At 44.4% G+C, this 72,089-nt stretch overlaps 1 protein-coding gene and 1 pseudogene across 1 annotated transcript; both read right to left on the minus strand.

The window, feature by feature from the left end:
• Window positions 1-13,112: 13,112 nt before the first annotated feature.
• On the minus strand, window positions 13,113-14,325 carry LOC136526215 (uncharacterized; annotated as a pseudogene).
• A 4,798-nt stretch (window positions 14,326-19,123) lies between these two features.
• Window positions 19,124-22,682, minus strand: LOC136529440 (homeobox protein ATH1-like). Its single transcript, XM_066522518.1, has 5 exons — window positions 22,200-22,682; window positions 20,245-21,286; window positions 19,777-20,153; window positions 19,587-19,647; window positions 19,124-19,476 (listed from the first exon to the last, which is right to left on the minus strand). Exons 2-5 carry the CDS (start codon window positions 21,214-21,216, stop codon window positions 19,372-19,374), a joined length of 1,515 nt encoding a protein of 504 aa, XP_066378615.1. The 5' UTR covers window positions 21,217-21,286; window positions 22,200-22,682; the 3' UTR covers window positions 19,124-19,371.
• Window positions 22,683-72,089: the final 49,407 nt, after the last annotated feature.

The following is a 72,089-nucleotide window of genomic DNA, read 5'->3' on the forward strand; positions in this document are numbered from 1 at the left end:
CCCGTAGAGAGCACTTGATCCTTGCGCGGATCAAGGGGGAGCTACACCCTTGCGCGGGTGCTCCAATGAGGACTAGTGGGGAGTGGCGACTCTCCGATACCTCGGCAAAACATCGCCGCGTTCCTTTCTCTCTCTACTTACTTTGAGCACTTACTTTGAGTATTTACTTTGAGCAATTCAATACTTGTTTTACATCCATAGAATTGCTTGCTAGAGTAAGTTTGGAACATAGGTTGCGAGGTTGTTGTGCATTAGTTTGATATAAACACTTTTCTAGGCACAAGGGGTTAATTGGGCTATCCGTAGGATTTGATTATTGCAAGAGAATTTAGAATTAGCCCAATTCACCCCCTCTTGGGCATCTTGATCCTTTCAACACTAACCACGAATGCGTAGATTGAATGTAGCTGACGACTAGCTATATATATCGAGAGAGTACATGCTATGCCACCGAAATAGAACGTGATTGCCCTTATTAGAATGGCAACCTTGTGAGGATGAATAGGACGAGCATGCATCATGATTGTTATCTTGTGCATTAACAAGACTTCCTCTCCTCTGTTCTAGTAATAACTTGCTACAATTAATAATCAGTGTAATGTTGCTATCTTCTTTGTGTAAAGCTAAGCAAAATGCCTTGTTCCATGCTGCTTGAATAGCTATGTTTGAAGATAGAGTGTGATTAGTTTTGTCTTGTATGTTTGCTTTCAAAGAAAATAGATGACAAGTTAGTAGTTAACAAAAGCTTCAATCTTTTGAAACTAAAACTTATAGTTGTATCTTGCTAGTAGCCTGCACATGCAATGTCAGGTTCTTCCTTTCAAGTTAACTTCACATGAGTTCCTTATGTATGTGATTGTCTTGTTATCTAGATGGTACCATAGTTTGTCCAACCTTTTGTCCTCAGTAAGCATATGAGTTGTTATCAAGCCTTATCATTGTGCTGATCTCATGGTTGCCTTTAGTAGACCTCCTTGCTTAAGGATCTGAGCCTATGCATGTGGTTGCTAACCGTAGATACTTTTGCTTAAAAATATGTATCTATGTATGCCTTGAGCTTTTGTTTAATTAGTTAGTCGGAGTTAAGTTTTCCCAAATGCTAACTTAACACCGTTGAGTTTTTGCAAAAATGCTAACTCTTGACTGTGGTATATCCATGTGCCTGTTTGTGAAGACATGCCCAAAACCCTTTTGGGACCTCTTTTGCTGTCTATTCTAACAACCATCTTGTTTCTAAAAAACTTGATCTTATCCACATGCTTGTTCAACTAAAATTTAATAGGATAATGTTAAAGGTAGCACATTCCGCATCATGATTTTTAAACTAAGAACCAATGTGTTGTGTTGCACCTTCATCGACATGTCATGTCAAGAATCATGCATCACGACTATAGTCACTCTAAAGCATTGCAAGATGTCACATTGGAATTACATCGACATCCTGATTCCCTAATCTTTTTAACCATATGCCCACATATGCATGATTGAAAGGGATATGCTTATAGTTAGTGGGACGTAGCATGTTTGAATGCGAAGTTTCTTAATTTGGTGCTTATTGGTCATTCTTCTTCCTCACTTTTGGTGTTGTTCTTTGGTTTTTGGTGTCTCGATTAGTGGTGGTGTTACCATGTTTGACAAACTATGGTGATGTGATGGGATTAGTGGCCCTATATGTGCGTGCCATACAGTTGTGTCGTTGGTTTTGTAGTGGTACCTAGGAGGCTGGAAGTAGCCTGCTACTGATGCGAGCACAAATTTGGATTTTTGTTGGGTTTTCTGATAAATCTTCTTTTTGTGTTGACATGACCGAATGAATCGGAAGGAAACACGAAATTATGGGACACTTTTGTACATGGCAGTACAACATCATATCTTTTGCACTAATTCATGATCATGCTTCATATGCATCATATCATAAGCTAAGTTCTATGCATCACCAAGTTGCACTACGTATATCATCATGTCGGATGCACCATATCATTACCATTTCATTCATATATGGTGTCATCCCATATAGGCATTGCACCCTTTGTGATGGCATTGCACCATGGGTTGCATCATCATTCCCTTAACCTAGTGTTGTGCATGTGAGATGCATCATGATGCTATTCATATTGGCATCTTACATGTAGGAGTCATGTAATTAAATAATAAAAACCCCTTCAGGATATTGTTAGACATGTCTCAGTTTTTCATTTACATCAGCTCTGGAGCCCTCAAGAGAACACCAAGTGATTTGTAGTTGGCAGTGCTAATTTAGTTGCAATGTCTATAAAATAGTGGTTAGAAAATATGTAGACACTACTTATCAGCAAGCTTTGGATACCTTGGAAGATGTACCTAATTATTCCAATATGTTTATATCTTTGGACCTTGTTCCTTGATTTTTCAATCCCATAAGATAAATTGTTGTTGCCTAACTCCACTGACATATTCATTGTCCATATATGACCCAATTCGTGCCATGTGGGATTTCTCGTTGCTTGTGTGTTTAGTAATGGTGTTATGATTGATGATTGACGATACCACGACAAAACCGAGGACATCTTGTGGACTGCAGCCACATGGTTGTGTTGCTCAGCATGCGCTGGTATTGTGGTTTCTAATCATGATCCATTGCAGAGCTACACCGATGTGTTATCTCCTCGTGATCTTCTCTTGATCTATACCTCAATGTTCGATGAGAAGATCTATATATCAGACCAAATGCAGTCGGATTTCCTCCTGAAGTTGCAAAGAGGATAACCTCTGAAGAACAGGTCGACATAAACATTAACAGATTGTAAGAGGTGGTAGACAAAGGACTCTGCTCGACTGTCTCTATTAAGTAATGCTAACCATCAATCAGGCCGCATATGCCATCATTGTTGGATCAAAAGGACACACAACACTTAAAGTTAGACAAGTTATCAGTCGGGCAAGAATCGATGGAAATGTTATGCTCCTTAATAGGTCATCCTATGTTCATGATCTTTCTGTGCAACATCTCAATCTTTATGTGCATGATGATCATACAGTCAACATCAATTTTTCTCTAGTGCGGCCCCCTTTTCTGCTGACTTCAGTGGTGATTGTCTGTATGCCTCAACTATGATTATCACTACCAAGAACAAAAGCTTGGAACTTTTAGTGTAGAGAGACAACTGATTAGTTGCCACAGTGGGATGGTTAACCTCCAGCTAGGTAACGACTCTCTGGTATCTACGAAGGCTATATCTCACAGAATAATGTTAAGCAAAAGAACCAACAAACTAGTCAGCAATGCTTGTACCACTTTCATTTCTAGACCCCGAGAAAATCAAGTCATTTCCACCTTGGACAATCACTTAGATAGTACAAGATGTATTATCAACTAAGTGAATGGCCAAGAAGAATACATCCTTCGTTAAGGCCAGCATTGTAACACATGTGGATACTGACAAAGAATCGGTTCAGGACTTATTCTCAGATCTGGTGCCCTCCAATCATCGTGATAAGTGTCCAAGTGAAGCTTTGCAAATTTTGGATATACTAGGTCCGCTATGGATGAAGTTATATATGCTATATTCGCTAGAAAAACAAATGATCTGAAGTTACTAGCCTTTACTTGAGACAGAATTCTTGTCAATGCATAGAAGGCAAAGTACTTTAGAGAATGCTATCTTGGATTTCTCCCAAAGTAACAATGTTGTCTTGGATCTTCCTAGAATATACAATACCTCATGGGAGCCAATAAAGGATGTGAAAATTTAGAAAGTTGTCTTGTAATCTTGTATGCTACTTCCATTTACATTTTATTTGGAACCAAGTAACAACTTACATCTAGCATTCTTGTGGAGTTGTAAGAAGCTAAGTGTTATCTCAAATGTTAAAAAAGGGTTGACATGTTTTTCTTCCCTTGAAAAGTCTTTCATCATGAATCTCGAGACTAGATTCTGTTAAGGGGGGAAGGCTGTGACACCCAGGTGTTAGCTTCAAGTTAAGCAGTGGGTTGAGCCTAACCCAAACAAGACAGAGGATGATTATGAGCTTTAGTTTAACACTCTGCAAAGTGATGACAATGGTGGAGTCAAACTCTTTCAAATGAAGACCTAACTTGATCTTTTCAAAAGGCAGAAGCAAACCACTTTTGATTAACTTGAAATCCTTTTCAAAGTTGGCATGAATAGTGTTAATCATGTCTCTTTCATCTAAGTTAGTAAAATCTTGATCATGATCATCGTCATGTATAACCACCAAGCTTTGTGTTATATATGCATGCCATGTTTCCATTATAGTATATACATGTTGCATATGTTTTATTATGTGTGACCATGTAATGTTAGCAATAATATTGATTAAGGTTCTTTGTGATTTTATGGTTTGTAATTTCCTTAAACAAATAAAATTTTGTCAATATAAACTTTGAAGTGCAAAGTGTGTTATTTAATATGGAATCAAAGTTTGTTTGTGTTTCCAAGTCAAACATGTTAAATTTGAGCTTCAAAAATTGAATTCAATAGCTATTTTTCCTCACTTTGGCATTTTGGCTAAGTTCTGAAAAAACAGTAATTAGGTTCAAAGTTTGGTGAATTATTAAATCAATTTTGATGAATAAAATTTGTGCAACTTTAGTTCTATGAATTGGTATGAAGTTTGTACTTTGGTATTGTGCCTTTGGTTGTAATGTTTGAGTAGTAATTAATCCTTAATTAATTGACTAAAGTATGCTAATCAAAATTGTTTTCCAATTCTAAAAACTGAACTTAGAGTTTCAGTTTGGTTTACCTGTTTTCAAAATTCCTTATCCCTTAAACTAGTGATCTTTTGAGGTTGATCCTTTAGGTAAAGTTGGAGATCAGAGGTTGATTAGAAACTTTTTTTAATGGCTAACGTCAAGTTTTTTATTGGAATAGTGAGAAAAGAAGAGGAGAAGAGGGTCTGTCACTCATGAACAGTAACCCCAGCAACAGCGTGCTTGCCCTGCTCATCGTCGTGCTCTGTTCGCCGTGTCCTTCACGGCGCTTCTCGCGCTTGGACGCGCGTCCGTCCGCATGGTCGAGTTCGCGAAGGCACTGGTGAAGCCTGAGTTGTCGGCATCACCCTTAAAGCCCCAACATCGATGCCTTCTCTCTTTTCTCTCTCTTCTTCTCCACCACCGGCCGATTTCACCGCTGTCGCGCCGCCTTCGCCCAATTCCTCTTGCAACCTACTCTGCCTTGTCCTTGCGCGCCGCTTGCACCCGCTTGCATCGCCTCTCGCCGTCGTAATCAGTCTCTCTCCCATTCTCGCCGCCGCGATCCGCCATGGCCACCGCGACCCCCTCACCTTGGCCAGCTCGCTCCGATTGATCTCCCTCCTTCCTCTCCCCTACGCTGTGTTCCTTGCGCTGCCATGATGCTCATCGGCTCACTCATTTTACCGTTCATCCACAGGACATGCCAGAACGTGCCGTCGCCACCGGTTCATGCCGCCGCATTCACCATCATCACCGGTAGCCATGTCTACGCCATCTCCGCTTTGACTGTCGAGTCAACAGAACTGTGGTGAGCCTCACCGAGCTATCCCGAACCCTATCTAGGCTAGTTGGTCGCTGGAGACGGCGAGCTCGCCTTTGCCATCGCCGCCGTGCCGCCATAGCCGTGCCGCTACTCATTTGGAGCTACCGCTGCGAGCGCCGCCTAGATATATCAAAGCGGGAGAGAGTGGTGAGCACACCGATGGTGGTCCTATCGCCGACAACCTCGCCGTCGGCGAGCTAGGGCCGGTTCCCCACTGGTGCTCTGCTCTGTGATGAGTAAAGGACCGGAAAATGTAAATAAAGAGAAGGGTGGGGTGTTAAGTGAGAAAGAACAGAGGGAAACAAATAGTTGTTTGGGCTTAATTGTGATTTTGTAAAAACACGGGGGCCTTTTTGCAAAATCACCAGGCCACGCCCGCTCGCGCTGCTGGTGGGCTCGGCTATTCTGTATTTAACTCTCATCTATGCTTTTGTTGGAGGGTGTCATCAGAGCTAGCAATATGATTCAAAATTATGATTTGGTATCATTTCAAAGTTATGTTGTTTTAACCTATTGGATTTGAAACTGAACTTGTATTAATTACTTGTGACACTATTATAATATTATTTCCACTGCAAACTCTATGTATGTGATATGTATTTGTGTAATCAAGTACGATCTTAGTTGTGAAGTTGATTTATCGAGGCCTTCGTGGTACTCGACGGACTATCGGGTTTATATAAGTGATGGTATGCGCGTGTCAACGTGTTTAACGGGGACGATCATACTTAATCTTGTATAAATTGGGCAGTTCTGTCACAATGTTGATGGTTTATAATTGGTGTTAGTGATCATCAACAGCCATCATCTCCTCCCGCATCTTCTCCATGACATCCTCCGACTTGCAGATTGCGCCGATCTCGGAGCAGAGCTCCGTCACGGTCACGTCGACGGTCGGCTTCCATTCATCGAGCACCTTGGCTGCGTCCTCGAGGCGGCCGAAGTGGTTGGAGATGGTTCGCTCCACGGCAACGATGCGGTTGCCCAGAGACATGTTCACCGCCGCAATACTGCCCTCGAGCGACGTTTTCATGGACTTCATCTCACCGAGCATCAACTTTAAATTGGGCTCCATTACTCCCTGATCTCTGCGAAAGCGGGTGAAGTGCTCATGGTCGATTTGGTTGGGCTCCAGGGTAGGGAAGGGCAGGCAACAACTTCGATTCACGCCGATCAGATCGGCCTCGGCTCGGACCTATGGGTTCACACAATCCCTCACCAGAGCGAGAGATCGGCGATCAACCTGCCGACGGGGTTACGATCTAGGATCAAGGCGAGAAAACAAGAGGAGTGCCGAGGAAGGAGGGCTCCGAGTACCAATTGTTAGCGGCCCGAGGAAGGAGCAGAGGAATCGGAGTTCGGGGAAGGAGAAGCAGAGCAATAGGACGGCAACCAGAGGAATCTCGATTGAGTTTAGAAAGGGTTCATTACAATGTTCATAACCTTCCCAGGCACACACACGCGCTTAAGTAGTAGTAAAGCCTAGCACGCCGTCCCCTTTGCTAGCTGGATCACACACTGCCATTCTGGGCCGAAGAGGCGCACGTTCTTCACCTTGGGCCTGGTCTTCCGGCCCGTCTTCTCTTCACTTTTAGAAGCGTCACGGACTCCATCTCCTTCCTCCGCCGTTGTCGTACCGTGAACAGGGGTGGTGCTGACATCTTCTCTGTTTTTTCGGCACACATAGGCGCTTGCTCAAGCCACATTCAATTAGACAAGCGAGACAAAATTATTTTTTATTCACCACAAGTCAGACTCCAAAACTTGCATCGATTCTTCTCTCTCCTCTAGGGCATGTACAACTCACAGATAGCATGTTGTCTACAAGTTTTAAGAATCCGTGCACAGACAACTAAAAAGATAGCTCATACAATAGGCTGTCTATTTAATCGTCTATAAGTTATTTAATACTTGCATGTATCCACGGTTAAATATGAGTATGATCCCTGTATACAAGTGTGTTGCTAGCTAATACAAAATAGATTAAGCATAATTAAGTTAAACATGATTATAACATTTTTAGACCAGTAATTTCGGCAACGCAATCAAACATGAATATATTTTCCGGTAGTGTCGTACTGATACGAGTAGGTTACTTAACTTTTGCAATTTTTATAGAGCAAAACAACTTAAAAAAAATACAAATGGTCCCACAAAATAAAACATACAGAGAACCTTCGGTGTAACATGTGCTGTATCACTTCTAAATTATAGTTCTATTCGAAAGGAACCTAATAAAATTCGAATTATAATTTTTGGATTCAATTTTGATTTTCTATGAATTTTATAAGTTTCAGTTAGTTTGTGCATTCACGGGAAGAAGACGAGAAGCTAGCAAAAACCAACGTCAAAAAAAGAAGCTAGCAAAGTACTAGCAAAAACACTATCGGAACTCACGTACTCTGCGTCGCTCACGTGCACTTCATTTTCTCTTCGACGCCCACACAAGATCCACCCGTCTGCTGCTGGTGATTGGTGAAGGATGTTTTTGCAAAATTTCCAGCCACGAGACGACGGCCAGCACACCGTCGTACGTGCCCTTATGAGTCATTCTCTCTTGTGGCTCGGTCAGTTCATTATGCCATGTCGGATGATGAGTCGTTTTTTTCTTTTCCACTAGAGAAGCCTTTAATACAGTAACTGACTGCATGATGGCTTCATATATGGGGTCACACTTCCAAAAAGAGAAAGAAAAGGTATTTCCAAAGGCAACACAAGAATCAATAACGCCCACAGGAACTAAAGTCCCAACGAACAAGATATTAGATATGGACGTATGAGGTTGGCACGTCCGATCCCACCTCTGTCTATCTTCTGGTGTGGTGAGGATGAACCAAAGAAAGTTTGTTTGGCACTGCAGCTGCATGCAGTGTCCGTGGACCGTGTCCTATCAAAACGTTCTCTTTTCCCACACTTATAAAAGTCAACCGCCAACTGCATGGCTATGCCACAACAGAAGTCAAAGCACAACACTTGCAGGTCGCGAGATATGGTCTGATGAATGAGAGATATTCTAGGTTTGGCAGATAAGTAGATCCATGGGAGTATTGCGTGATTTATGTTAGCTATCCTCCAGCTGTCTCGCAAAAAGTAAAGTCTATTTGATCGGCATACAGAGCATTGTCGGTATTCTGATGGGTGGCAAAATTTAGATAACACAAGCCTAGTGCTACATATGTGTTAAAGGTGTATTGGACATGTTAGGCCCTCCACAGCGTATCGCTTAAGTGATGCTAAAAGAAGAGAGATTGTTGAAGCATCACTTGCCACACTGCAACAACCGATGCCAGCTTTTGTAAAACGAGGAGCGGCGCCGGAGCCATCTCTTAAAAAAACTACTTTTGTACTGTCCTTCTCGACTACGCAGCCTAGGATGAACGCAAGGCTTGTTGATTTGACTACTGCACTGTACTGCCAGTTTTTTCTAGGCTTCACTTCCACAGTGTGGAAGGCCTTACAACAGGTCCTAGGGGTGAAAGAAAAGAAATGGCACAAAGACCGGCAAAGAAACAAAGCAAAGAGGACTTTATGTTAGATGACCAGCCAGACAGTCCATCGTCAACAGAAATGGACATGTCGAACAATTGGACAAGGTGTGTTACGTTTGGTTTTAAAAATAAAACCAGATGCATATTACATATGCGCCAGGATCAGTTTCATACAAATGTAACAGTATAGACTTAGTATCAAGTAACTTGTTACAAAGACTCAAGTCTCAACCCAGCGGCATCCCCAACTTCATCAGAAGGTCAATAAAACACGCATGCCAAGCACTCTAAAAATCTTTAGGTTACTCACTCTATACAAGGTATATCTTTCTGAGCAGCCTTTATTCTATTTAGAAATAGCAAGTGTGAGCATGTGTCGTACACAGCAAATGCAAAAAATAATGACATACAAGACTGAATAACAAGGTAAAAAGTTAACACTATTTTACTGTGATAAACAATTTAGTTGGTTTAGTTTTATTAAACAACCTATTTACTACAAGCTAGTCAAAAACCCAAATCACCGTTAAGTTGCATAAATTAAAGCATAAAGTAGAGCACATAGAGGGTCGAGCCGCTCGTAGCCATGAGTATGACTGATATATCAGTTTAAACTCTACAAATATTGTACACGTTACCCTCAGTCATGATGTCCATTTGCCAGAGTTTAAGAGGACATATCACATTACCAAGATGTACGGAGGGATTTACTACTAGGCTTTCCAAAGACATCTCTAACAAGTAGCCTGCTAAGAATTCAGCTAGCGTAGGCGAAGAATGATACTCCCCTCCAAGTGGTGAATGACAAAAGGAGAAATAAACTAAAGTGCACTTACTTGGCCGGCTGGATACCATTCAATAATCTACTAGTCCCCCACTTACGCACTTCAGTTATCTACTGACAAACTAGAAACACCTAATTAATTAGTCAAAACCAGAATCATGTAGTCTTGTGGCTGCATTTTATGCCCTAGTTGGTTGCTCCATAACCCTGCAGTCGTTAGGATAAAAAACACTAATGATACGCCACAGGAGTCCATCGCAACCAGACGCGCACTCAAAAAAAAAACTCTCCACATGTAGCCATTCACTCGTCCCACTCCCCACGGCACCCTGCGCCATCCCCCGCCCCACCTTCATCCCGCGCCATTCCCCGTAGTGCCTCCACCGGCCATCGCCTGCCGCCAGCCCCTTCTTCCCATCCTCCGCCCGGCCAGAGCTCCCCGTCGGCCCCTTCTTCCCACCCCCACCAGGCCAGAGCTCGCTAGCAGCCACCTGTGCCTGTTCCCGGCCCCTTCCTCTCAGCCCTCGCTAGGCCAGAGCTCGCCGGCGGCCTACGCCCATTGCTGGCCTGTCAACTCCTCCCTCTCCGCCCGCCTGCGACAGCGACAGGACGCTGCAGGGCAAAGCTGGCGGCCTGTCCCCACCGCCCCCTCTACTCGCCTCTAGAAGGGGTCGCGACGGCGCTGCCCTCCACCTACCTATCCCCCGCTCTACGCTGTGTCGCACGAAAGAAGAAGGGTGAAAACCGTATGTTGCAATTATATGTTTCAAATGTCTTAGAGGTATGTTGCAAGTGTTTCAAGTGGATGTTGCACAAGTAGATCAGGATATTGCATATATTGCAACGGTTGTACACGTATGTTGCAAGCTTGTGTTCCCAATGTTTCATATGTTTTCCAGATGTATGTTGCAAGTGTATTTATTTGTATGTTGCATATGTTTCACACATATGTTGCAAGTGTTTTTATCTAGATGTTACGTATATTTTACAATGGTTTTTAAGTGTTTTTCAGGTGTTTTTGCAAATATTTTATATGCATATTTCAAGTGTTTCATCTGCCTTCATACTTATGTTGCAAGTATTGTATCTGGATGTTTTAAAAGTAGATTGGTTGTTGCATCTCTCTCCTCGCTTTCTGCTACCTTGCCTTGGTGTCTCCTCCTCCTTCCAGCGCCGGTTGGGCATCCACCGCCCCTCCCTCTCTTCTCGATCCTGGTGACGTTCGGGCGGCGTGGGAAACGATCTGTAGACGTGGGTGTCCAGACACCCCATCTGTCCGGACATCCGGGCGCTAGCAAGCCCGATAAAAAACAATGCACGTTCTCTTAGAAAACCATATTGCGAAAAACCTACTTTTAACGTCAAGGTTCCATCATCATTAAGCCAACATTAATATCATGAGCATAGGTATTGTCGGGTTCATAAATCGGGGTCCCTCATGGACCTGCTTCCCAGCAAAAGCTCGGCCTAGCAGACAACGTTGCGAACGACGCACAACTCCTGGGCCGGCCCAAAAACCTAACGACAGACCAGAAAGGCGATCCAATCTCCGACCAGAAGGCCTGCCCAAGAATGAACGGCGCTCGTCTCTGACTCTGGTCCGCCTCTCCAACCGGAAGGCCTGGCCAAGGAAAGGGCAACGCTCGCTTCCGACTCCGGCCCGCCTCTCCGACCGGAAGGCCTGGCCAAGGAAAGGACAACGCTCACTTCTGACTCTGGCCCGCCTCTCCGACCGGAAGGCCTGGCCAAGGAGGGACGGCATTTGCTTCTGACTCCGACCCTCTTCTCTGACCGGGGATGCACCGAACCTCTGCTTACAGCTCTCCTCCGACTGGCGTAGTCGGAGCCGACTGGGACCAACCGACCGGGGACGCTCGCTCGGTAAGGACCCAGGAAATGGGCGAAGCAAATAAGGCAGGGCACTCAAGTCAATCGTAATACCAAAGACCATACCCTGTACACCTATAGGACAGTACCGATAGGGCATGTCAGAAGGGTGCTCTGCCACCTTCTAGGCATGTCAGAACCCAAGCAGTGTTGTGGGCGCCGAAGTTTGCCCTACAGTGTTGTTGGCGCCATCAATTCCCATACCAGGCGAACATAGTAAAACCCTCCACATGCCTCTGGACATTAATAGTGTTGTAGGCGCCGTCATTTGCCATACATGGTGAATACGGTAAAACCTCCCACATGAGTCTGACATAAACAGTGTCGTGGGCGCCTACAATCATCTTGTACCTGATGGCTTGGGCAATAAGACTTAGTAGCATATGTACACTCTCTCTCTTCCTCTCTCACTTGTAAGGCGGGCCCCTTCATTTATAAAAGTCATTTATAAAAGGGGATGCGCTCCCTTCCAATAAGGACGATTCAAACACACACGATCGATACGATCAAGATGATTCGAACAACCAAGGATTCCAACGAACAACAGACGTTCAAACACTTAGCATACGTCGGAGCTCCCATCACTCTCGGCCCTTCGATTCGGAGTCCGACCGGACCTCTGATACCCCCCATCTTACTCCTTCCTGTTTGTAACCCCACAGCAAACTTCGAGTGTCTGACCTTAGGAATAAAGTTATTGACCGACTTAAACTGGGCGTAGGGCACGTTGCCTGAACCAGTATAAACCATGTGTCATTGAGTGTTAGGTCACATCTAATCACAACATACGGCAAAACTATAAATTTTTATGTGTTGGTCACTTTCTGCACCGACAGTTATATTGAACATGGTGGAATAAACTTGAGAGGTCATGAGAATACTTACGTATGGCAAAACAAGATTCATCATTAAGTCAACATTAATATCATGAGCATAGGTCTATTGATCTCACGGCGGAATAAACTTGAGAGGTCTATGGTAAAACGAAATTGCGAAGGCAGAGTGGCGATGAACATGCTATTCTAAAAATGAAAAATCTGGTGTCGACTGAGAGTGGATTTTCCGGATACTCTTGTGGCCGCAATGACTATATCGACTGTTCATTTTGTTTTGAGATTCATGCTAGTAGGAGAGGGAGGAAAGAATATTGCTTTAAGATTCATTTTGCAGCTGGAACCCAGAGGAAATCAATGACTCAGATAGGTCGTGCGGCCATAAGGTCATGCAGAGAGTGTTTTTTTTAAGAGAGAATTCTGTATTTGGTACTGAAACAAATCACTCTTCCGTATTTAGCACTAGAAATTTTGAACTTTCTTATCTAGCATCAACTTGAAAATTTCTTTCGTATATGGCACTTCCGTCCATTTTAGCCATCCATCCATTTATTGACTTCATCGACCATGTCAGTTTTTGTTGATAAGTACCAAAATGCTGTCACTCTCCCACCCCCACCCCCTCGCGTCCACCACCGCGCAGCGCACGCCCCGCGCCGTTGCCACTGCTCCTGCCGCCTTTCCTCACAAAGCTCAGCAGCTTCTTGAGCCCCTTGGACAGGTCCCTGTGCGAGTCGGAGAACATCGCCGTTGGCCTCTCCGGGCTGCCCCACCGCTTCCTCGCCCGCGCCTGCGGCGAGGCCAGCGCCGCCGTCTCGAACGGCAGCTCCGACACAGACCGGACGTGGCGTGGCGCCTGGGTGTGCGCGTGGGCGTGGCCGAGCTCCTCCTCCTGCTGCTGCTGGGGCAGCAACCTCGGGGTGATGGCCACGTCGAGGGTCGGCAGGTTGTGCACCCGCGTCATCCGCAGCCTGGCCGGCGCGGCCGCGCCGCCGGTGCCCATGCCACGTTTCAGGAACGGCCTCGGCGTGGTGCACTCGACGAGCACGCTGAGGCTGTTCCGCCTCTGGTGGTGCGACGACGGCCTCGCCGGGCTCCCTATCGCGCCGCCGCCGCCTCTCACCGTCGTGCTCCTCGGCAGCGCCGCGCCGGCGACTTCCTTTCTCGGGGTGCTCGGGATGGACGACACGGCCGACGTCCTCTTCGCCGGGGCAATGACCAGCCGCGGCGTGGCGCCCGCCTCCTGCGTGTTGCGAGCCACGCACCGGAGCGCACTACGCGGGCTCATCGGCGTGGTGCGTCCCGCCCCCGCGGCGTGCACGCCCCGAGGTTGTTGAGCCTTATTATTCGCCGGTTGCTGCTGCTGCTCGGCCGAAGCGGCCACGCGCCTGGCGTCGCGCCGGCGCATGTAGGCGTCGTACTGCTTGCCGCGGCAGGTGCTGCCGCCCCCCAGCGTCTCGGCCCCGTTCGCGAAAGCGAAACCCGCGTCATCCCCGTCCCCGCGCGCAGCACGCATAAGCTTTTACGCCGCGAGCTGCAGCTCCAGCTCGTGCAGCTTCGCCCACAGCGCGTCGTGGTGGGTCGCCATCGTCACCACACCACGCGAACGAGAGAGAGCAACTCCAGCCCGTGCCTGCCAACTCTAGCACTCGCCGAACTCGGTGAGCACGCCGAGGCTGTTCCGCCTCTGGTGGTGCGATGACAGCCTCACCGGGCTCACTGTCGCGTCGCCGCCGCCTCTCACCGTCCTGCTCCTCGGCAGCCGGGGAGGTGGAGGGGGAGGGGGAGGACCCTGCCGCCTCACGGCCCGACATCACGGTGGTGCAGCTCCAGTACGCCGTGATGCAGGTGGTGGAGACCGAGTCCGGCAGGGCGCGCGTGGAGCTCGAGCTGGAGCGCGCCAGGAAGAAGGTGGCCGGGGAGGTGGAGGGGGAGGAGGAGGACCCTGCCGCCTCACGGCCCGGCGTCATGGTGGTGCGGCTCCAGTACGGCGAGGTCGCCGAGGCGACCACCGTCTTCATGCTGCCGGTGCTCAGGGAGACGGACGGCGTCGCGGCCATGGAGTCGGCGCCCAGGCGGACCAAGACGGACGTGGACCTTGGCATTGTGGAGGTAGACAAGGCGTGGGCCGGTGGGCTGTGGTGCCCGGATGGGGCCCCGTGGCCGAGGCAGCGGACGACGCCGTTCGTCATCGAGCTGGCCGACGGCCGGAGGCTGCCGTGGCAGACGGACGAGTGCTGGTCATTGCCAACACGTTGCTGGTAAGGGTATATATGTCATTTTAGGTGGCACTTGACACCGTTACTCCATCAAATGGACGGAAGTGCCATATACGGAAGGAATTTTCAAGTTGATGCTAGATAAGAAAGTTCAAAATTTCCAGTGCTAAATACGAAAGAGTGATTTGTTTCGGTGCCAAATACAGAATTCTCTCTTTTTTTAATTGGGGTGGGGGGGGGGAATTGTGGGGTAGGAGAGGGATGAAAGAATATTGAATAGGCACCTTGCTTTGGCGGCTCCAGAGCACCAGTCTGGTGGTAGCGCGACGGGATATCGGCCTTGTTTGTTTTGCTTGTTTGTTTAATCTCCCTCCGTTCGTGGCGCCTGAGCGTTCTCCACAGCCGGGACATTGGAGCTCCATGGTCGAATCCCGATCTCCTCTTACGTGACACGATAGCACACACCGTCTCTTCCCACAGCATCACAGGGAAGCGGCAACTCGTCGAGACGGTTCTTCACGGCGGTACGACGCAACGACAGCGATTCTCGTCGAGCCAAGAACGATGGCGGCGGCGGTCTTTGGTTGGCGCAGATCAGACACGGGAGAGAGTGGAACACGCGGCCACCGGTGGGCATGTGGCTGAAACGCTGGACCACGGCCCACGCGCCGGAAGGGGTGCGGGCTGCTGGTTAACAGGCCAAAGTGGGACGAGAGCAAGAGCGGGCCAGCAGCTGGGCTGCGCTGCTGCTGTCGAACTGGGCAGCAGGCCAAACTGGAGCGTGCAGATATCAAAAGAGAAAGGGAGGAAAGAAAAGAAAAGAAAACGTGTTTTCTTTTAAGAGATAGGTTTTTTTTTAAAAAAAAATTGAAAATATTTTAAACCAATTAGTTTTGAAAACACTTAAAATTTTATAACTTCATTTTAAAATTAAACTTTTAAACCTATTTTGAGTATTTTATCTTTCAAACATATTTTGGAAACACCATTTCTTAAATGATCATTTTAAAGAAATTTCAACCTAATTTTGAAAGTAAAAAAAACTCATTTTTTAAACAAAACAAATTAAGATTTTACTCTAAAAAATAGATACATCCTATTTATGGCTTAAACAAATTTTAGAAAATTGTTTTACATAGAATAAAACTTATGCAAAGGCATGAATGCAAGCAAACAAAATATATTAACATGTGAATTTTTTTTTAAAAAAGCACATTTTCACCTTTTAAATAGATAACAAACTAAAACATCTTGAAAAAATTAGAAAAAATATTAAATTTTTTTTTATTTAGTACTTTCTATTTACAATAAAAAAAAGAAGTTTTGGGGTGTGACAAATTGCCACCTTAATTAATAGGAATCTTATCCCGAGATTAACAAAGTCTAGCAAGGACAATGATGGTTTTCAAAACTTCACACTTCCCCTGCCTAAGATATGAGGAATGATAGAGGTTTCTACCTCCTTAACAAGGGTCTTGCTTCGCGCAACACTTTCTTAAAAGTTCTGTTGTTGGTGATGTTTTCCCTAGTGTTGTTTCTCCATTATGTTGGGGTAGAAGAGATGGTACGGGATGCAAGACAAGGAAAAAAACAAGATGTAGAGCAAGACAAAGAGAAACCCTAACTACAAACTAAAGTATTAAAGACAACTGATGCCGTTGTGGATGATGAAAGTCCACAACACACCAACACTCATTATAAAGAATTCAAATAATGCATAAACATAATAACAAGCACATAAGTGTGCCCAAACAAGTTTCTCTAGTCCTCGGGATAACGGATGGATCATAATTAGACTAAGTATGGTCGATGGATGACAATTTAGCCTAACACTCGGTCCCACCGATGGTGGTCTAATCATTATTGTGCGGGAGTTTGTATTCTCTAACTCATTTACGTTTTGTTCATTTATTTACTTATTGAAATAAATAGGTAGATTTTGAATCTTGGTTCTCAACGGTCTATTCCATTGATTTTCACTACTTTTAGGATACATAAGCCAACAAGAGCCCTGGCCATACTCGTGGATGTTGTTGATGGGTGCATCGTTTCTTCATTTACTTATTGCATTCAAATAAACCGCCTCAGGAGCTAAAATTTAGGACTATGAGACAGCTATTATACCATCGTATGAGTTGTTTGTTGTTGTTGTCGTGCAACTCACAACTTTACTTTTATTGTATGTGTAAATTAAGAAATTGTGAGTTATTATGAGCCAACTTAAAAAACAATTCTTGTACATTTGTCTATTAAGTCGTCTTAAAATTACATGACACTACATGAGACCGCCTAGCTATGAGACAACATCATGTACTTACCCTTAAGGTTTGGCCAAATCCACGTTTATCTCAACTCACAATCTTTCCGTACTTAGAAAATTTGATCCAATCACGTGGAAAGATACGCACATGTATCCAATCGGCTGATTTAGAGATGGAAGGTCGTGGGAAGAATAAGAAGAAAGAATAGGGTTTTCAATACAAATGTACAAGAGAGAAAGAAAGTATAAAAATGATAAGGATGATTTGGAAATCGATAATGATATGGCTCGACCGTCCGTCCCGTGACTTCCTGTTCGGACGTGGCTCATCCTCATCCACTCACCCGCGTCGCTCTAGCGTGACTTCCCATCCGGACCTCTTGGCTCATCCTCATCCACACACCTGCATCGCTCGTGCCGCTCTGTGCTATGCGCCCCTGCTCACGGTCATAGGATGGATTCAGCCCGTGCTGCTCGTCTACGCCGCCCCACCCGTACTCGCGCCTCCCGTTGCGGCTGCGCTCCATCCACCTACCGTGGCCACTGCCGAGGTTCGTGCCGGCGATGAGCGCCGCACCGGTGACCACCGCGCACTCCGTGGCATCGAGCTCCACGCCGGTGTCGAGGTCCACGACGATGAGCTCCATTCGTCCGAGCAACAAGGTGACATTGCGCTTGCGCTAAAAGCGCATGTTGTAAGCATATGTTTCAGGTGTTTGATATGTCTCAAAGGTATGTTGCAAGGGTTTCGTATGAATGTTGCAAAAGTAAATGGGGATGTTGTATATGTTGCAATTGTTGTACATGTATGTTGTAAACTTCTGTTCCCAATGTTTCATTTGTTTTTCAGACGTATATTGCAAGTGCGTTTATCTGGATGCTGCATATGTTTTATACATATGTCGCAAGCGTTTTATCTGGATGTTGCGTATGTGTTGCAATTATTTTCTAGTGTTTTTTTGGTGTTTTTGTTAGTGATTCAGATGCATGTTTTAAATGTTTCATCCGTCTTCAGACGTATGTTGCAAGTGTGTATCTGGATGTTTCAAAAGTAGATCGAGTGTTGCATCTCCCTCCTCACTTTCTGCTGCTTCGCCTTCTGCTACCTTGCATCTTTCTCAGACTGCGGAGGGGGCCAGTGTGGGCCAGCGAAGGGGTGCGCCGGGGGCTAGCGAACGAGACGCGCCGGGGGATTACGGCGTGGACGCGAGCACATGTTGTCCCCTTCCGTCACGTAGGATGCTGAGATGGCCCCCGTTGTTGGGCCACGGTACCAGCCTATAGATCGATTGGCTAGGGACTGAGAGATGCGTGTGGACGCGCTACGGCCGCCGGACGTCCAGACGCCAGTGCCCTCATTTTCTTATTAATCGAAATGGAGCCTAATGTAAGGAATCAGTTTGTGGACAATTTGGAATTCTCAGGTCTCCAACTTTCAGATGGATATAGGGCGAAGCAGTAGCCAAACATCTCATGTGGCGAGACAGATGAAATCCGTGAATAACTTGGGAAGCGTGACTGCACATTGTTTAGCTGTAGAATGCACAAAGATCCAATCAGCAACAGCGGCATGCTTGTACTTGCTGGCACTTCAAGTCTTTCCAAACCTTTCACTGTTACCAGCAATCATGTGGTGGTGTAACTGTAATGCCGTTCCATCACCTGAATACTGACTGAGATATGACTGCAAGCATAACAGCGAATGGGGTTTGCACTTTGCAGTTTGCTGGAGTTTTCAAGTTACATGAGCTTTTTTTTTCCTTTTCTTTTTGGAGCGGGAAGGTTTGAAGTTCATATGTAAAATGCGCACAAGGCGTACAAGGTATCTGATGTTCCTTGCCGGATCCATCTGTTTTCATATTTGTTAAGTCATATCAATGCATCCAAGAAAGAGTCTATCTCCATGCTGACTGAGTTTCTGCATTTTTGTGAGTCAAAAAAATTCAGATTAATAATAAGATGTGAGCCATCTTACGTGGACTGAAATTGGCCCTTTTCGCTTCTCTTATAATCCATAATTTTTAGCTTTTTTCGACTCATTTTTTCAGCGAAACAAACGGAGCGGAGCCATTGTTGAAGAAAATTTTGTTCATTCGACCAACAGCAAGCGCAAAATGAACTGGCGATCTGGCTTTGCCTGCATGGGTTTAACAGTGACAGCGAGGTCCTACAATACAAGTTGCAGATTCCGACAGTTCTATATATACGCCAAGGCGATTACAAGGTTACATATATATATAGATCACAACAGGGTTGGCAGCAATGCTTGTGTAAAAGCCCCCGGAGCAACGCTGCGATTACACAATTCCATCCTAGATGTGGGGAAATCACCATCTTATATACTGCATCCCTGCTGCTCACTTTTTCAGGCAGTCACACACTCACACACCCTCCATTCCTCCGGAGGCCTTCTTGAGATCCTCGTACATCTCCTCTATCATCGGCTTCCACAGCCGAACGCGGGCGTTGATGAACCAGTTGGAGACCTGCCAATGCAAATGGAACAGATGCATTCGTATATATATATTTCTTGTTAGAGTTGCTGAGATCTGAGCTGAATCAAGTTGCAAGCAGGGCGAGAAGCATGAAACTGTACCTGGCTCCTGCTCAGGCCGCTCCTCGCTGCTAACATCTCCTTCTCGTTGTCTTTCGGGTACCTGAATGATGATATATCACATATGGATTAGTTAGTTCTGAATCGTACGAGGTTATCTCCCATTTGCATGTGGAAAGAGATGCTGAAAGCCTAAAGATTTCTCTGAATGGGAGACAGAGAGAGTTATTACGGGCGGAGGAAGTTCTCGAACATCCAGGCTTTGAGCACGGCCACGGACTTCTCCGGCAGTCCGCGCTGCGGCCGCCACGACTGCTGGTCGCCGCGCCTGAGCTGCCGCAGCGCCCAGTGCTTCTGGATGAAGGCCGACTCCCAGCTGCGCTCCCTGTCGGCCAGCGACAGCGACGTCGACGACGACGGCTGATCACCTCTCCGCGTGGCCGCCGCGATATCGCCAGTGATCCGTGCCCTGAGCCTCCGGTGCATCGCTGACACCGCGCGGTGCGCGAACGGCGCCGAGAGCGCACCGCCGCCCGGGCGCACCAGGCTGCCGTACTTGGACGCCGCGCTCTGGATCTCGTCCATGCATTGCTTGCACCGTTGGTCCATCTGCGCCGAGTAGAGTATTTATTTATTAGCATCAAATCAAAGTGATGTTATTCTAATCTAAGCACAGCAAAAATAAAGAGTTCGGACTCACTATCTGTAACAGTTTCTGGAGATCGTTCTTGAGCTTATGGTATTGCTCCTCCGAGCCAAGAAACATCGACGGGTTCGGGTTGGATGACGTCGTCTTGGACTTGGAGCAGCTCCACGATGGCAGCGGGCAGCTCGCCTCACTGCCACCGGCCAAGCCGGCGAACCCGGCCACGTCTTGCAGCAGGCAGGCGACGAACTCGTCCAACGCCTGCTGCGCGATGTCCGCGTACCCGGACCACCGCGACAGGACCTGCGAGAAGTGCATGGGGCCCGGACGCGCCACCTGTCCGGCTCCGGCTCCGCAAGGAGGCTGGAACAGGCCGGGGCCGGCGCTGCTACTCCCATGTGTCAAGCCGGAGCAGCTCACCTCCGAGGACTGATCCGGCAGGCTCACGCTCACAGCACCTGCCGTCGTCGGCGAGGACCCAGCGCGCAGCCTGAGCGACAACTCGCTCGCCGCCGCCACGGCCCCAGCGAACGGCGGGTCCCGGAAGGCGTCGCCAGAGAACCACGTCGTCGGGCAGTAGTAGTACGAAGACTCGTGGATCCAGCCGCCTTCCGCCGGCTCTCCAGCGACGATAAGCTGCTTGGTCGCCATCATGGGCGCGTGAGCAACGGTGACGTCCCAAGGCGACGGGCCGTACGACCCGCCGCCGGTGACGCCGTAGGCACCACCGTACGTCGTCTCCTCCGGCGACACGCTCTGCAGAGCGGTGGCACGGAGCAGCTGGCCGGCGAGCAGCACCGAGCTTGCATCCGCCGAGAAGCTCGAGGCGGCGGCGACGTCCGCTGCTGGTTCGCCAACAAACCCAAAGCTGCTGCCGCTGCCACCGTGCGGCGTGTACTCCGGGACGTGGAAGAGGGGTGCTGCGGCGTCGGCGCTGATATCACTACTGCGATCACCGCTGACGAAGCAGCTGCTCATCATGGCGTCGACTCCCAGTTGCTGATAAGACGCGTTGCTGCCGGTCATCTTGAGGCTCGGGAGAAGGTGTCAAACGTTGTGGATACCGAATTAAAAAAAAAAAAGGAAGGACCTGAAACTGAATGCAGCAGGAGGACAAGGTTAGCGGATTGCTCGTCCTACCACATAAAAAAGAAATGCAAAGGTAACCTGGCAGCAGCAATCAGGCATATGGTCATTGCAACAGAGATGCACATGAGAGGCTACGGCCGTAGGAGTTGTTCTCCTAGAGAAAAGAGAATAAACTAGACCACAGGAGGAAAAAGTCACTGTATCCTATTATTAGTTAGGCTGTGTATCTTGAAGTACTCTCTACTCGTTTAAAGCACACAGTAAAAAGGACGTTGGTCAACACTACTCATTTGGCACGGCTCCTACGGCTCCGGCTCCCGTGTAATTCCACTGTTCATACTGTAGTGGAAGCTAGATTTCTCTCTCGTTCCCTCTCCCTCTCACAGCAGCGGCTTCACCGCTAAAGGCAAAATTTTTTTTGCTCCACCAGCTCTGTAAACAGTATCCGAGCTACAGTAGAGAGAGGAAAGCAGCTCCAGGCTACGGTGTTCCTGCAGTGATCGTCAGCGCGGAGCCGGAGCTGCCCGGAGCCCTACCAAACGGGCTCGGCTCCTCAGTTTTCAAAAACGGATAGAGCCGGAGGCATCATCAGTTACTATTACTGTAGTAATTCTCGCAAGAAACTACTGAATGCCAGTATGCCACCAGCGGACCAGCCAAGAACCCAAGATACTGATGCATTAATAAATAAAATAGGCTTATTAGCATATATGGCCTCGTTCGCTGGTTTGAAACTTGGCTGAAACTGGCTGAAAAATATCGTTCCGGTTGAATTATTGTGAGAGAAAAATGTTGTTCCGGCTAAAAAAAAGAAGTCGAACAAACCGAATATGGAGTAAACCGAACAGAGCCATAGATATAGATGGCTTCTTGGAAGCAAAGCAAGCATATATAAGAGGCTCAAGAGTGAGGACCCAAACCTTATCAAATCATCATGCAGAGAAACGCTGACAGGCTACTGAAACGCCAACCACCACTCTGGTACGCGTCCCGGGCCGGGAAGCAGCAGCAACTAGCACAGATCGATATTTCAAAGTGGTCTCAGCACAGACCCACAGATCGATATTTCAAAGTGGTCTCAGCTCAAATACAAAGAGAGATGCACTGCCACTGAGCAAGAACAAGCTCTCAGAAGTTTGCGGCTGCTGGCCACTACTAAACTAAAACGGAAAGGGGAGCGTTTCCTAATAAAACGGCTGCAGGGAGAACGAATGGCGTGCGTGTGCGCGTGACTCTGTGGTGGGGGTGAAGTGAGGTGGTTCTTTGCTTTTGCAATCCGCCGTCCCGGCCCGGCCGATGGAGAAAGAAGGAGGAGCAGCTAGCAATAGCAGGGAAACATGGCGGTCAGGGAGAGGTGTTATCAGGCAGGGGCCGGGGCCGGGGCCGGCGCGGCGCCATGATCAAAGCAAAGCAGGAGAGAAAGAGAGGACGAAATCATGCATGCACATCTCAACAAGCCAATGGTAGCCCACTCGGAAAGAAAGCCGGCCGGTGGCGGCCCCCGCGCCTCCGGATCGGATCCTGGCGCCTGATCATGATCAGACCGAGATTTGGGCCTCATGGCCTCTCACTCACCACGTGCTAGCTAGCCTCCTCCTAGCTACCAAGTGAACATGCATGCATGGGTCCTAGCTACTCCGTCCTACCAAGGGCCAAGGGGATCGGACGGACGCAATGCAATCACATACTCGAGCCAAGTGCCGGAAACTGAAAGTGGGCAATGCCCATACGCGGCTGGTTTGGCTACAATGCGCGCGCACAGTGGCAGTGCCACTACTTAAAAAAAACGATTCATGGCAACGCCTCTCTTTCTTTGGAGGGACTGTAAGAAAAATGGACCTTTGACCCATTTATTTTGGATTTTAGTGTTTGATAACCAACACAACCAAATTGGACTAATGAATTTGCAAGTGTTTGTTTTGTAGTTCAATAGGGTGCAAGACGTAACTTGGACAAAGGCGACGTGATGATCCGATGATCAATACCTCAAGCAAAGACTTTAGGAGCACAAGAGAAGACCCAAGAGATCAAGCAAAGTCCAAGCATGAAGATGTGAACCAAGCCGTATACAAGATCGCGAAGAAATAAGCTTACTATAGTGACCGGATGCAGGACCGGACGCTGGACAAGCAACCGGACGCTGGGCAAGTGGCTCGGCAAACAGGCGACCGGACACTGGACCGGACGCTGGCGGTAACCGACCGGACGCAGGATAGCAGCGTCCGATTAAGTACAGAGAGGTTCTAGAGCGGCAAATCTGCGACCGGACGCGTCCGGTGGCAGGCGATCGGACGCTGGCCAGCGTCTGATCAGTATATTGCCGGCTCAACGGTCGGGATGACCGGACGCGTCCAGTTAGGACGATTTAGCGTCCGGTCAGTAGCAGTTTCGTGGGAGTTCGACCCCAACGGCTACTTTCTCAGTGGGGCTTATAAATACAACCCCCAACCGCCCATTTGAGATGTGTGGAACTGAGGAAACATACCAAGGGTGTTGATACACCATTTTAGTGATCTCCACTTGCATAGTGCTTAGTGATTCATCAGGTGATTAGCGTAGGTGCTTTGCGAAGTGTTTAGGTTGATTAGACCACCGCTTATGCACTTGCTCTAGGTTTAGACCTAGTGTTTAGTGAGGTTTGCATACCTCTTGCTACCCCGTGCTTGCGAGCACAAGTGTTGTACATCGGAGGGGCTTGAAGTCTTGCGAGAACACACCAACCGCGTTTGTGGTGTGACCGTCACCGTGTACCGGAGGGAACAAGGTCCGCGGCGTTTCGGCCGGAAGCTTGATAGTGAAGACGGCGGGGAGCATCCGGGAGAGGCTTGCCGGAAGGCACGTCGGAGACCCACTTGCGCGTGGGGAAGGCCCGAGGTTATCCACGGAGTTACCCGACCGGGAGCTTGGCCCTTGCGAGGGATTCCTTGCGAGTGGCTCCAACGAGGACTAGGGGGAAGCTTGCGCGCTTCTCGATACCTCGATAAAAATACCGGAGTCGTCGACGGGAGTTTGCATATCTCTATCTTGCTCTTTAGCTTCCGCATTTACATTGATTACTTTATTACATTTGCGGTAGAGATAGCAACACACTAGCAAAACCGTAGTTGCACATCTAGATAGTTTATCTATTGCATATGTTTTGCTAGGGTTAGAAAAAAAACCATAGTTTAGAGTTAGAATTTTTAAGTTGCCTAATTCACCCCCCTCTCTTAGGCGTCACGGTCCCTTCAGGGACGACTCTATATTGAGCTGTCCCTACAAATAATTGTCAAATGAGCCGCCCTTACAAATAGATTTGAAGGGACGGACGGTGTTATCAGCCGTCCCTATAAATGGCCCGATTTATAGGGGCGGCTCTATATCCAGCCGCCCCTATAAATTAGATTTGTAGAAGCGCTCAATATTGAACAGCCCCTAAAAATAGACACCGAGTATTAAAAATTAAGTACTAAAATTTAAATTTTGTAAACGATCTCGGATGGAGAAACAACCAAAATGAAAGTTGTAGATCTCGAAAAGTTATGAAACTTTGTAGTTGACAACTTTTTGGTTTGAAATCATCTTGTCAAGGAAAACTCCATTTAAATTTCCAAAAAATTGAAATTTTAATTTTTTAAACGACCTCGGATGGACAAACAGTAAAAATGAAAGTTGTAGATCTTAAAAAGTTATGAAACTTTGTAGTTGATAACTTTCTCATTTGAAATCATCTTGTCATGGAAAACTACGTTCGAATTTTTCAAAATTGAAATTCAAATTTTATAAGTGACCTCGGATGGAGAAACTACCAAAATAAAAGTTGTAGATCTCGAAAAGTTATGAAACTTTATAGTTGACAACTTTTTCATTTGAATTAGTTTAGGGCCTCAAACAATCAATTTATGCTCAGTTTTGTATAATATGTGGGGAACCAAAACGGATTGTAGACACAAGTGATCGTGAGGTGTACTGGTAGAGGAGTTTATGCACGAGAGGGAGAGGTTGTGGGTTCGAATCCTAGTCAAATGCAAAATGTGAAAAAATCGTGAAAAAAATCCCACCACCATAGAGTGAGTGTGTGGCTGTCGGGTAAGGACCTCTTTGGATTAAAAAAATTGCTATTTTTTCTTATTTTTTGTGATTTCTGTAAATTGATTTGTAGGGACAGCTCAATATACAGTCGCCCTGCCCTATCCCTACAAATCGATTTGTAGGAGCAATCTGGAAACCGCTCCTACAAATACATAATTTGTATAAACGTTTAGGTAAAGACGGCTAGGCAAACCGCTCCTAGCAGAGCTGCTCCTACTAAGAGCCCGTTTGTTTCGGCTCCTGCGGCTCTGGCTTCCACGGATACCGGTACAGCTCACGTAGCCGTTTTTTTCTTTCCTATACTGTAGCAACACTGTTCATTAAAGTTTTTTTCTCCCTGTTTTCTTGCTTCACGGTTTACGAAGCACTGTTTACTGTTTACGGAGCCGGCGGAGCTCGGTTTTTCTTGCTCCTGCGGCAGCAGCTACAGCGTGAACAGTGACAGAGCCCTGCCAAAAGGACCAAACACTGTTTTCACGTAGTGTGCGTGCCAAAGCAAAAGACACAGGGTTCAGGTTCAGGCATGGGGGAGGGATCCTTTGGATCATACTTATGCATGAGCGCATCATGGCCTGTGTGCTGTGTGTGGAATGTGTCTGAGTCTGACTCTGAGAGAGAAGCTAAGGGTGGAGAAGATGCAGCTACAGAATGGGGGAACGAACTGCTTTAATTTATGGGACTTATCACCCCATGATGGATTGCCCCGCCCCCATCCCGGCCCCCCGCTCCCTCTTGTAGGACAAAAACATGCGCAGTAGATTATTTGCACCATAGGATCGAGTAGATAGGTGGAGTAAACAATTAGTATACATAATGCATGACCTCATGCATGTGTATGCCCCTGTATTTCATTAAGACCGAAGAAATTGTTTTACGACATCCACGAACCCCGGATGCTTCATGCCCGCTGGCAAGACGCTAGCGCGCATGACTAGCCAGGATTTGTCGATCAGCTATAGTAGAATCCTAGCAGGTACAACACAATCAAAGGACTATATGGCCATGGATACAACAAGGCAAAAACGTTGGCACCGCTTAGCTTACTCGACGTCGCTTGGCCAAGTTGACGCCGACCTCTCCTCGGAAAGAGGTCCTCCATGGTGTCCCGCCTTCCAGAGGGCAGCGGCGTGGTGAGAGTCTGCTGAAACTCCTCAAATGACGCCTCATCAGGCTTCGCCATCTCGACCTTAAGCTCGAGCTTTTTCACGAGCATCTTTCTTACCTGAGCGTCCGGCTTCGTTGTTCTGAATTTGTTCTTAGCAGCTAAACGGCGCGCTGCGCTTGGGAACGATATCGGCGTCATCAGCAGCCTTTGGGGTCCTCGGTGATGCGCAACCTAGGTGACATAATAAGCGGCTGCTGAAGCGGCAGCCTAATAGCGTCGATGAAACTCTGCGCATCGCTGCGGTAGGTCTTTCAGGAAATGCATGTGCATGATCAGGGGTAGGTCTTGTTGCTAATCAACAGGCAGCAGCAGCAGCAGCACCAATCATGATTCCATCCCATGATCCCAACCCAGGCAGGGTAGAGGCAAGCACTGTCGTCGATCTATGTGAGGATGCGGACCTGTGGGAAAGAAACAAGGGCTCTTTCAGGACAAAGCCGGGGCCACTCACTCTTGCGTACCACCAGGCTCAGGCTACTACTACTACAGTAGCAGATGCAAGCATGCATATGCGTGCAACCAGCGCGCTTTCCACTTGCCTCAGCACTCAGCGGAAAGAGAGAGAGAGAGTGCACGCCAGGGCAGGGAGACGCAAGGCAACTACAGGATGTTTGACGCATACATAGAGTATTAAATATAGACTAAAAAATAATTAATTACATAGATTATGACTAATTTGCTAGACGAATTTTTTAAGCCTAATTAGTCCATGATTTGATAATGTGGTGCTACAGTAACTATGTGCTAATGATGGGTTAATTAGGCTTAATAAATTCGTCTCGTAAATTAGTCTCCATTTGTGTAATTAGTTTTATAATTAACTCATGTTTAGTCTTCCTAATTAACATTCGAACGTTCGATGTGACATGGACTAAAATTTAGTCCGTGAAACCAAACACCCGGCAAATGCGTCCAAGCCAACTTTAAGGCTCCCACCTCTCTGGTTTTCAATCAGCGGCATGCGTGCGTGGTTTTGAATCAAATCCTAGTATAGGTTGCAAAAAAGAACTACTATGTTGGCAAGAAAACCACGGGAAATGTATTTCTTTTAAAAAACAAAAACAAGACCTATTTGTTGGTGAGTTTCTAGACTGATAAGTCCGATTAATACTGGTTTATTACGAGAGAAAACACTGTTAACTACTGATAAGCTCCAACAAGCGAGAAGAGGGTGAGCGAGTGTGCGTAGGCTTTTCGAGGACAACCTTCCCCTGCATGGCTGCCTCCGCCTCCCTCTCTCTTTATGTCACCGGTGTGCATGCACTTGTCTGCTTGGTTTCGCAGACATCCTGCATCCTCTCCTGCCGCGCTCTGTCAAGGGTGATCAGGGCGGCCAAAAGATCTGGAATCTGTTTGCAGTCTGCCTACTGTTGCGGTTTCCGGTTGCAGGCTCTGTACTCTCCCCTCTCTCAGCCTATCAGCCTCTCAGGTCTCTCAGCAGCTAGCTGGACATGCACCTTCCGGTGCTCGTCTGTCCTACTCCCCTTCCACGCAACTCTACTGCGCCTCGTTTAGATTGCAAATTTTTACAATCTGAACACTGTAGTATGTTTCGTTTGTATTTGACAAACTTTGTCCGATCATGGACTAATTAGGCTCAAAAGATTCGTCTCGTAATTTATAATCAAACTGTGCAATTAGTTATTTTTTTACCTACATTTAATGCTCCATACATGCGTCCAAAAATTGATGTGATGGAAAGAGAGTGAAAAAACTTGGAATTTTGAGGCAATCTAAACAAGGCCCAGATGATTAAAAAAAAACCCCTAAACTGCTAGGCAACCTAAATGTGACCATAAAACAATGTGAAAGTGGCCTATGAAACAGTCAATAGCAAAGAATAACCATAAACTTATGGAGTGCCATAACGAATAAAGAAATATTTACTCCTCCCTCTCGCTCTTGGTTCCAGCCTGGTGACTGTTCGTTCGGACAGCGTGGGAGGTCGTCCGCGCGGTGCCTCGAGGCCACCATATCCTAGACGTCCCCATGCCCTAGAGAGGCCATCGTCCTTGGCATCCGCGCGCCCAGCGAGGCCGTCGCCGGCAAGGTCGCCATCCTGGGCGTGAAGGTGCAGAGGACGAGCCGAGGCGCGCGGCTACAAGAGCGGGGGAGGAACGACTATTTAAGGGATTGAAGTTGCTCTAAGTGTACTTTTTAGAACCCTCATATGGAGACTATTTTCTTGAAAACCCATTTTATCTCTTCTCATCTACCAACACATGCAAAATAAATGAAATCATCCCATTTATGAACCAAAAGCGCCCTTACATAGGACGTGAACATCCCAATACACTCATCTTTTTTTTCTTGCGTCGTATTAGGTTTGTCCTAAATAAAAAATTTATATCTTTAACCATCAATTTCAAAATAAAAATTGTATAGACTCATGGCATAAGATTTATAGTTTTAGATGATTCACTATAAGAAATACCGTCATAATATAATTTATATGTTGTCATTATAAGAAAATTTTAAAATAGATGAACAAAGATAGGAATGTTTGATTTAGAACAAAGCCAACATGATATGTACTCTGAGAAAGAACGGAGGAATAGCCAGGATCTAAGTGTATGATGATGCCATGATCAATCAGATTTGTGGTAGCAAATTCAGGATTACGATCCTGCAATGATTGTGCCGTCTGTGAACAAAATATAATAGTCAACTTATTAGGCTTTGTCTGGGTCTATAGACTGTTTCCAATGCAGAATGCCGCCACTAAATGCAATAATGCCATGTTTAGTTTCCACCAAACTCTCAACTTTGGCACTATGAAAAAGAAGATTCTCCATCATATCAAACTTATGGTACATGTATGGAGTACTAAATGTAGATGAAATCAAAAATTAATTGCACAGTTTGGTTGAACTTTGCAAGACGAATCTTTTGAGTCTAATTAGTCAATGTTTGGACAATAATTCATAAATACAAACGAACTGCTACAGTGTTTGCCGTCACGTCAAACACCGTGCAAATACCGATTCCGGCGCCAACTAAACGTGGCCTAAGATGTTTATTGTTGCTGTGCATTCCAATTTTGTCGCTTACTACCTTGTCTCAGTGGTATTTCAACATGTGCTTACCTAGCGGCCTAGCCTAGTAGTAGTATTTTAACATGCGCTACAGTGCCCAGACGTAGGATACTCAGGATAGGATGTGTAAGCCCTTGTTTAGTTCGCGAAATTTGGATTTTGGGACTACTGTAGCACATTCGTTTTTATTTGGCAAATAGTATCCAAACATTGACTAATTAGACTTAAAACGTTCGTCTCGCAATTTCCCACCAAACTGTGTAATTAGTTTTTCTTTTCGTCTACATTTAATGCTCTATGCACGGGCCGCAAACATTCGATGTGACAAGTACTGTAGCAACTTTTTGGATTTTGGGGTCCAACTAAACAAGGCCTAAAGGGGTGTTTGGTTCTTTAGTCGCTCCTAAAATTTATGTCACATCGAATATTTATATATTAATAAAGAGCATTAAATATAGATTAATTATAAAAACCAATTACATAGATGGAGGCTAATTTACGAGACAATTTTTTAAGCCTAATGAAGCTATCATTAGCATATGTTTACTGTAGCACCACGTTGTCAAATAATAGACTAATTAGGCTTAAAAGATTCGTCTCGTAAATTAGTCGCAAGTTATGTAATTAGTTTCGTAATTAGTCTATATTTAATATTCCATATATGTGTCAAACATTCAATGTGACAGGAATTTTAGGCGTCTTGTAGAAACCAAACAGCCCCTAACACATTTGATAGGACTTGTATTTCAAAACTGATATCAAAGAAAAGGTAAGCACAATGGATCGGTTCAACAGTTCCAACGTGTTTTTCAGTAGTGATAGTGGGTGCGAAATATTGTTATCTTAGGTGTAGCTAGGATAACATTAATGTTAAACATTTGTGGCGTAATTTGCATATAATATATGTATCTTAGACCAACAGAATTGTACTCCCTCTGTCTAGGAAAGAATCCAACTACGTACGAGTTGCGTGCCAGCAAAAGTAGTCCACGTTTGACCAAATTTTTAGTGAATACTATTCACATTTATGACTCTAAATTAATTTATTATGAAAATACATTTCGTAATTAATCTAATTGTATTTATTTGATATCATAAATATTAATATTTTTTATCTATAATTAATCAAACTTAAGATTCTAAAACGTGACACCGTGCTAGAATTGTATTTTTCGTGGACGGAGGGAGTATACTCCATTATCTTATATTGTTGACAACACGCATATATTCCACTATCCATTTTACCACACGATGTTCTAAAACAAAAGCCTATGTGAATACACTCACTGTAGACAAAATGGTGTACATATATTCACTTGTACATGGACTTCTTTTTTATGAATTATAGACATAGGTCGACAGCCCACATCATCTATCACAACGCCGTTAAAGTTTAGAATAAATTTAGAAGAAATATGAACACCTGCATCCACCGTACATATGAGTATGGACTTCGGAAGTACTCCTATGTGAAATCGAAAAAGGAATGGGTAATGGGTTCCTTTCTCTGGAACAGTGGAATGTTCAGCACTGGGATGGTGTGGACAGATTGGGGTCAGCAAATCTAGAGGGTAGATATCTGGCAGTAATTATGGGTTCACGATGCAGCAAAGAGTAACCTGCAGGTTTTTCACGGGTTTTCTTACAGCTCAGCTCATGCGTGCATTCACAGCAATCCTAGCTACTGTTATTAGCTACAAATGTAATCATTCGCATCAACACCAGCTTTGCCTTCCGTACTTTCATATAAGCTTCCACGTGCATAAGCACGTGCTAGTAAATTTGAAGTTGATGGCTTTGAAAAATACACGACGTCTAAGCATTGCCGCGCCACATCATAGTTTACGCCTTGTTTAAATGCGTATGTATTTATCTCAATCCACATATGTTAAAGTAGATTGAAGTTGAATTAATCTAAATTCTATTCAATTTCACTCCAATATATATGGATTGAGGTGGATACATATGCATTCAAACAAAGCCTTAGATGGATATATTTATGGCTAGTTTGGTAGAACTTTTCTTTCTGATTCTTAAACTTCACTTCTTGATTCTTTGATGGATTGGTTCTAGTGTACAGCAGGGCGAGAAGTAGGTGAGAATAATTTTAGAGTGATTTTAGAGGTGATTGAACGGGAAGCTAGAGAGGGGGGGGGGGGGGGGGGGTGTTAGATTCGAGCTCCTAGTGTAAATAGGCAAGTGTTTCTTGTCAGCTTCTCCCTAGAATTCAGTTATGTTGTAACTATTTGATAGGGTTTCACAGAGAATCCATTAAGATAGAGTTGAGTTATACACATTAACTTTGATTTTGTTCCACCTGTCATTAACGTTTATTTATTATCAAACCATATCTAAGATGTGGCGAATAAATTAATAGTCACACATTAGATAAAGTTTAGAAAATGAGTGTAAAAATGTGACAATGTGTGACCATCTCATACAAACACACCTCTAATGAGTGCATCCGATGGATGTGTGTTGTTTGTACTCACTAGGTGAGTGTCCGTGCGTTGCAACGGAAACAACAAATAATCTAATGTAATAAGAAAAACATGAAAAATATGATATCAACATGCAGTTTTTCAAAATGTAACTTTTGCACGTGCCCAGCTAGGGAAAAAGATAGCTATGTTTGCACAATTCATTCCCCTGGTAATTGTGCAGCTTCTCAAATTTTCATGAAAAATGCATAATTGTCATGAAGCTTGACTTCTTATTAATTTCTCTTTAATTACTGTCTCCATAATTTTTTGTGCAGAGATGGATCGAGAGTGGATGGAAATGTCACGAACGGACAAGCGGTACATGCTTGGCGTCGACAAGTTTCTCACCGATACCAAAGCCATGCTGGGAATGGGAACCATGTCTTCTGTCCATGCAAAGATTGCATGAATTAAAGGAAATGGGATCAAACTAAGTCTATAAGATCATAGTTGATTACTAGGGGGTTCATGCCAAACTATACGATATGGACTATGCATGGCGAGGTTGGTGTGAATGTTCTACTAGAAAACCATGATGATGTGGCCATGCCTGACGTAGCCCTCCACGATGCTGACGAGGAATCCGGTGTCAACACGAAACCTATGACCACAGTTAATGATATGTTTAGGAACACGCTAGCTGACGACACCGATAATAACGATGGCATTTCTCAGCTCGTACGTAATGTAGAGAGCGAGTGTCTTAGTGAAAGACAGCTGAGAAAGTTAGAGAAAATAAGACAAGATGACAAAACACCATTGTATAAGGATTATCCAATGAGTAAACTGGAAGCCGACATTATGCTGTTAGAGTTCAAATCGACAAACGGTTTGAGCGATAAAGGTTTTGATCAGTTGTTAGGTATAATAAGGAAAATGCTCCTAGAAAAAATGAGTTGCTAGAAAAGACATGCCTGACCAAGCAAATGATCTGCCCCATCGGCCTCAAGATTGAAAAAAAATCCACACGTGTTCCAATGATTGCATATTGTACCGTGGAGACGAATACAGAGACTTGGATGTGTGCCCCAAGTGTGAAGCTCCACGGTATAAGGAAGGTCCGTTAGATGAGGGTACCAAGACCAGAGGAGGTCCATGAAGGTCGTTTGGTATTTCCCTATATCTCCCGGGGTGCATAGGTTGTTTACATGTGCAAAGTCAGCCAAGTTGTTGCGCTGGCATGGTGAAGAACGTAAGAAAGATACAATGATAAGGCACCCCGTCGATGGAAAGGACTGGAGGATTGTCAATACTATGTTCTATAAGAACATCGGTGGAGAGGTAAGGCACCTTTGGTTTGGTTTGAGCATAGATGTGATGAATCCTTTCGATCAGGTTAGAAGCAATCATAGCACTTGGCCAGTGACGCTCTATATATACAACCTTCCACCTTGGCTCTTTATGAAGTGGACGTACATCCAGATACCACTACTGATCCAAGGGCCAAGATAACCTAGGAATGACATCGATGTGTTTCTAGAACCAGTGATTGATGAACTAGTGGAGATGTTTAAAAAAGGTATGAAAGATGTTTGGGATGAGTACAAAAAGGAACATGTCACAATCAAGGTAGTACTTATCGCTATAATCACTGACCTGTCAGGGTGAGGTTGCCTGTCAGAGAAGATAAAAGGCTATATTAGATGTGTCGAGTGCTTGGACGACACCGATGTGGTACATGTGCCAAATAACTCAAAGATAGTTTATATGGGACACTATAGATTCCTACATAAGGATCACCCTTACCATAGGAACAGAAAAGATTTTGACAGGACTATTGAGAAATGCTTACCTCCAAAATATCAAGATGCCCTACGATATTTCAAGAAGTCAACAAACTAGAAGTTGTCCTTGGGAAGGGGGACAATGCAGTAGCAGCGCCTGATGGGAGCGTATGGAAGAAAAAATAGGTTTTATGGAAACTACCTTACTGGCCAGTACTGAGTGTACGCCACTGTCTTGATCCCATGCACATTATTAAAAACGTGTGTGATAACACGCTTAACAGCTTGATGGATACCCGGGGGACATCGAAGGATTCACTAGCCACACGTATGGACATGCAACACCTGGGAATCAGGAAGGAGCTGCATCCCTTGGTGCTAGATGATGGCGAGTTCAAACTTCTAGTTGCGTCATGGACCTTGAAGAAGGAAGAAAAGCGTGCGCTTATTTCTTTCTTCAATGAACTCAAAGTCTTGATGGGCTACTGTGCGAACCTAAAGATGCTGGGAACATGAGAGAACTCAAGTTCAATTATGGTTGTATGAAGGCCCATGATTGTCATGTCATTATGACTCAGCTGCTCCCTGTTGCCCTACGTGGTATCCTCCCCCAAAAGGTCGGTGCCCCAATCATAAAGCTATGCTCATTCTTCAACGCGATCTTAAAAAAGGTCATTGATGTGTCCACGCTGGACCAGCTGCAGCGAGACATAGCTGAAACTCTCGTTAGACTAAGATGCATTTCTTGCCGACTTACTTTGATATCTCAGTGCATCTGCTTGTTCATCTTGTTGACCAAATTATTGCCCTTGGTCTAATGTACCTGCATCAGATGTTCCCTTTCAAAAGGTTGATGAAAGTTTTTAGGAGGTATGTTAGGAATAGATTCAGGCCAGAAGGGGCATGGTTGAAGGATGGTCAACGGAGGAGACCATTGAGTTATGCACATATTATTTGGACATCAATAGGGTCAGAGTTCTAGAATCTTGTCACAAAGGAAGACTAGGTGGCAAAGGAACGATCAAGGAGAAATCTATCACAGTAGACGACCCCGTTTCTTTCAGGCAGGCACAGTTCACTGTTCTCCAGCAAGCAGAGGATGTGATGCCAAACACTAACGAGCATAGGCATACACTGCAAACTTTGTATCCATGCAGGTTATAGGCTTAGCTAGATAAAAAACATATGGAAGAATTTATCAACTGGTTGCGATGCCGCTTGATTGGAACAATGTTGGGTAATCAATTGGATATCTTAGCCAAGGGACCTTCGAGTACATTGCTTAAGTACCAAGGGTATTGTTGATGGTAGTTAACAACCATTATAAACCGTCAATATAACATGTATAAGGGCATAAATATAATCACCAATGAAGGTTTAGGGGTTTAAACTAACAAATTCCACGAGTTTTGGTGAATCTGTATTTTCTGTAGGGTTTATTCCAAAAACCATCAAGGTGGACCTACATGTCAGATTTAATTACGCTTATTCATAATGAAACAGACACCAGAAGACTCTAGAAGACTCGAGAGGACTCCACACCGAAGCAGAGGGCGAGACGCCGCCAGGTGGGCCAGCCAGCCCCACCTGTAAGCCGCCCAGCCTCTAGGGCCCACCTGTCAGCCCCTTGTTGCAATGTCGGTTCTCCACCACCTTCTAGGTTGCATCTACGTTGTCCTTTAAGTCGGTTTGATCCAAGGGCTCACGTTGGACGCTCTGGCCTATATATATCAGCCCATATCCCCCCTGAAGGCATAAGTCATTTGAGAATATAAAAACCCTAATCATCCTCAGAGCTCCACCATATTTTAGGGCATATCTAGTTAGGCTAGGTCTAGAGGGAGACAAGCAGGCTTCGCTTGGATTCCCAATCTTATCAAGAGTGTGGTTCGATATAATCTTTGTACCCCATCTCTTTTGTACCTCTATTACTTTTATATGCTAGTTACAATTGTTAAGATAATATTAGTATTCATCTTATTCATGTTATTTGTTGTAATGTTCATCGTCTACTTTGGTTATATGCTTAGTATAGCTAGTTTATCATTATATCAATGCATAAGTTCGTATAGCACTCGCTCTGCTGCGCACGGGGTGAGTGGTCGACATTGTGTAAGTGTGGTGCTTATACATTGTTTATCTACGGATACACCTTATATTATAGGTCATGTGGTAGATCACGGATGTGACACTTCCATTGAGTTCTTTGTAGTCCACTCCCCGAATATAGGCACATGTAGGGTCCAGTTACGAAGGAAGAACAAGCTCTGTTCTTAATCTTCCTTAGTAATATCCCTTATGCGTAGATATGAGGATGATCTTAGCAATGACTACTAGGTATAATTGCACTAATCAATGTATGCTTTGACTTTAGTTAGGAATGACTTAGGAATTATTCCTCTAATATTCTACCTGACCATGCTAATGCCATAGAAAGAAGTACTCTGAGTGATTTATCATTCTTATTGATCAATACTTATTATATATCTTATTCTATGACTTACCCCTATTATGAGTAGAACATGGGTTATGGTTTATTTCTCCTTCAATAGTATAAGTTATCAATACATGTCCATGCTAGACCTTCCCTGTGGTAAAAATATAAATAACGATACCTATAATACTCTCGGGTAAAGTGCTACAATGGTATATTATATGTGCGCTTGTAGATCCTTTTTAATCATATATTTATATATTCTTTATAGTCACATAAAGTGATAAAGAACTACTTAGTATTATTCTAGTAGTAATATTGTGTAGTACCAACAAGCATCTCTAGCATCGTCACTAGGGATGACAACCTAGTAAAATAATGTTATGAGATATATGTTTATAATAGGTGGCTACTTAAGACAAGTGACACGTTAATAAATACCAACAGGTATGAGATCAATGGATTTATATTTTACACAAAAAAGCAAGATAGAAAGAGCACATACAAAAAATGTGGTGTTTGTTTCGATGCTCACAACGAAAATGGCAACGTGTAGTAGACGTACTATGGTTTCATTGGGGAGATATGGGAGCTAGACTATGGTCAATTGAAGGCAACTCTTTTTCGCTGCCAGTGGGTCCGGTTAGAGGAAATCACCATTGATAGAGAAGGGTTCACTACCATTGATCTCACCAAGACCACATATAGAGACAACTCCTTCGTCCTTGCAAAAGATGTTATGCAAATCTTCTATGCAGGGAATAATAATAGAAAAGGAAAGCTAAAAGTAGTCCTAGAAGGAAAAAGAAAGATTATCAGTGTCGATGGAGTGATGGACGAAGAAGACTATAGGGGCTATCAGGAAATGTCTCCATTTGGGGCGAATGTAACCCTACCTATACTTGAAGATGGTGACGAACCTGCTTACGTCCGACATGATCATGATGAGGCCCTCATTATTGGACCCACTATAAATAGTTAGATTATTATTAACTATGTAATCATTATTCAGACGTTGTATCAGTAATTCACACTGAATATCTAATTTATATTTTGTACACATCTCTATAATTAAATTATTGACTATGTAATCAAATATTGAGATGAAGTTCACAAACACTATTATTTGATAAGTATAGACCATTAATTAATTATCATAGAATTAAATAATCAAGACACAAACTTTTGTCTTATTTTACAATAAGTTAACTGTATTTACAAACAATAAACGAATAAAAGAAAAAACAAAACCAATTCTAACGAAATCACTACTCTAGAGCAGTGGTTAAGGCACCAGACTCTAACCTTGAGTCTCGAGTTCAAACCCTAGGCCGGCCAAATTTTAGATTTCTTTAGAATTAATTAACTCTACGTTCAGAGAATAAAAGAAAAAAATAAAATGAATCCTAACAAAATCACTACTCTTGCGCAACGGTTAAGGCACCAAACTCCCAACCCCGAGCCCCTAGGTTCAAATCCCAGGTGGTACAAATTTTTAGATTTTTTTAGAATTAAGTAACTCTCAGTTCAGAGAATCGGCCTGTTCGCTTGTTGGTTTCAGCCAGCCCAAATCAGCCAGCCAACAGTGTTTTTCTCTCACAATAAACCAGCACCAGCTAGTCCAAACCAGCCCAGAAACCAACCAGCGAACAGGCCGAATAAAAGAAAAAAAACAATCCTAAAGTAATCCCAATCCTAGCACAACGGTTAAGGCACTAAACTATATACCCTGAGACCCTGGTTCGAATCCTAGTTAGAGGACAATTTTTTAATTTTAGAATTAGTTAACTTTCTGTCCAGAGAATAAAAAGAAAAAACTACTCCTAGAGGCGGGAAGTATTTTTCATTTATTAAAAAGGTTGCGTTCGAATCGTAGGAGCGGGAAATATTATTTTTTTTTAAAAAGGTTGCAACAGAATCCTAGGCACCGGACAATTTTTTAAAAAAGCTACGACGGTAGGCAACCCAGCTGCAGCGTGGCAACGTGCCAGGGCCGATCACTGTCAGTTTTGGTTTAAAAACCAACAATGATACAAGCCATCACCGCCGGTTGCCAAAACCGGCACAGATGTCCACCTTCACTGTCGATTTTTGAACCAAAATGATAGTGATCTAAAGATGCTCCTCATGGGCCAGTAGTGCTCCCGCTGAACACCATAGCAAGAGCACTGCTTCCATTTACCCCGACAACTTTACTTAAAAGAAACCTACCAGGATTGCTAGCCCCTATAAAATAGCCCTCGGTCGGGAGCCTCTCAACGGCCAAGTCTAGGTGCTATTTAACTTGCCACCATCTTGCTGCTTATTTCTCACTTTGTGTTTTCTTAGCTAGTATACACATCTATGGCCTCTCTGTGGGAGAAAGCCCTCCACATACAAATTTCAATAAGCGTGGTCATTCACGAGGATGGTGCACACAAAAGGTGCTAGAAGAATGTTTCTGAAGATAGAGCAACGCCAAAGCTTGGGGACACCGCGAGGTTGATAGTCATCCTATGCGGTGTGCTCTAGCCTATCTATCCAGAGCAACGTGGGTTCATCGGTGCTCGACAAAAGTCCCGTGTGCTCTGGACTGTCTGTCTAGAGAGGCATGGGTTCAACAACCTCTCTGTTCGTCTCCCGAAGGCATAGCTCGTCAACCATCTCTAGCATTCTCTAGCGGCTATTTGACCCTACTTGGGTGCTAGAAGAATGATTCTAAGATGATTATCTTATAATGTGTTTGTACACTTCGATTGTAACATTAACCTAGAGGGAAATAGGTTTTTGTTATCGTATATTTAATTTTAGTGTCAGGTCTTTGTTATCATATATGTAATTTTATTCTAAGATTTCTGTTATTTTATATTGTAATTTTTAGCCAGTATATATATATCGATGTTTGTCTTTTCCAATGGCAATGCATGTATGGATATTTTACATATATATTGTGCCCTAATAATTCATTATCTAGCATTTTTAGTGTGGACGACGGTGTTTTTGTACCCATATGAAATTCTGCAATTGATACAATTTTTTGGACATTATTTAAGCATTAAATAAAGATCATAGGATTAATATTTTTTTCATAAATAATGACCTTTATTGCAACATGCATGCATGGAAGTACGTGGTGTCTGGCACATCACTATCGGTTTTCATACAAAATCGATAGTGATAGTGTCACATCACTGTCGGTTTCATTATAAAACTGGCAGTGATGTACACCATCAGTGTCGGTTTTATTTTAAAACTGACAGTGATGTGTCTGCCCTTTATAAAAAGGAACCACTAGGAACATACACACACGCACACTCCACTCTTATTTCTTAGTTTCACATACTCTCACTTCTCACTCTTTTCACTCTACGTGATTTGGTCATGGCTCCTGGATATTTTATTACAGGGGTATTATATATATGTTCTCCTCTTCCATATTCTAGCTATGTATATATGCATCGATCTTTATTTATTTAGTTTGCGATATTTTACTTAGCATATTTTATATAATGCAATATATATTTCTATTCATATTTCTTGAATTTATTAGGTATAATGCAATATATATATTCCCCTGTTCCATATTCTAGCTATGTATATGCATCGATCTATATTTATTTAGTTTGTGATATTTTACTTGGCATATTTTATATAATGCAATATATGTTTCTATTCATATTTCTTGAATTTTTTTAGGTATAATGAAATATATATGTTCTCGTCTTCCATATTCTCGCTACGTATATGCATCAATATATATGTATTTAGTTTGTGACATTTTACTTGGCACACATTTTATATAATAAAATATATATTTATAGTCATATTTCTTGAATTTTGTTATGTGGGATGAATGGACCTCTCCCACCACAAGAACCAGGTTTTCACCTTGGTGATGATCTATTCGATCCTGATGTGGCCATTCCAAACCACCCTATTTCAGCTATCGTATGAAATATTTTCAAAATATTATTTTTGGATGCTAATTAATTAATAATTGTAGTGAAATATTTTCCAAAATATTATTTTTAGATGCTAATTAATTAATAATTATAGTTTAATTTCCATAATAAGTGTTCTTTCATAATATGTATGGACTCATTCAAACAATATCATCATTTTTGCATATATCATAGATGATAGCCCCGGTAGAGTGGCTGCAAGCAACACTTAGCTTGCTCATGGTGTCGGACATCGTTGAGAAAACGATATCTGCTGACAATGGTTAAACTTGGACATGTGACCTAAGCTTCTACATCCCTTCGAGGCTACCATCAGGGCATCAGGAATTTATCCGACGGACGGGATCACGAATGCCGAGCAGGACAAGCGCCTAGTTCTCTACCGTGCACAACTATTTGGAGGCACTTCAGCACATTTGCTATGAGGTGCCCAATTTCTCGCACTTCGAGATAGCAGCTTTGCGTGCTGGTGATGTTCCCGTTCCGCAAGTAAGCGAATATTGGGCAAGCTACAACCATATGGATGTGATAAAGTCGATGTCACTGATACCTGAGTCATGGTTATTTATTGTTATTATTGTAATAATGATCTCTCATTTTTTGTTTTATCTGCTTGTAGGTTTTGCTCCATGATAGTACCTATGCAGCATTGGGGTTGTCGGCCATTTTAGACCTAGTTACGAAGAGACTCGGGTACGACTAGAAGTACTGTACTAGGAACCTCGGCCATCACACTACTGTAAGGACGCTAGTTCTGTATAAGATTTACTAACAGGGCCAATGGTCATTCAGTAGATTATATCTATGGATGACCATGTCATCGATCTTTTGAGACATGAGAGAGTGCAATCATACAAGCATTGGCCTTTATCGATAGCTATGGTTACAAAATCCGTGACATCAGTTACCATGCTTGGATGTAAACGTATGGTGTTGTGCATCCACTCCCTCATTTGTGTTTGTCATGTAATTCATGTACTGTGCAACAAGAACTCCAAATTCCGGTGTCATATTGGTCTCAAACTTTTTCTAGGCTTGCATGTGCCACGGGTGAATGGGAAACCAAGTCTGGGATTTTTTCTGAGATAGTTTGGTACTTTCTCTAGTTTACTTGAATTTCCGCGCAACATCACCGATAAATTAGAGGTTGAATAGAGCCTACCCCAGAAATGATCCAGAATGGTGCCAAACTTTTTCACTGGGTCTTATGTGCCCTAGGGACCAATGTTTTGTTGAGATGGATGCAAAATTATAGTGTGTCCAACATGTAATTGGGTCACTTTTGTCCCGTGTAGCACAAAGAAAAATATAATAATAAAGAAAATGATCAGAAAAACCTAAGATCGGGTGTGGAACCATAATTTGGGTGTACATGCTTGCAAAAAAATTTCAAACCATTTGGAGCTAGGCGGTACATGCCTGCCTCACAAACATATAGAAGACGTCTTATGTTACAATGACTAAGCACCTAGGTTCCAAAGGTTTATGTGGTTCATATGCATTCTGGTGTTGTATTGGTCTCAAACTTTTTCCTAAGCTTGCACGTGCCACAGGTGAATGAAACACCAAGTTTGTGATTTTTCTAAGATGGTTTGGTACTTTCTCCGGTTTAATTGAATTTCCGCACGACGTTACCGATTAATTAGAGGTTGAACTGAGTCTACCCCAAAATTATCTGGAATGGTGCCAAACCTTTTTCATTGGGTCTTATGTGCCCTAGGGACCAATTTTCTGTCGAGGTGGATGCAAAATTATAGTGTGGCCAACATGTAATTAGGCCTTTTTTTTGTTCTGTTTAGCAAAAGAAAATATAATAATAAATAAAATGATTAGAAAAACCTAAGATCTTGTGTGGGGCTATAATTTATGTGTACATGCTTATAAAAAAATTCAAGCCATTTGGACATAGGCGGTACATACCTGCTTCACGAACCTATAGAAGCCGTCTCATGTTGCAATGACTAAACACCTAGGTTTTCAAGGTTTCTATGGTTCATATGCATTTCGATGTCCTATTGGTCTCAAACTTTCTTCTAGGCTTACACGTGCCATGGGTGAATGAAACACCAAGTTTGAGTTTTTTTAGATGCTTTGGTACTTTCTCTGGTTTAATTGAATTTCCGCGTGACGTCATCGATTAATTAGAGGTTGAACTAAGCCTACCCAAAATGATCTGGAATGGTCCCAAACCTTTCCACAGGGTCTTATGTGCCCTAGGAACCAATTTTTTATTGAGGTGGATGCAAAATTATATTGTGTCCGACATGTAATTGGGTCTCTTTTGTCTCGTGTAGCACAAAGAAAAATATAATAATAAATATAATGATTAGAAAAAACCTAAGATCTTGTGTGGGACCATAATTTAGGTGTACATGCTTGCAAAAAAAAATCAAGCCATTTGGACATAGGCGGTACATACTTGCTTCACAAACTTATAGAAGCCGTCTCTTGTTGCAACGACTAAACACCTAGGTTCCCAAGGTTTATGTGGTTCATATGCATTTTGGTGTTGTATTAGTCTCAAACTTTTTCCCATGCTTGCACGTGCTACGGGTGAATAAAACACCAAGTTTGGGATTTTTTCTGACATGGTTTAGTACTTTCTCTGGTTTACTTGATTTTCCGCGCAACATCACCGATTAATTAGAGGTTGAACTGAGCCTACCCCCGAAATGATTCGGAATAGTGCTAAACTTTTTCACTAGGTTTTATGTGCCCTAGGGACCAATGTTTTATTGAGATGGATGCAAAATTATAGTGTGTGCAACATGTAATTAGGCCTCTTTTGTCCCATGTAGCACAAAAAATATAATAATAAAGAAAATGATCAGAAAAACCTAAGATCTTGTGTGGAACCATAATTTGGATGTACATGCTTGCAAAAAAATTTCAAACCATTTGGAGCTAGGCGGTACATGCCTGCCTCACAAACATATAGAAGTCGTCTTATGTTACAATGACTAAGCACCTAGGTTCCCAAGGTTTCTATGGTTCATATGCATTCCTGTGTCGTATTGGTCTCAAACTTTTTTCTAGGCTTGCACGTGCCACAGGTGAATGAAACACCAAGGTTGGGATTTTTCTGAGATGGTTTGGTACTTTCTCCGGTTTAATTGAATTTCCACACGACGTCACCGATTAATTAGAGGTTGAACTGAGCCTACCCCAAAACGATCTGGAATGGTGCCAAACTTTTTTATAGAGTCTTATGTGCCCTAGGGGCTTATTTTCTGTCGAGGTGGATGCAAAATTATAGTGTGGCCAACATGTAATGAGGCATTTTTTGTTCTGTTTAGCACAAAGAAAAATATAATAATAAATAAAATGATCAGAAAAACCTAAGAACTTGTGTGGGGCCATAATTTAGGTGTACATGTTTGCAAAAAAATTCAAGCCATTTGGACATAGGCGGTACATACCTGCTTCACGAACCTATAGAAGCCGTCTCATGTTATAATGACTAAACACCTAGGTTTTCAAGATTTCTATGGTTCATATGCATTCCAGTGTCGTGTTGGTCTCAAACTTTCTTCTAGTCTTACACGTGCCACGGGTGAATAAAACACCAAGTTTGTGATTTTTTTGAGATAGTTTGATACTTTCTACGGTTCAATTGAATTTTCGCGCGACATCACCAATTAATTAGAGGTTGAACTGAGTCTACCCAAAATGATCCAGAATGGTGCAAAACTTTTCCACAAAGTCTTATGTGCCCTAAGGACTAATTTTTTATCGAGGTGGATGCAAAATTATAGTGTGTCCAACATGTAATTGGGTCTCTTTTATCCCTTGTAGCACAAAGAAAAATATAATAATAAATAAAATGATTAGAAAAACCTAAGATTTTGTGTGGGACCATAATTTGGGTGTACATACTTCCAAAAAAAATTTCAAGCCATTTGGACAAAGGCGGTACATACCTGCTTCACAAACTTATAGAAGCCGTCTGATGTTGTAATGACTGAACACCTAGGTTCCTAAGGTTTCTGTGGTTTATATTCATTTCGGTGTTGTATTGGTCTCAAACTTTTTCCTAGGCTTGCACGTGCAACGGGTGAATAAAACACCAAGTTTGGGATTTTTCCTAGATGGTTTGGTACTTTCTTCGGTTTAATTAAATTTCCACGCGACGTCACCGATTAATTAGAGATTGAACTGAGCCTACCCCTGCCAAACTTTTCCACGGGGTCTTCTGTGCCCTGGGGACCACTTTTTTATGGAGGTGGGTGAAAAATTATAGCGTGGCCAACATGTAATTGGGCCTCTTTTGTCCCATGTAGCACAAAGAAAAATATAATAATAAATAAAATGATCAGAAAAACCAAAAATCTTATGTGGGGCAATAATTTGGATGTACATGCTTGCCAAAAAAATTCAACACATTTGGACATAGGCGGTACATACCTGCTTCACAAACCTATAGAAGCCATCTAATTTTACTTTGACTAAACACCTAGGTTCTCAAGGTTTCTATGGTTCATATGCATTCTGGTGTCATATTGGTCTCAAACTTTTTTCCATGCATGCACGTGCCACTGGTGAATGAAACATGAAGTTTGGAATTTTTCTGAGATGGTTTGATAGTTTCTCTGGTTTAATTGAATTTCCACGTGACATCACCTATTAATCAGAGGTTGAACTGAGCCTACCCCCGAAACGATCTAGAATGGTGCTAAACTTTTCCATAGGGTCTTCAGTGCCCTAGGGATTAATTTTTTGTCAAGGTGGATGCCAAATTATAGTGCGGTCAACATGTAATTGGTCTTCTTTTGTCCCATGTAGCACAAAGAAAAATATAATAATAAATAAAATGATCAAAAAAACCTAAGGTATTGTGTGGGGCCATAATTTAGGTGTACATGCTTGACAACGAAATTTCAAGACATTTGGAGGTACATATCTGCTTCACAAACCTATAGAAGTCGTCTCATATTACAATGACTAAACACCTAGGTTCCCAATATTTCTATGGTTTATATGCATTCTGGTGTCGTATTGGTCTCAAACTTTTTCCTAGACTTGCATGTGCCACGGGTGAATGAAACATCAAGTTTGGGATTTTTTTGAGATGTTTAGATACTTTCTCTGGTTTAATTGAATTTCCACGCGACATCACCGATTAATTAGAGGTTGAACTGAGCCTACTCCCGAAATGATCCGGAATGGTGCCAAACTTCTCCACAGGGTCTTGCGCCCTAGGGACCAATTTTTGTTGAGGTGGATACAAAATTATACTGTGGCCAACATGTAATTAGGCCTTTTTTGTCCCATTTAGCATAAAGAAAAATACAATAATAAATAAAATGATCAGAAAAACCTAAGATGTTGTGTGGGGCCATAATTTGGGTGCACATGCTTGCCAAAAAAATTTCAAGACATTTGGACATAGGTGGAATAGGAATGTAAATGCGTGAATTTATTTAGTTTAAAATTTTTTATATATAATCAGTGATGGGCAGAAACCGACAATGATGGTAACTATCACTGTCGGTTTTCCTGTCAGTTTTCCTGATGGTTTTCAAAATAAAACCGACAGTGATAACGATACTAAAAAAATCTAAAAAATTGTGGCCAACCTTGGGTTCGAGCCTGAGTCACAGGATCGAGAGCAGCGTGTCTTAACCGCTGTGTTATGATAATAGTTGTGCTAGGTTTAGTATTATATTTTCTTTTATTTAGCTATAGCGTACTTTGTTTATATATTAAAATATAAACCAAAACTAAAAAATTTAGCCAGCCTGGGGTTTGAACCCAGGTCTCGGGCTCCAAAGTGTATAGCCTTAACCGCTATGCTAGGATAATAATTGCATTAGAATTAGTTTTTATTTGCTTTTATTTAGTTATAGTATAGTTAGGTGATTGAAAAATAAATAAAAAAGTTTGGCTCGCCTAAGCTACACAGGGTTCAAACCCAGGCCTTAGGGTACAGAGTGGGGTGCCTTAACCACTGTGCTAGTTGTACGAGTTCATAAGGAACTCGAAACTAAAACTACATAATGGCTATGCGAAACCGACTGCGGTAGCTCATCACTACCGATTCTAGGCTACTACTGGCAGTGATGAGGCATCGTCACTGTCGGTTTGGCTTGGCCACTAACACTGATATGCCATCGATATATAACCAGAGCACGCGCTGGCAAAATATTTTGCCCTCTTTCGAACACCCGTGCCACTCTATTCGTCCATGTCAGCAAAGCACCGTCTCCACCTGTGCCATCATCCGCTACCCTCACGCCCTCCTCTTCATGCCAGTGGCTGTGCTTCTCTGTGTGCCCTGCCCCAGTGAGGAAGCCACCCGGCGCCGTCCCCTACCCCGCTTGCCTCCACGTTGCGGTCCTCCACACCCCATGGTCCACCACACCGCGTTGCTGAACACCGTGGGCCTCAACACCCGTGGTCCTCCACGGCTGAAAGGTCCTAATGGCTAGAGTGGGTGAATAGCCTATTAAAAATTTCTACAACAACACTTAACAAACCGATTAGACAATTATGAGGCGAAGCAAGTGTTGCGCTAGCCTACTAAAATAAAAAGCCACCTACCATAATTCTAGTTTATATAGTTTCTATCCATACAATAGCTATGACACTACACTAAGTTAGTGTGCTCTCAGAAGCTAACTAAAGAGCCACACTAACCAAACTAACAAGCTCTCACAACTAGCTACACTAAAGAGCTTGATAACTAGTTTGTGGTAATGTAATGAGAGTGAGCAAGAAGGTTATACCGCCATGTCGAGGAAGGAGCCAATCAATCACAAGAATGAATAACAATGAAGACCAATCACCTCAAAATCAAATGAGGAACACAATGATTTTTTACCGAGGTTCACTTGCTTGCTGGCAAGCTAGTCCTCGTTGTGGCGATTCATTCACTTGGAGGTTCACGAGCCAATTGGCATCACACGCCAAACCCTCAAGGTGGATGCCACACAACCAACACAAGATGAGGATCACACAAGCCACAAGCAATCCACTAGAGTACCTTTTGGCTCTCCATCGGGGAAGGTCAAGAACCCCTCACAATCACCATGATCGGAGTTGAAACAATCACCACTCTCCGCTCGACGATCCTCGCTGCTTCAAGCCATCTAGGTGGCGGCAACCACCAAGAGTAACAAGCGAATCCCACAGCAAAACACGAACACCAAGTGCCTCTAGATGTAAACACTCAAGCAACGCACTTGGATTCTCTCCCAATCTCACAAAGATGATGAATCAATGATGAAGATGAGTGGGAGGGCTTTGGCTAAGCTCATAAGGTTGCTATGTCAATGCAAATGGCCAACAGAGTGAGCTTCAACCGGCCATGGGGTTTAAATAGAGAGCCCCCATGAATAGAGCCGTTGTACCCCTTCACTGGGCACAACATGGGGTGATCGGATGCTCCAGTCATATCGACCGGACGCTGGACCTCAGCGTTCGATCACGCGATGCGTGCCACATGTCCCCTCTCTTCAAATGTTGATCGCCCAATCTCAATGGTCAAGAGACGACCGGACACAGCAGCTCAAAGTGACCGGACGCTGAACTCCAGCGTCTGGTCGTTTCCTGTAAGCATCTAGAGACGACTTTTCACGACTGGACGTGTCCGATCAAGCTCGACCGAACACACCCAGCATCTAGTCACTCGGCGACTCCTCTGTCCACTGCCACATCAGCAGGACCGGACGCACCCTATTAGTGTTTGGTCACTGAGTGACCCAGCATCCGGTCAGAGACCGACATTGCGCGCCCTCTGCTGCCACTGACCGGACATGCCAGTCCAACCGAGACCAGCGTCCGGTCACTTACAGTTACCTCCATCTTTTCTATCTAGGGTGCTAGTGGCACCATCGGACTATCCACACTCTATGGGCGGACACTCCGCCGGTGAAGTTCCTAACCCTGGCTCAAATGTGCCAACCACCAAGTGTGTCACCTTGTGCACATGTGTTAGCATATTTTCACAAACATTTTCAAGGGTGTTAGCACTCTACTAGATCCTAAATGCATATGCAATGAGTTAGAGCATCTAGTGGCACTTTGATAACCGCATTTCGATACGAGTTTCACCCCTCTTAATAGTACGACTATCAAACCTAAATGTGATCACACTCTCTAAGTATCTTGATCACCAAAACAAAATAGCTCCTACCATTTATACCTTTGCCTTGAGCCTTTTGTTTTTCTCTTTCTTCTTTTCAAGTCCAAGCGCTTGATCATCACCATGGCATCACCATCATCATGTCATGGTCTTCATTTGCTTCATCACTTGGAATGTGCTACCTATCTCATGATCACTTGATAAACTAGGTTAGCACTTAGGGTTTCATCAATTCACCAAAACCAAACTAGAGCTTTCAATCTCCCCCTTTTTGGTAATTGATGACAACCCTTTCACAAAGATGTGAATTAAAATTCAATTGAATCCATGTTGCTTGCCCAAGCATTTTTACCATTTGTAAAAGGATATGGACAAGTTTCATGAACCCCAAATGGTAGCAATTGGTCCCCATACATATGTGCTAAGAGTTTGGATTGTAGCTTGCACATATGCTTAGATAGGAAATATAGGAGACAATGTCTACCAAATGATGCTAAGGTATAAAAGATGGACCTTTGAAGCGTGATACCAATCAGAGTGCACCATTATACCATCCTTAGCACCATGGTTAGCTCAATACCACTTGGAAACACTTGGAAATGAAATCACTAGATAGACTTATGCATGCTAGATTTCCATTTCATCATTCAAACCTACAACTAGCATACACCACACAAGCATGGATATTGAAATTTAAAACTTGTGCCATGCAAGCAAACATATGAAATGCACATTCAAATGCACCATACAAGTTCATGAGCTTGCTCCCCCTACTTGTGTGCTCAAAATTTTAATCGGTCCATTTCCTTTGTCATATCTCTCTCCCTATGTCAAATACTTCCCCTTATGTCAAGTTTTCCACTTTGTTGTCTTTCATTATATTAGTACACTAATATCTTTGTTTTTCTCCCCATGTACTAATATCACTAATATCTTTGTTTTTCTCCCTCTTTGTCATCAATGACCACATAGGCTTAAAGTATAGATAGGTTAGGATTATCAATGTCAATCAATGGGGTGAGGATCATTTTCCCAAATTTCATCCAAGGACAAGCTTCTTCACACCTCCAAATAAGGGTTATCTTGTACCATGTTGAGTTAAACACTTAGATCTCATTTTCTAGATCAAACACTAGGTTTACAAGCCCACAAACATGTCATATGCTACCACTAGATCAAAATAAGCATAGAAGCAATAGTGGTACCATACAATTATCAAATTCATTTGATTTTCATGAATGAGCCTATTAAATGTGAAAGATGTCTAGATGCACTAAACAAGTCCTTAGCAAGGATGTATGCCATGCTTATCAACTTTTACCTTAGATTACTCGAAGGAGAGGCATGTGATATAAGTGGGGATGCATCAACACATATTTGAGAAATCCAATATGTTCAACTCATTCCTTAGCTTGCAAAACCTTTTCTCGTCCAATGGCTTGGTGAATATATCGATAAGTTGGTCTTCGGTGCCTACACTCTCAATGCAAATGTCCCCCTTTTGTTGGTGATCTCTTATGAAATGATGGTGGACATCAATGTGCTTTGTTCTTGCATGTTGACCCAGATTGTTGGTCAACTTGATTGCACTCTCATTGTCATGTAGCAATGGCACCTTCTTGAACTTGATTCCAAAGTCACTCAAAGTGGCCTTCATCCAAAGTATTTGTGCACAACAACTACAGACGGATATGTATTCGGCTTCAGCGATTGATAATGCAACACTATTTTGCTTTTTTGATGACCATGAAACAAGTGATCTTCCCAACAATTGACATGTGCCCGAGGTGCACTTCCTTTCAGCCTTGCATCCCACATAATCCAAGTCGAAGTAACCAACTAGTTCAAACTTTGCTCCTTTGGGATACCACAAACCAACATTTTATGTATACTTCAAGTATCTCAATATTCTCTTAGTAGCCTTCAAATGACTTTCTCTTGGTGAGGCTTGAAATCTTGCACACATGCATACACTAAACATGACATCTAGCCTTAATGCGGTCACATAGAGTAGGCTTCCAATCATAGACCGATACAATTTTTGATCCACCATATTTCCACTTGCATCACTATCCAAGTTGCCATTAGTTCCCATTGGTGTGCTAATGGCCTTGCTATCACTCATGCCAAACTTCTTGATCATGTCCTTGATATACTTGCCTTGACTCACAAATGTACCATTCTTCAATTGCTTGATTTTAAGACCAAGGAGTAACTTAACTCTCCAGTCATGGACATCTCAAACTCATTAGCCATCATCTTTCCAAACTCATCACAAAAGTCTTGATTTATTGATCCAAATATGATGTCATCGACGTAGATTTGCAACACAAATAAATCTTTTCCAATCTTCTTGATGAAAAGAGTGGTGTCAACCTTGCCTATCATAAACCCTTTAGAGAGTAGGAAGTCCCTCAATCTCTCATACCATACTCTAGGTGCTTGCTTCAAGCCATACTATCGATGAAATATGGTCGGCAGTCTACCTAGGGGTATGCCCAAGGTAGTAGATTGTCGGCAGACAGATGCGCAAGCCACAAACAAGATGGTGACGCAAGATAGACACGAGGTTTATCTAGGTTCGGCCACCAAGAAGGCATAATACCTACATCCTGTGTCTGATTGTATTGCTATATGTCAATGAGAGATATTTTTTAGAGGGGTCCCCTTCCCGCCTTATATAGTTCGGGGGCAGGGTTATAGATCTGGAAACTAATCCTAGCTAGTTACAATTGCCATAGGTGGCCGGATAAGGATTCCTATTCTAACCGACCAGGGTCTTGCTTGATCGCCAAATCTGTCTTGACTCCTTGCGCAGGACTCCGAACAGGTTAGCCGGGCCGCGCGTCATCTTTTGGTGGACCGGACCCTCTGATCTGGGCCAGCCCAAGCCTAGCCGTAAGGGTATAGGGGTTAATACCCCCATAGCTAGTCCCCGAGCACCATGTATTATGCTGCGACACGCCGTTTGATCTCCTTCGACTAATGCAATCCATCTTCATGTCATTTGCAACTGATTGAAACATTGACCAATCAAATGCGCCAGCATTCTGATCAGTACAGAGAGCAGTAGACCACGATTATAGCCGAAAATCCTAGTTATCCGAAGAATGCATGGTGCTCTTAAAGAAAAAAGAAAAAGATTTCTTTCCTGATCAAGTGTGCCCACTTGTATTTCTAAAAAGAAATGTAAGTGACCCTTGTACAGTAGTTGTTATGGCCAACAGTCAGAGCGTAGGGGTCGATTAAATAAACACATTCACCGTAAGGTGAAGTGTGCCCACTTAGTCCCTGAGCCTGGTAGTAGGTGACGCAGGCACGTGGTGCCAGGGTCTAAAAAGAATTTCCATTCAAGTTGAAAATCCAATCATAATACAAGCGATACGAGATGCACCGGCAGGTGCATCGTACCGATGTAGTCCCTGAGCTTGCTGGAAGGCAAAGTATAAGCCTTGTAGCAAGGTCTAAATAAATGTCTCTCAACTGTATGCGAGCACAAATCACATGTAGCCGAGGAGAGCGGTCTCCGAGCAGTGGTCGGGACAGTTCCCGAGCACGATAGTAATCCTGACAACCAGTCAAAGCGTAGGGGTCGATTAAATAAACACATTCACCGCAAGGTGAAGTGTGCCCACTTAGTCCCCGAGCCTGGTAGTAGGTGATGCAGGCACATGGTGCCAGGGTCTAAATAAATTTCTCTCAACTGTATGTGAGTAAAAATCACATGTAGCCGAGGAGAGCAATCGCCGAGCATTCTTTGGAACAGTCCCCGAGCATGGTAGTGGTCGGGGCAGTCCCCGAGCACGGTAGTGGTCTGGGCAGTCCCCGAGCACGGTAGTGGTCTGGGCAGTCCCCGAGCATGGTAGTGGTCAGAGCAGTCCCCGAGCACGACAGTGGTCAAAACAGTCCCCGAGCACGTTAGTGGTCTGGACCATCCCTGAGCACAAGACATGCAGCGAAGAAACGAATACCGCTTGTACTATTATTTGGTGTATTTATTTATCTTCTTTCTCTGTCAAGTCCAATCTGACACGTCTGGTCAAAAAAGCAGACATGTATAGCACGTCATACTGCCTTCTTGTCCTTTCAAGCAAACAGTCACTTGGCACCTGCAAGGAGGTGCGTCAGTGTGGGCCCTCTCACACTAGGAATGAAGAGGCGCGTACACATTGTAACGAAGGGGCGCATATATTGGCATAGATCTTGAGGTTGTGAAAACAACCATCTGCGGCGCATGTGCACATCTCCCTAGAATCTCGGGCAGACGAAACAGCGGAACTCTTGGTTATTTATAATATAGAACTGGTAAGTTACTTTTTACCGATCCCCATTACCATTCGTCGTCGCAGCCTTCTTCTTCCTCTTGCCAAACCCTATACCTCCAAGATCATCACCAATCACCCCTCCACCGTATCCACCCCCTTAGCAAGGGCGGATTCATGGCGAAGAGAGACGCCCAGAAGAAAGCCGGAGTCATGGCGAAGGAGTGGTGGAAGTCAAGGAGCAACGAGCAGACCGTCGAAGACCTCGTCATCATGGGAGTACTCCACAACAAGGCACTCATAGGATGGCACACGCTAGAAGGAGAAGGCTACCCCGATCCACAACTAGGTGAGATTGTGGTTTTCGAGGATTTCTTCAAGCTGGGTTTTGGGGTTCCAGTGCACCCTTTCCATTAAGGGCTCTGTTTGTATTACGAGATTGGGATTTGCAATCTGCATCCCAACTCGATTCTTCTTGTCTCCACCTTCATCCATCTTTGCGAAGCATATGGTGGCTTCCAGCCCTATTTCGACCTCTTTCGCCATCTTTTCTGTCTGCGGAAGAAAGGAAGCGGCGGCTCGAAGATAGCCGGAGGTGTGTACCTCAATCTGCATGATGGGATGAAGGCCTAGTACTTGCACTGCCCTTTGAACACATCACTGGATGACTAGTACTAGAAGTGGTTCTACATCCACGAGGAGCCAAACACGATCACATTGTGCGACATGGGGTTCATTCTGGAGAAGAAGAACAGCTGGTCGGAGAAGCCCGAGCACTTGGAACAGATCTCAGAACTTCTTGGGATGATCCCATGGAAGAAACTGGACGGTCCGAGCATGGTCAGGAACTTCATCAGCCGAAGGATCTAGCCTTGCCAGAGGAGGGTACATCCTGGCTACGAGTACCAAGGCAGCGTAGACCCAACGAGGACCAGGCAAGAGGCGCTTGACAAGATAGAAGTCAAAGCTAGGATTGGAGAGCTATTCAACTTAGCTGATCCAAATTATGTCAGGTTCAGCGACATCGAGCACGCTTTCAAGCTGGCCTTACCTCCCCCAAAGGTAAATTATGCTGCCTTGTACCCGTAGTGTTATGTTGTAACAGAAACTTACTGTGTTATCACCTTTATGTTTCCTAGATTAATGGTCATGATAGAGCAACAGTGTTCGTGTCTCCACCCCCTGGTGTGGATTGGCCGCAAGTTGCTGGCCCAACCGCCCAGACCAGCGCCAGGATCGAAGACGTCGACTGGGCCGTACTCGGAGTTGGGGAGGAGGCAACAGCTAGGGCTGCTGGTAAGCAGCCGGCGGCCAGCAAGCGTCGTCAGGCCATCTTTACATTGTCAGATGATGAAACAGAGGATGCAGACATCTTTCGACTCGTCCCTCGAAAGAGGAGGAGACAACTAGAGTCGATGGAGCAGGGTGGCTCCTCCATGCCAGTGGGACTCGCATCACCGACCACTGCAATGCAGAGGACAAGCAGCAAAGGGGTCGAGCATCAAGTCCCAGCACCGGTACTGGTCATGGAAAGAGACCCGGTGGCACCCGTAGAGCACGTGGAGCAAGCACGAATGAAGAGACACGCCTTCGCCACATCATTCCATGCTTCCAAGCTGTAAGTATTTGTAACCTTGATGTAAGCTTACAATTTATATTGAATAATGTTGTCTTCTGAACTTATCTCTGATATATTATAGGTCGGCGTCCACCGAAAATACCGACCAGCTGGCCGGGTGCAGCATGGCTCCGCCAGCAATCCTAGAGAAATCTGCCTAGCAGCCGGCTATGGAGGAACCTATAGTAGAAAGTCCGCCAGAGCCTCAGCAGACGAGCGGCCAGACAACAGTCCCTGAGCAGGTGGTCGAGGGGAGAGCCAAGCCAAGTACAGGTGCTCCGAGCACTAACCCTACTGAGGGGGACACATCAGCGCCAAGGGTAATAGACCAAATCGTGGAGCAGCAGCCGGAGGTGGCATAGAGCACGTTTGCCGATGCTACGGCCCGTGGGAAAGCCATAGTGATCACAGAGGCTGCAAATTCTGGACCAACGCCGCTACCCGAACAAGAGGCCGAAGAGGACGAAGTAGAGGAGGTCCTCAGCCATCCCCAGGACAAACGACAACATGTATATGTGTCATGCTGGCGGAACAACCAATGGGTTGTTCATGAAGAAATCCCAGAGGTCGAAGAGACCATGAAAGTTGAACGAGCGGCAAAACGTCTGGTGACGTAAGTCCAGGTATGTTTTGCATGACCACTTGATCCTACTATCTAGTCAAACTTGTCTGACTTAGCTTTTGTACATGCAGGACTTAATGAAGACCGCAAGGTACCGAAAGAAGTGCTTCGACTAGATTGAGGGGATCACAGCAAGCAATAGAGAACTGGCGGCCGAGGTGGAACACTTGCACCACCAACTTGAGGCCGCCAACCAGGAGAGGACGGAGCAAGAGGCACAGAACCAGAACCTGGTCGTCCAGCTTAGTAACAAAGAGCAGAAAAAAACAAGTAAGTTGTCACTTTATCACAACAAGTGCATGACACGTGTTGTTGCATTGTTGGTAGTAACAGCTGTAGTGCAGGCTTAGAAGCTGAAGTAGTCCGTCTCCAAGAGGAGAACAGCCGTGTGGCTGTAGAGTGTGGTCACCTGACGGAGGACAACAAGAAACTGGCGCACGACCAGTCGCAACTCCGGGACTGCACAAACAAGATGAAGGAGGAACTAAAAAGTAAGTGTTCCAGACCACCTTGCTCATTCTGTTGCCCGCGTTATCTTGTCGTGGCATGACATTTTAATGTCTTGTGCGGTTTCCAGTTTTGAAAGTCAATGCCAAGAAGCATCTGGAAACCATGATGAAAGACCGTGATGGCTGGAAGGCGCGATGTCTAGAGATCACCGAGGATCGGGACACATGGAAGAACCGGTGCTAGGAAGTGGCAACTGGCATTTTGCCCGTCCTCAACCTTATCGACCCAGTGCTTACAGAGGAAGTACCGAGGATGTCGCAGCTCGGACTAGTTGAGAGATGCCAAAAGGCATGGGAATGGTTCCAAGAGTTCGTGAAGGAGGTAGGTGAGTACACAGGCGCACATGTGCTAAGCATGGTGCGTGCCCACTACCCCCTGATCGATCTCAAGCACCTGGAGGCTGGGTACCCGAAGGAGGTAGATCTAGACAAGGCTGAGGAGCTTCGGATGGCCCAGCTGGACCTGTCTTCAAAGATAATTGGTGACATTAACCTGTGTGGAGGTGGGACAGCACCTGTATAGGGTACGCCATCAACAAGCCAGCTAGACATGCCATCGGTTGTGAGCCAACCGGCGAAGCCTGCGGTCTCGACCAGCCAGGCATCGGCGGGGCCATCCTCTTTAGCTCGACCAGTACAAGAGTCCCCGAGACTCGAGCGGGATGTCGGAAGTAGCGAGCAGCAGGTGCCGCATGCCCCGACCAGCCAATAGGATAGGCTAGAGCTGTAGAAGAAGGATGTAGTTGTGTTATTGTAAACTTGTACCTCTTCAGGCAAGCTTGTAATAACGTAACTGTATGTCATTATAAGCTTATTTGTTTTGTATGAAATGTATTTAAGCTTGAAACTCGTGTTGGTGTAACTAAGTGAGAACATGTTAGCGTTCTGTTTAGTTGTACCAGTTTACTCGACACGTCATCCTAAAAAGTTTGTATGGCCCTGATTTGGCGTGTGGTCGGAGTGTGAGGTGCATGACCTATGCACACGTAGATGCGAACAAGTCAAACCAGGGGGGACCTGCCTATCACTCGTAGCGTAGAGAGCGGATCCCATGCACGCGTTGGGAGGAACCAGAGACAGGGCCTGCTCCGAAAACCCGGGAAGGAATGGTGGTCGGTTTTGACTGGCTAAGTTAGAATAACCGTAAAATTCAAAGTGACACAATCATAGTGGTCGGAGAAATCATAATAGCTTTATTGAATTAAATGGAAAGTACAAGAGGAGTACATATCTCAGCAGTTAAGCATAGAAATGCCTAAGCTTGTCGATGTGCCATGAATTTGGTACGTCTGTACCGTCTAGGTGAGCTAACCTGTAAGACGTTGGTCATGTGACTTCCTTGATCATGAAGGGCCCTTCCCATGGAGTTGCAAGTTTATGGACACCAGCCTGATTCGTCTTCCACTTCAGGACCAAGTCCTTGACCATGAAGAACCGCTCTTTAACATTCTTGTTGTAGTACCTGCGCAAAACAGCAAGGTATTTGGCTGTACGTACGCAAGAATCAAGCCGCTTCTCTTCTGCACTATTCACTTCTAGCTCCCGCATTTCGTTGACCTTGCCTTTGTCAAAGTTTTCGACCCGTGCTGATCTAAAAGCTATATCTACAGGGAGAACTGTCTCAGCGCCGTAAACCATAAAGTATGGTGAGATGCCGGTGTTATGACTAGGCTAGGTTCTGAGGCCCCAGACCACGGTTGGTAACTCTTTGAGCCATCTTCTAGGAGCTTTGTAATTTTCTCTGTACATCCTCTTCTTCAATGCATCCAAAATTATACCGTTTGCCCACTCGACCTGTCCATTAGCTCTAGGGTGCGGCACCGAGACGTATTTTACTACTATGCTCCTTTCATCGCAGAAGTCCCAAAAAGCGTTCCCGGTGAACTGAGTACCCAGATCAGTGATGATGCTGTTGGGTATGCCGAAGCGATGGATGACCTGGTCGAGGAACGTGATAGCATTTTCTGAGGATGCCTGTACTATAGGCATGTACTCTATCCACTTAGAAAATTTGTCGATCAGCACAAAGACACATGTAAATTTCCCAGGAGCCGGTTTGAAGGGCCCGATCATATCCAGTCCCCAGCATGCGAAGGGCCAAGAGGCTAGTATTGTCTGGATCTCATGTGCTGGTACGTGGATTCTTTTGGCAAAAAACTGACAACCCTCATAGTGCTGGACTAGTTTCTCTGCATTAGCTACCGCTGACGGCCAATAGAACCCTGCTCAGAAAGCCTTGCTGACCAGCGTTCTCGAGGCCATGTGGTTGCCGTAGGAGCCAGAGTGGATTTGGTCCAGGAGATGTTCGCCATCCTCCCGGGTTATACACTTCATCAAGATTTCCTCCTTTGCGTTCTTGCGCCATAACTTGCCATCGACGAGCAGATACTACTTACTGCGACGCATTAGGCGCTCGTTTTCTGTTCGATCAGTGTAACCGCTGCCATCTGTCAGGTACTTGATGAAAGGTACTCTCCAGTCGGGCTCATGAGTGGTCGGAGGTGGCTCAGTGGTGCTCGATGCCGGAACCGTAGCCACCAATTGCTTGTCTAGAGGCTTGTCGACCGTGGGATCTTCCTCCTCGATGGAAGGCGTGAGCAGGTCTTGGACGAATACGCCATGTGGGACTTTGGCTCGGGATAATCTTAACTTTGACAGCGCATCTGCTGCTTGATTTTTGTCCCATACCACATGTATGTACTCGATGCCATAAAACCTGCCTTCCAGCTTTCTGATCGATTTGCAGTATGCATCCATCCTTTTGCTGGTCGTGTCCTAGTCCTTGTTGAGTTGGTTGACGACCAGAGCTGAGTCTCCATAGACATAGAGACATTTAACACCGAGCTCAACCGTAATGCGCAAACCATGCAGGCATGCTTCGTATTCGGCGGCATTATTAGATGCCGGGAAATAAATCCTGAGGACGTACTGGAGCTGCTCCTTGGATGGTGACACGAAAAGGACTCCTGCTCCTATGTCGTCGATGTTGAGAGAACCATCGAAGTACATCTTCCAATACTCGTCGGGCCCCTAAGAGGCAGGCGTGCTTAAATCTGTCCACTCAATCGACGAGTGCTTGAGACTTGATTGTAGTACGGCTTGCGAATTCCAAGGAGAAGGGGCATAGCTCCATTGCCCATTTGATGATGCACCCGTTTGCATCCTTGTTGCTAATGATGTCTCACAGAGGGTACTCAGTCATGACCACCACACAATATCCGTCGAAGTAATGTTTCAACTTTCAGAATGTTATCAGTATGGCGTAGATCAATTTCTGAATCTATGGGTACCTAGTCTTGGATTCATTGAGCACCTCACTAATGAAATAGATTGGTCATTGTACCTTGTAGACGTGGCCAGGCTCGTCGCGCTCGACCACCATGGCAGTGGAGACCACTCGATTAGTCGCCGCAATGTAAAGAAGGAGTGTTTCGTCTTCTCTGGGAGCAGTGAGGACCGGAGGTGACGTAAGGTATTGTTTCAGCTATGTGAAGGCAGCGTCTGCTTTCTCCGACCACTCAAACTTCTCGGATGCTTTGAGCAATTTAAAGAACGGCAGTCCCTTTTCGCCTAATCTTGATATGAAACGGCTGAGAGCGGCCATGCATCCGGTAAGCTTCTAAACATCCTTCACCTTTTTAGGTGGCTTTATGTCCAAGATAGCTTTGACTTTCTCCGGGTTAGGGCATATGCCGTCGTGACTGATGATGTTGCCAAGTAGTATGCTAGAAGGAACACCAAAGATGCACTTCTTTGGGTTTAATTTCCATTGGAATGTGTTAAGGGCTGCAAAGGTGCGTTCCAGGTTGTCAACAAGGGTATGTGCTTCCTTGGTTTTGACAACTACATCATCAACATAAGCCTCAATGAGGTCGTCTTTTATCTTGTCTTTGAGGCAGGCCTATATAGCGCGTTGGTAGGTAGCCTCGGCGTTCTTGAGCCCAAACAACATGGTCGTGTAGCAGTAGGCGCCGAAAGGCGTGATAAAAGATGTCTTGATCTGGTCGTCCTTTTTGAGAGTGATCTGGTGATAACCAGAGTAGCAATTGAGAAAGGAAAGCAGCTCACAACCGGCGATTGAATCTACGACCTCGTCTATGCGAGGTAAGTTGAAGGGGTCCTTAGGGCAGTGTTTGTTGAGATCAGTGTAATCAATGCACATTCTCCATTCATTATTCTTTTTGCATACAAGAACCGGGTTAGCTAACCACTCCGGATGATACACTTCTTTGATAAATCCGGCTGCCAAAAGCCGTGTAACTTCTACCCTAATCGCCTCCTTTTTGTCGCGAGCGAACCATCATAGCTTCTGCTTAATAGGTTTGGCCTTGACGTTGACATTCAAGGAGTGCTCGATCAAGTTCCGAGGTACGCTGGGCATGTCAGCAGGTTTCCATGCAAACACATCCACGTTGCTCCTCAAGAACCTGACGAGCGCGTCTTCCTATTTAGGATCCAGGTTGGCCCCGATAAGGGCCGTTTTGCTGGGATCACCATCGACCAACTGGATCACCTTGTGCTCCTTGGACTTGATGTTCTTGTGTGGAGCCTCGAGCTCTGGGATCTCTAGGTGGTCGGTCAAGGTCTTCTTGGCGTCGAGCATGGTCTCAGCCATGTGAATAGAGAGGTTGTGAGCCTCTGCTATTTTAAAGTTGTCATCTTCGCAGGTATAAGCTGTGTATACATTACCCCTGAGGGTTAGAACTCCTTTCTCGGTAGGCATCTTGAGCACCAGATACCTGTAATGAGGTATGGCCATGAACTTGGTGAGCGATGGTCGACCAAGGATAGCATGGTAGGTGCTGTCGAAGTCAGCGACCACGAAGTTGACGTAGTCGGTGCGGAAGTGGTCTAGGGTCCCAAACTGCAAAAGCAGTGTGATCTGCCCGAGAGGTGTAGAGCTTTGTCCGGGGAGAACACCCCAGAATTGTGCCTCGTATGGCTTGAGATCTACCTGGGTTATCTTCAAGGCAGGCAGACTATTCTTGAATAGTATATCGATGGAGCTGCCACCGTCAATCAGCACTCTGTCGAATTGAACTTTGTTGATACAAGGATCGAGGACCAGGGGAAAATGTCCTGGTTTAGGTATTGCGGCCCATTGGTCTTTTCTGCTGAAGGATATCTCATGGTGAGACCAAGGAGGGAGCCGTGGATCAGCGATGAGGTTGTCGGTGTTGGCCACGTTCAAGCAAGCGTGGGCGAGCAACTTGCGTTCTCGTTTGGTCTCGATGGACACTTTGCCTCCAATGATGGTGTGTACGCGATCGGTTGGCTTAACGTACTTGTGACGGGGATCTGCGTCTTCATCATCGTTATCCTCGTTGCGCTGTTCCCCTACGTCGTTAGGCTTATCGGATGTATCCAGAGCCTGTTGACATGTGTAGATAGACTTGAGAACGCGACAATTCTCCATGGTGTGGTTTGACTTGGGATGGAGCTGGCAGGGCCCTTTCAATGCTTTGGCATAGTATTCTTCGTAGTTATGACGCCCGCCACCTTTTTTAACGGTGTTGACCTCGCCGTCGTCTTCCCGAGCACGCTTGCCCCTGTAATCGTCATGGCGGTTATGTTGCTGATTACGCTGGTCGCGGTGATCGCTGGAGTTGTTGCGCTGGTTGCGGTGGTCAAAATTGTCGTTCCGACCATGGTTACCGCGGTAGTCATCGCGGTGTGGGTGGTGGTCGGAGCGTGGAACCCTTGCTGCTTCTTCGATAATTATCTTTTTAGCATCATCGACGTCCGCATATTTCTTAGCAGTGGCTAGGAGCACTGTAACTGATTCAGGCCTCTTGCAGAGGAGCTTATCCCTTAGGGCATCATGGAAGCGTAGGCCAGTGATGAAAGCCTCGATTACCTCATTGTCAGAGATTGATGGGACCTTGATGCACATCTCTGAGAAACGCCGGACGTACTCTCGCAGTGGCTCATCCTTCCAATCTCGGATCCACTGCAGATCATATTTGTTGTCGGGTTGCTCGCAAGTAGCAATGAAGTTGTCGATGAAGGCTTGCTTGAGCTCTTGCCAAGAATCAAAGTAGTTCGCCGGCAAGCTGACCAGCCATTGGTGACCTGCATGGCCAATAGTGACTAGGAAGTAGTTAGACATGACGTGCTCGTTAGCCATGGCTGATCTGCACGCAGTTTCATAGAGCATGACCCATAATTCGGGGTTCTCCTTACCGTCGTACTTCTGAAGTTTTTCGAGCTTGAAGTTGTTGGGCCATATGACTTGGCGAAGGTGCAGAGTAAACTGCTTCAAACCCGGTGGGCCGTGGGCGGTATCATATTCCATACGACGATAGCTTTCGTGGGATGCACGATCGTTGGCTCTCTGGCTGATGCGATCGCGTAGATCACGTCCTCCAAGGTAATGGCGGAGATCGTTATTGCCATCACGGCGATCTCAGTTGCCATCTAGATTAGCCCTGCGACTGTGGTTATCGCGGCGATTATCGCGGTTGTCTTGTCGGTTGTCGTCCCGGACGTCGCGGCGGTTGTCCTCCCGACGTCGGTTGTCATCCCGACCACCATCATGGCCACCATTTCCACCTCGATGGTTTTTTGATGGGTCATTGTTGCACGAGCCACATTGGTTGGGTGGCTGTGAGCGACTTGAGTACTGGCGGCTGTGGCTTGACTCGACTGAGACGAATTTAGCCCGGGCTTGATTTACAATCTCTGCGGTCTGGGCCATAGCAGCCGTCAGATAAGCTTGTATTTCTTCGTGAACTGCCTGGGTTTCTAGGGTATTGGGTAGCTGTTGCATTGTCGCCATAGCAATGGCCATGTTGGCGCTTGGAGTCCTGAAGACCTATTTGTCCCCCACCCTGTCGAAGGCATTATTGAGGTTGCGTGGCTGGACCCTTATGCGTCGTGCCTCCTCTTCTGCTTCAGCTTCAATTTGTCGGCGATTAAACCGGTCAATATTGCATGCCTCGCGTGCAATCCTTTCTTGTTCTGTTTCACCGACTACTGGTGGTTTGTCATTACTGACAACATTGATCAAATCCCCTCGCCTTGGTGGGAAAGACGGGAATTGTGGGAACCCTGGGGCGTGGTCTGGGATATCCAGATCATATTCGACACCTTCATCGCCATGATGCTAGAGCTCGGTGTGGACGGAGGCATTAGATGCGATGCCAGACGAGGAGCTGGAGTCACCCTCTTGGATTGTATGGACGGATCCTTCTTGATAATCCTCAATCCGGATCATGTTGACAAAGTTGCGTGGCTTCGGCCGAGGTCGATGTATAAAACACAGATCCGAGTGGCGTTGTATATTATACGCGTAGTTGGAGGCAGCGTTTCGCAAGCCGTAGGGCTGGGCCTAGTAGTTCTCCGTCGAGGCTTCGTACTCGGAGAGCCGGAGACCCGTCGCAGAGGCTGGCCGGCGACGAGCGGAGCGCCCTTCAAGAGTAGATATGACCACGAGATCTGTACCGAGTCATGCAGGATGACTAGCCCGAGCTAGTTGGGTAGATCTGTTGTGGGGAGCGGTTACCTACTCATTAGGTTGACTTTGAATTGAACTTACCAGAGCTAGGGTTTCAGCGAGTTTGGTGCCGACCCGATCGATGGAGTCGAGCAGGTCGGTGTTGTCGATCTGCTTCCCTTTGTAGCGGGGAAGCAGACGTCGGGTTGTTGGCATGGCTGAAGATGATGCGGGCGTGGTCGGAGCCAGATGTACCATGGTCGTAGTTAGATCCACCGTGGTCGGAGCCGTATCCACCGTGGTCGGAGCCGTAGCCGATGCAGGTGAAGCAGCGGTCAACGCAGATTGAATCCGAGCCTCCTCCGTGGTCATGGCGGTGAAGTCATCAGAGCCGGTGGTCCAGGTGATCTGACCAACAGTGAACATGAAGCCATTCGGTGTAGCCATGGAGCCAGGGATGATGACCATCTTGTTCGCTTGGAGAGCAGTACGCACACCCCCTACCTGGCGCGCCACTGTCGACAAAATATGGTCGACAGTCTACCTAGGGGTATGCCCAAGGTAGTAGATTGTCGACAGACAGACGCGCAAGCCACAAACAAGATGGTGACGCAAGACAGACACGAGGTTTTATCCAGGTTCGGCCACCTAGAAGGCATAATACCTACGTCCTGCGTCTGATTGTATTGCTGTATGTCAATGAGAGATGTTTTTTAGAGGGGTGCCCTGCCCGCCTTATATAGTCCGGGGGCAGGGTTATAGATCTGGAAACTAATCCTAGCCAGTTACAATTGCCATAGGTGGCCGGATAAGGATTCCTATTCTAACCGACTAGGGTCTTGCTTGATCGCCAAATCTGTCTTGACTCCTTGCGCAGGACTCCGAACAAGTTAGCCGGGCCGCGCGTCGTCTTTTGGTGGACCGGACCCTCTGATCCAGGCCGGCCCAAGCCTAGCCGTAAGGGTATAGGGGTTAATACCCCCAGACATACAATGCCTTCTTCAACTTGTACACATGGTCAAGCTTCTTGTCATCTTCAAAACCGGAAGGTTGCTCAACATATACTTCTTCATTGATGTAACCATTGAGAAATGCACTCTTGACATCCATTTGATAGAGCTTGATGTTGTGGGCACAAGCATAGGCTAGCAAGATTCTAATTGCTTCCAATCTAGCAACCGGGGCATATGTTTTTCCAAAGTCAAGACCTTCAACTTGTGTATAACCTTGTGCTACTAATCTTGCTTTGTTCCTTACTACTATCCCATCTTGATCTTGTTTGTTTCTCAAGACCCATTTGATTCCAATCACATTGTGTCTCTTTGGTCTCTCTACTAATTCCCATACTTGATTTCTTGTGAAGTTATTCAATTCTTCATGCATAGCATTCACCCAATCAACATCCTTCAATGCTTCATCTATCTTCTTTGGTTCAATGGATGACACAAATGAGAAATGCTCACAAAATGAAGCCAATCTTGATCTTGTTTGTACACCTCTAGAAATATCACCAATGATAGTGTCCAATGGATGATCCCTTGCAATATTAGTTGGTTAGAGGATTGGAACTTGATTGCTTGCACTTGCTTGATCATTGGGTTGAGATGATGTACTAGCCACTTGATCTTGTTCATTATCATGAGAGCCACTTATACTAGCTTGATTTGTATCATCTTGCACATTTGAGTTAGAGAGCACTTGCACTTGATCATCTTCTTCATCATTCATTTGTCTAGGCCTCAACTCACCAACATCCATGTTCTTCATGGCATTTGAAAGTTGAATGCCTCTAACATCTTCCAAGTTCTCATTCTCTTCTTGTGAACCCTTGGTTTCATCAAATTCAACATCATAAACTTCCTCAAGAGTACCACTATCCAAATTCCAAACTCTATATATTTTGCTTGTAGTGGAATAACCAAGTAGGAATCCTTCATCATATTTCTTGTCAAACTTGCCTAATCTAGTGCCTTTCTTTAAGATATAGCATTTGCAACCAAAGACCCAAAAATATGCAATGTTGGGCTTTCTACCATTCAAGAGCTCATATGGTGTCTTCTCTTTCAATGGGTGACAATAGAGGCGATTGCTACAATAGCAAGCCGTGTTGATAGCTTTGGCCCAAAAAGATTGACTCACATTGTACTCACTAAACATAGACCTTGCTATATCAATGAGTGTTCTATTTTTTCTCTCAACAAGGCCATTTGATTGTGGAGTGTACTTGGCCGAGAATTGATGTCTAATTCTAAATTCATCACACAACTCATTAATTCTAGTGTTCTTAAACTCACTACCATTGTCACTTCTAACTCTCTTGATGGTTGTTTTAAACTCATTGTGAATGCCCTTGACAAATGATTTGAATGTTGCAATCATATCACTCTTGTCCACTAGAAAGAATACCCATGTATATCTAGTGTAATCATCTACAATCACAAAGCCATATTTGTTACCACCAATGCTAATGTATTGTGTTGGCCCAAACAAATTCATGTGCAATAACTCAAATGCTTTACTAGTGCTCATTATGCTTTTCTTAGGATGGGTGTTTCCAACTTGTTTTCTGGCTTGACAAGAGCTACAAAGCTTATCCTTTTCAAACACAACATCTTTCAAGCCTCTAACCAAGTTATGCTTAACCAATCTATTCAATTATTTCATTCCAACATGACCAAGCCTTCTATGCCATAACCAACCCATGTTAGACTTAGTGAACAAGCATGTAGATAATCTAGCTTCACTAGCATTGAAATCAACCAAGTCTAGATTCTCATATCTAAAGCCTTTGAAGATCAAGTTAGAGCCATTTACACTTATGATCTCTACATCATCTACCCCAAATATGCATTTGAATCCAAGATCACACAATTGAGCCACGGATAGCAAATTGAAGTTCAAGCTCTCTACTAGCAACACATTGGATAAGCTCATATCATTAGATATTGTAATCTTACCAAGCCCTTTGACCTTGCCTTTACCATTATCACCAAATGTAATACTATCATAACCATCATTGCCATTGGTGTTGATTGAGTTGAACATTCTTGCATCACCGATCATGTGTTGAGCACACCCACTATCAAGAACCCAATGCCTTCCTTCGGCTTTGTAATTAATGGGGATGAGGGTCCTGATCTTCCATCAGGTTCAAGATAAACAATGATTTGTTCGGAGAGCGACACACCGATCCGGTTTCAGATCATAAAGACCCGAACCCTGCAACCTTAGCACCACGTCTCCTCTGGTTATCAACCGTGTCACAATCCGGTTGACCTCACCAAGAAGGCTAATCCCTGCTGCGAATCGAAGAACACAAGCAAGAACAAGATAAAAAGCAACTCAATTAAAGTGACAATTGTAGATGAATGATTAAGCGCTCGAAGTTGGGGTCTTGCAAACCGATAACGACAATTGTTCAATGACAGATTGATCTAAAACAAAACCCAAAACCTAAAGTAGGTGGTGGCTACTGATTATATAGCCTAAGGGACATCCAAGGATCCCTCTTCATGTCCTAAAGGTGTCCCAACACGTTACAAGGCCCAACGGCCCAAAAGACGACGACACAGCGCCATGACAGATTCTGGATGTCAACTTGTTTAGACAATTCCCATTGATTCTGATGGAATTTTGATGTGGTACTACATCCATTGGTTTCCTTATGAAATTATGTTTCCATCCATATGTGGATCATCAAAAACGGAGTTCGTATGCGACCTGGACGTCTATTTTACTACACGCTGGTCCTGGAGCCCGAGATGGACTCGAACTCATGTTGGACTGGGCCTCCGACTTGGCTTGGACGTCCTTGCTGGCCTCCTAAGGTGGTGGCCAAGGAGGAGGACGTCCAAGGGCTTTCTTGGTGTGTTCTCTAAGTCCTTGGGGTGTGCTCCCACTTGGGCCAGGGTCCCAAGGATGAATAACAAGCCCATAACGACAGTGTAGCTCCTAGCAGAAACAGCGACAGAATATCTTGATGGTTTGGAGGCCTTGCTGATGTGATATTGAGATGAGACCAGATCTATTTGAAATCTTATCAAACAAGCTTTTCATCAAGTGCTCATTGACCTCGATCGCACTCCAGATGGCTGAGTTATGGCCTTCCCAATGAAGCAATGTCGAGCTACCGATGAACCGAAAATTCAACTTTGATGAACTTGCACGTCGAGACATATTTGTACCTACATTCAAATAACGACATGTACATGTGGAACCAAGTGAATTGTACCAAAAATCACTATGCAAATGTAGGAACGAGCTCACCTTATAAACAATGGTCGTATCCGATGGTGTCATGTCCTCATCATCCTCCCCTTCTTGACAACAAACCGTCCTCGGTTTGGGATTAGCTGAAGAAAACGTTGTTGGTAGTAGCCAACATTGCTCCCCTTCTTGAAATTTAACATGTTTCTTTATAACAAAACTAGGGGAACTCGACATGACAAGATTATAGCAATTGCAATCCTTTGGTTGATCATACTTTTGCACAATATAAGGAGATTTCAGATTTGAACAAATATAGACACGATGCACCATATACTCTCCTTTACAATTATGTTTTCTGATAAAATGATATGTACAAGTAGACAACCATGACAATTCAACACATTTAAGTTTCTCTTCTAAACTACTAAGAGCATATAAAGTATCAAACTCAATATAACCCAAAGTATTTGAAGAATACAATAATTTCTTTTCATCTTTTTCGGTAGCAATGGGAAGCAAATTTTTATGTTCAACATAAGTAATTAGTTCCAAAGCCAAAGCATCATACTCATTCACTAGTTGTGGCATACGTATAATAAAAGCATTTTCACACAGCTCTTCTTTATCACTAGCATTATTAGAATAATTATTTTTTGACAAAGGCAATTCAGATTTAACATCCAATTCTTTCCTTTCAATAGCAGCTCTATCTCTATTAGTTTGTGCATTTTTAGCATGGTTTACTTTAAAGTTTTACCAGACTCCAAAGTATGTGTGGGAGGTGGTGGTGGTGAAGATGTTGTTGTAGTGGCGAAAGTAACCACTCGCCTTTTTATCGTAGTCTCAACCTTCACAAATGGTTGCTCCACCCTTGCTAAAATCTGGTTGAGGTTGTCGCCAATGTTGGTATGGTTCTTTTGCTAACATTCCTGCAATGCTTTTTCTGCAAGCATAGCAAGCTGGAACAAACGTTTGAGAGTATAAAATTCTATATGGAAAACAATATCTTGTATTTCATGCCTCAAACCACCAAAAAACAAACAATTGTATCTTCCATGTCCTCTACTATCCCACATCGTATTGCACACTTTTGAAACTCTGTATAATATTCTTGGATAGACATATTGCCCTGCTCTAAGCACTACAATTTGTTATGCCATTCATGTTTATAAGGAGGAATAAAACGATCACGCATAGCTATCTTAAGTTCTTCCCATGTACCAGGTAAAACATCCTCTGCAACTAGCCCATACCACCAAATAATGGCAAAGTCCTTAAACTCACTAGTAGCATGTCGAACTCTATATTGCTCAGGTACGAGGTGGGCACTAAACTTTTGTTCTACCATTATCTCCCAATTAAGGTATCCTTCAGCATCATAATGACCCAAAAAGGATGGTATGATCAATTTACCTCTCATACCTTGATGATTATAGTCTATATGTGAGGGCTCATTGTTCTTTATTCGGTCCATCCTTGCAAACTTCTGGTCCATAATTTCCTGCAATTCACTCTTAAACAGAAACTCGTTGTTTGATATTGTTAGAAATTAATATAAATCTCCTATCAACTATTTATGGGTAAGTGGAATCACACTCTCACACGTCTTACCAAGTTCTTACAAGGTTCTTATCAACACAAAGCAGTGAACGGTACAACCGGTGGCTGGTTCATGATACCTGTGAGGGTATGACACCAAGATTGCAAGGGTCTTTTTCTGTACCGATCTAAAGTATATGTGGAGCTTAGGAGGCATGAAAAAGAACAAATATATATATGTGGCACACAAGTCAGTGATAGACAGCAATATTGAATAAATGTCCAGAGCACTTGTCCTAGTTGCTGGCCTATACGTGTTTCTATCACCAGTTGTGATAAATAAGAGAGGAAACAAGGATGAAAGGAAACAAGTATTAAAGGTAGCAACGGATATGAACAAGGCAAAAGATACCACAAACAATAGAGCTATTGAGTGTTCCTTATGTGCTCCTTTTCGATATCTTCTATTCTCTTTTACTATTTTTTCTTTTATTTTTTTGTCCAATCTTTTTTTTCTTGCTTTTGATCTTTTGATATTTTTTTCTCAGCAAGAAGCACACAAGAATAAACCACAAAAAAATTGAGCTCAATTGAATAAAAGATGTGGCCTATAGAAAATTAGGACTGTGATCTAAAAAGCATACCAAAACTTGTGGGCCCAGAAACTCAATTTTCCTAATCGAATTTCGCAAATCTAATTTTTGCGAACCCAGCATTGCTGGGATGAAATAGATCTAAAATTTTCTGGCGTTCTCCATAGATATAATTTTTTTCCCGTTTCGAGTTCGGATGCAAAAGTTATGACTGTTTTAAGCAAGCTGCTCGAATCAGGGATTTAGTGGACACAAGATGCAAACAGATGGTGATACGGAATAGCGGTGGGTGGAGGTATCAACACAAACTAGAAAAGAACATAATCTAAACCAGCAACAAGACTTTGACCTAGGACACAAACTCAACAAAGCGGATTCTGAAACTGAATCATGCAAAGGCTATGGCGTGGATGGTTATAGGATAGGAAACAAATATGGCATTGGACTATGGGATAAAAGCAAAAACACTCGAACTAAGGGTAAGATGCGAACTTGATGGTATACCTGAAGCTCTGATACCACTTAATGGGGACGAGGGTCCCGATCTTCCGTCAGGTTCAAGATAAACAACGATTTATTCGGAGAGCGACACACCGATCCAGTTTCAAATCACAAAGACCCGAACCCTACAACCTTAGCACCACGTCTCCTCTGGTTATCAACCGTGTCACAATCCAGTTGACCTTGCCAAGAAGGCTAATCCTTGCTGCGAATCGAAGAACACAAGTAAGAACAAGATAAAAAGCAACTCAATTAAAGTGACAATTGCAGATGAATGATTAAGCACTCGAAGTTGGGGTCTTGTAAACCGATAACGACGACTATTCAATGATAGATTGATCTAAAACAAAACCCAAAACCTAAAGTAGGTGGTGGCTACTGATTATATAGCCTAAGGGACATCCAAGGATCCCTCTTCACGTCCTAAAGGTGTCCCAACACATTACAAGGCCCAACGGCCCAAAAGACGACGACGTAGCGTCGTGATAGATTCTGGACGTCAACTTGTTTCGACAATTCCCATTGATTCTGATGGAATTTTGATGTGAGACCACTTCTATTGGTTTCCTTATGAAATTATCTTTCCATCCATATGTGGATCATCAAAAAACGGAGTTTGTATGTGACCTGGACGTCCGTTTTACTACACGCTGGTCCTGGAGCCCAAGATGGACTCGAACTCATGTTGGACTGGGCCTCCAGCTTGGCTTGGACGTCCTTGCTGGCCTCCTAAGGTGGTGGCCAAGGAGGAGGACATCCAAGGGCTTTCTTGGTGGGTTCTCCAAGTCCTTGGGGTGTGCTCTCACTTGGGCCAGGGTCCCAAGGATGAATAACAAGCCCATAACGATAGTGTAGCTCTCAGCAGAAACAGCGACAGAATATCTTGATGGTTTGGAGGCCTTGCTGATGTGATATTGAGATGAGACTAGATCTATTTGAAATCTTATCAAACAAGCTTTCCATCAAGTGCTCATTGACCTCGATCGCACTCCAGATGGCTGAGTTATGGCCTTCCCAATGAAGCACTATCGAGCTACCGATGAACCAAAAATTCAACTTTGATGAACTTGCACGTTGTGACATATTTATACCTACATTCAAATAACGACATGTACATGTGGAACCAAGTGAATTGTACCAAAAATCACTATGCAAATGTAGGAATGAGCTCACCTTATAAACAATGGTCGTATCTAATGGTGTCATGTCCTCATCACTGTTCAATGACAGATTGATCTAAAATAAAACCCCAACTTCGAGTGCTTAATCATTCATCTGCAATTGTCACTTCAATTGAGTTGCGTTTTATCTTGTTCTTGCTTGTGTTCTTCGACTCGTAGTAGGGATTAGCCTTCTTGGCGAGGTCAATCGGATTGTGACACGGTTGATAACTAGAGGAGACATGGTGCTAAGGTTGTAGGGTTCGGGTCTTTGTGATCTGAAACCAGATCGGTGTGTCGCTCTCCGAACAAATCGTTGTTTATCTTGAACTTGATGGAAGATCGAGACCCTCGTCCCCATTAAGTGGTATGCAAATGTAGGAATGAGCTCACCTTATAACCAATGGTCATATCCGATGGTGTCATGTCCTCATCAGTAATTGACCTACAAAAGAAGATCAATTCTTTTTAGGTACCCAAACTTACTTGGGTCCTTGAAGGTTAGTTACTAAGCTCTTTGGTACCCAAATGGCTTTCTTCTTTGTGTCCATCCATGGTTTACCAATGAACTTAGCCTTCACACCATTTGTACCCATAGTAAGCACATAGAAAGAATTAATCTTAATGGAGGATATATTAGCATTTTTTCTCTTGTTTTTGTATTCATGCTCTTTATGACCAATTTGCTTGCAACTAGTGCAAAACCGACCATTGCTCTTCACAAAACTAGTCTTGTGAGGAGCAAAGGCTTCCTTGCCTTTCTTGGGGGTATAGCCCAATCCCTCTTTATAGAGAGAAGCTCTTTGGCTACCCAAGCACATAAGCAAGCGGTCCTTACCGCCATAGGCCTTAGACAAGGTGTGAGTGAGCTTATTGACCTCCTTGAGGTTCTTATTCTCAATCATTAGTGAGGCATCACAAGTGAGACCATCACTACTAGATGAGGTAGAAGTAGAAGTACTACAAGAAGGGTTAGTGGGAGCAACAATGATAGGCTTAGATAATGATTCATCAATTATATTACAAGTTAAACCTACATCGCAAGTCTCAACATGCTTCTTTTTATCTTGCTCATTAAGCAAAGAGGAATGAGCCTTTTCAAGCTTTTTGTGAGCCTTACCATGCTTCTCATGGGATTCCTCTAGCCTCTCATGAGTTGCTTTGAGCTCATCAAGGGCTTGCTTAAGGGCTTTTACCTCCTTATTCAAGCTCTTGCATTCCCTTCTCTTAATGTCAAAGTGTTCTTTGGCATCTTCTAGCATGTCAAATAATTCATCTTTAGTAGGTTTATCATCATCACTATCACTATCATTTTCATTATCATGTTCATCATCACTTCCATCATCATCACAAGTTTATACCTTAGTGGCCTTAGCCATGAAGCATGATGGAGTGTCGAAGAGAGAAGGCTTCTCATTGATAGCAA

Source organism: Miscanthus floridulus, chromosome 19 (assembly GCF_019320115.1).
Source record: "Miscanthus floridulus cultivar M001 chromosome 19, ASM1932011v1, whole genome shotgun sequence".
NCBI lineage: Eukaryota > Viridiplantae > Streptophyta > Magnoliopsida > Poales > Poaceae > Miscanthus > Miscanthus floridulus.

What these genes read in the sequence shown, in the direction of transcription:
- LOC136529440 (XM_066522518.1), bottom strand. Translation starts at nt 21,216, where the DNA reads ATGACCGGCAGCAACGCGTCTTATCAGCAACTGGGAGTCGACGCCATG. An exon ending in TCCAGAAACTGTTACAGATA is followed by an intron (nt 20,154 to 20,244) that starts GTGAGTCCGAAC and finishes TACTCGGCGCAG; the next exon opens with ATGGACCAACGGTGCAAGCA. An exon ending in GCGGCCTGAGCAGGAGCCAG is followed by an intron (nt 19,477 to 19,586) that starts GTACAGTTTCAT and finishes TTGCATTGGCAG; the next exon opens with GTCTCCAACTGGTTCATCAA.